Source organism: Neolamprologus brichardi, chromosome 10 (genome assembly GCF_056152115.1).
Source record: "Neolamprologus brichardi isolate AB-2024 chromosome 10, ASM5615211v1, whole genome shotgun sequence".
Classification (NCBI taxonomy): domain Eukaryota; kingdom Metazoa; phylum Chordata; class Actinopteri; order Cichliformes; family Cichlidae; genus Neolamprologus; species Neolamprologus brichardi.
The window spans coordinates 3,460,290-3,532,378 of record NC_142113.1 but is presented as its reverse complement, the minus strand read 5'-3'; the positions used below and the strand labels follow the sequence as shown (position 1 = coordinate 3,532,378).

General features: G+C 42.1%; 1 long non-coding RNA gene across 1 annotated transcript; it reads right to left on the bottom strand.

The window, feature by feature from the left end:
* Positions 1 to 23,017: 23,017 nt before the first annotated feature.
* Positions 23,018 to 68,756, bottom strand: LOC118455597 (uncharacterized). The gene is made up of 3 exons (XR_004844195.2): positions 68,234 to 68,756; positions 36,338 to 36,410; positions 23,018 to 24,079 (listed from the first exon to the last, which is right to left on the bottom strand). It is a non-coding gene; the product is annotated as an uncharacterized LOC118455597 (long non-coding RNA).
* Between the last annotated feature and the right edge of the window lie 3,333 nt (positions 68,757 to 72,089).

Below are 72,089 nucleotides of genomic sequence, written 5' to 3'. Positions count from 1 at the left end.
CTGTTGCACTCAGTCCTGTCACACAGACACGACCAGGCTTGTTACTTGACCAGCACAGACAGTGGGACGAGACAGTCCTGACAGCTCATGAGGGATCTCAAAGGACGTGCAATGTCACTGTCAGTAAGGCTTCGGTGTAGTCGCAAAGTACGGCGAGGAAAGAAGAGTTTCTGTGACAATAAAAAGAGTTAATGCATAAAACCCCAAATACTGAAGCCATAAAAGCCTTGTAGTCAACACGGGAAGCAGTGCCCTTTCTACTTCAACATGTGGCACAGCATTCAGCAGTAGTAACTATTATATCCTTAAATATATTATACTTTCAAATGACACTTTACACACAGTATTTCAACTCTATATTTTGTACAAGAAGCTGATCCTGATATCAGTTATAGCTCATATGTAGGTGTGCTGTGGTATCTGCACCAAGATGTTGCAACAGATCCTTTAAGTCCTTTAAGTTGCAAGGCGGGGTCTCCATGGACCAAACTTGTTTGTCCAGCACATCACACAGATGCTCACTTGGACTGAGATCTTTGGAATTTGGAGGCCGAGTCAACACCTCAAACTCACTGTTACCAAACCATTCCTGAGCCATTTTTGCTTTGTAGGGGAGGAAATTATCCTGCTGAAAGAGGCCACAGTTATCAGGGAGGTGACAGATGGTCTGATTAAAGTGGTCTTCCATTTGGATCAGTTTTCAGTTAAATTTGGAAACTACATCACATCATGCTTATTTAACAGGATGACACGTGTGTTTAGGATCTATGGCTACGTTCACACTGCAGGCGAAAGCGCATCAAATCCGACTTTTTTACCCTATGCGACCCATATCCGATCATGCTATGACAGTGTGAACGGCACAAATCCGATATTTTCAAATCCAATCTGGGTCACTTTCGTATGTGGTACTGAAGCCGATACATATCTGATGTTTTAGAAAGCGACTAAATCATTAAATCCGTCTTTTACGTCACTGACACGACAGACGCCAATTATCTGTCATGGGCTGGATCTGTGACCCAGCATTTTGAGTTCATGATATATTGTGTCATGTTTCTGGTTGATGCTGTCATGCCTGTCTTGTCATGTTTATTATTATGTTTATTTTGAAAGTCCAGTTTTCATGTCATTGTGTTTGAGTTTACATTTCCTGTGCATCGTTATGTTCATCCTTGTCAGCTGTTTGCTCATGTGTCTCGACTTCCTCTGATCACCTCATGTGTGTATTTAAGTCCTCTGTTTTCTATGTTTCGTTGTCAGGTCGTCTGTTTGCATCCTCATAGTGTTTCGTCATAGTTTACTCAGTGTTCATAGTTTGTCATAGCATTTTCACTGAGTTTCTTAGTCCTTTAGCTTTCCGAGTGTTCACAGTTTTCCTAGCTTCATGCTTTTTCATGTGCCAACATCCAAATAAAGGATCGTCTTCTGTTCAGCCAGCAACTCCGCCTTTCCGTATCTGCTTCTGGGTCCTGTAAACTAAACTTATCGGCGCACTCCGCCGTGACATTATCAGCGCCAGAGAAGACATCGCGAACACTTCTTGGCCATCCAGTGTAGATGTTAGTGAAACTGTTGGGAAGACAATGTTGGAGAAACGTGAACATTTTATTTGTTTTTTCAAAAATCAAATTGAAATTCAAATTTTATTTGTCACATACAGTCATACACAGTACGATATGCAGTGAAATGCTTAGACAACTGCTCGTGACCTAAAGAAAAAAAGAAAAGGCTATGAATAAGATAGGAAATAAATATGAAAATTAAAAAGGGTAAATTTAACTAGGAAGGAATAAAATAAAAAAATATATAAAAATTAAGTTAAAAATGAGATAACTGTACAACACAAATTAGAATGAAGGGTAAATTTAACTGGGAAAGAATAAGATAAAACATATAAATTAAAGTTGAAAATAAAATAACTGTACAACAAAATACACAATACACAGTATAGAAATATATATAAGAATGTATGAAGAAATATAAATATATATATATATATACACAATAACAGCAGCTGTACAAGTATTAACTGGAAATGAAGAATATAATGTCCAGTGTTGTGCAATCCACATTATTTAGTGTCTTGTGCAGTGCAAATATGCTTAAAGTGATTTAAGTGATGAAGTGAAAACAATGTCCAGAATGTCCAGTGTGTGTGTAAGAACTATATGTGTGGGTCAGTCCTGTGGTGTGAGAATACTGTATAATCTGCAGATTCTGACAGAAATCTGCAACTATCCTTTTAAGCACCGCTCCTCTAAAACAGCAATAAGGATCATTATTAGGCCATATGTAAATAACAAAATAACTTTATAACTTAAAGCAAAATTAGGAAACGTAAAGTCCGAAGTCTTTATATTAAAGGCCATCAGTCAAACAATAATGTTTGCTCTGGGTCTAAACAGAGCGCGTTGTGTGTGACGTCTTCTTTTGCACATGCGGCCGCTTTGAGCGTTCACACTAGAGCGCGTTTGCTGTCGCATTTTATTTGTAGCGTGAACGAGCAGACAAAAAAATCGGATTTGATCAAAAAATCAGAATTGAGCATCAAGACCTGCAGTGTGAACGTAGCCTAAGAGAGTGTGATAGCAGATGTTGCTGAGGTGTGTCTGCTGTGTTGAAAATACAACGTCAAACACATTGAACCATTTATTTTTACCTGGCTGCTTTAAACAGACATACTAAAGGAGATAATAAAGAACATACAAAGTGCTTAATGAATTTGTTTTTCTCTCTGCCACCCAGACACTTCATTCAGTTAGCTAGTTGACTGCGTCTCTGTGTGTTCAGTAATTAATAATTGTTATGAGTAATTAACAATGGATCACTCTGTCGTGTACATCTCTCACCTTGGAGGCACAAACACGTAGTGTATGAAGCTGCAGGTCTTCAAGAAGCTGGAAGCACAAATACATCTTCAGATCCATGAATGTTTTCTCAAAGAAGGATTAGGCTCACTGGTGTGTGTCATTAATAATGAAATGTGAAAAAAGCTGAGTGTGTGCGTGTGTCATGTTTTTGTCACATAAGACTGGATTTGAGGCTGCTTTTTATTTCACATGAGATCCATTCGGGTAGATTGTTGGAGGGTGTGACTGAAATCAAAGGCCTGCTCCTCATGCTGGAAGCGCGACAGCTGGCAAATCTGGATACACATATCAATCACTCCAGGAGGCAGACTGTCATAACCAGCACAGCACAGCACGTTTAGGTCCATAAAGCTCATTAAAAAATCTCCCTAATTTTTCCAAATAGTGTTTATTTTGCTGCTTCATTAAATCAACAGTATTACTGGATTACAGTTGTGATTTCCACTTTGTCATTTGTCTCGAAACCCTAAAGAAAAACTTAGATCAGCCAACTGATCTGGCAGCACAGGCCAAAAGGCTCCCTGACACCCATCAGCTCAGCTTCAGTTGTTCCACAGGACAGTTTGAAGTGTGTCTGCTTGTACTGATGTTCAAAACATAATATTGTCTGTAAGTCATCCTGCCCCCTAACGCCTAATTGGATGGACCCACACTGAATACACTCTTTTATTTTGCTGACAAAAAAAATTGACTTAATAAGAAACAGAGAATCAGTAAAAGCACGAGTGTGAACAGCTGCTCTGAGAAGTTTGTTTGGACTGTTATCAGTTGGAGATGAGAATTCCAGTTGCAGTTAATAAAGGAAAACTAAATTAGATAAATCTGAGGAACTGGTTTAATAATCAAAACAAATAATTAACAAGAAAATAAAACTAGATGTTAAATAGCAACTTATTGCTAGGCTAGCGTTGAATTGGATGATCGTAAAAGGGTTTCCCAACCAAAAAGTGACAGTGCTTGTTGACCTGGCAGTATATGCACTAAACACATATAACATTTCACTCGCTGGGCCCACGTCCTCATTTTAGGTTTGACAGTGTTTTAATAGGTAAAGGTGAACGCTTGGACATGAATTGAGCTGCGCTTTGGAGAAGGCCTTGAAGGGGACTGGCGACGGCTCCCGGGCCTGGCAGATCCCCGTGTACTAAATAGAAGTGAAGAAGTTAAAGAATTGAGGGAGAGAGGGGCACGTAAAGGAGAATGAACAGCTTGCAGAAATGGGGCAACCTATATAGATGACAACCGGAAGGAGCGTGTTCGGTGGTCCTGCTCCTGAAATTCTGATACATATTCTCCTATAAAAAACATTGTTGTTACAATGGCACCTGTCAAGTGAACACCCACTTCTTGAAGCTGATTTGCTGGAAGAGGAAAAAGACAGCGACAGAACGACCCTGGCTCAGAGCATCAAGACAACAGGTGTTCTGGACCGGCCCCTTTATATGGTGGTTTGCATCTAAACCATACTAAGGAATAGGGATGCAACGATACCAATTTTTACAAACCGATATGATACCGATACTTGGATCTGAGTACTTGCCGATACAGATACAGAGTATAAAAACCGATACTTCTACCACACACACACACACACACACACACACACACACACACACAAATGCAATGAATTGGAAGACAGGTTTTATTTTATTCTCTGCCGATAAAAAATAAAATCTTAATAAAAATGACCACAAAAAAATGTGAAAAATAAGCACTTCTGTTAAATTATTGCAGAGTCTCCACATTGTAATTTAACAAAATATCACTGAACTATTGGCACTGTCTCGAGCTTTCGGAATAATAAATAAACACTTCTGTTTGGAATAAAATAAATACAAATTAGGTTTGAGAATAAAATAAACTTTTAAATTATTGCAGAGTGTCCATATTGTAAACAAACAAAATAAAGAAAGTATTTGGCATTGACAAACTCCTCATCTGCCCGTGGATCATCAGTCCACTGTGCCGTTAAACCAAGGACTGACATCGCGCACACTCTGCTTGTCTTTACCTCTTTAGAAAGTTTTGGCACCATTATCTCCCTGATGTTTGGGCAGTTGGGAATTTCATATCGCAGCTCGAGTATGCTGAGAAGAATCCTATGTTTTCCACGGCCGGCAGTGGCTGGTCATCCAGAGCGATAAAATGCGTCAGAGTCTCTGTTATTTTAACTGCCCGTGGATTTTCTCTTGACATTTTTCATCGCTTTTCCAAAACCTGAGTTAAAGTTGACTGTTCCGGTCCACACTGCTGACATTTTGTTTAGCCTAGCTACAGCAGCCTCCAGTTTCTCTTTTTTTATCTGGAGCCGCCAGTCTCACTCGTCTAACCCTGTTCCTGTTTAGCGCGGCATGTCCCCCTAGTGACCAATCTAAAAAACTACAACAGAAATGACAAGCCACCCAAATAAGTTAGTAATCGTTCATGGTATCGATTAACTTTTACGAGTATGAGTACGCACACATTTTACAGTATCTGCCCCGATACCCGATACCAGTATCAGTATCGGTGCATCCCTACTAAGGAAGAACCACCGAGATGGTGACAGCATCATGTGCATCCACACGAGTGAGGTTTGTTGATCTGATGCATCATTAACCTTCACATGAGTATAAGATTTGAAAAAGGAAAATCTCATAGTGATGAACCCACAGAGAACCTGCAGCTGATGATCAGAGATTTCTGGAACTGGTAAGCAGATTGATCGGCTCCGGCCCATCTGGTCGACCCCAAAGATCGACCTGGCAACGAAGATTCGTCTGCTCAACTCCATCGTTATACCCATGCTGGTAAGACGTAGAAAACATCAGTGAAAATCGCCAAAAGACTCAATATGACTCAACAGCGACGGCTAAGCAGGATCCTGCGGGTTTCTTACCGGGACCATGTCACTGCCACACGTCCCCTCCATGACACTGTGCCTGAGTGGCGTACGTGCTTTGGAGGTCACATTCTACACCAACTCCCGCATCGACTGCCCAAGATTGCCATCATGTGGAACCCACCCCACGGAAAATGTAAACCTGAACAACATGATGAGGACTTTTATTGATGATGAATGCTCTTTTGGTCAGCTGCAGCTGCTTCAGCGCCGAACTGTGCAGGAGGACCTAAGTCTAAGTCTAAGTAAGCAGATTGATAACAACAGCTCAGTATTTTTTGCTGTGTTGGTTATTGCACTGCTTTCAGACAAACATGAGCTCTGCTGCTATTTCACTAGATTCCAGCTACGTTGGTGGCACCTATATTTAAAGTCACTGACTGATTTGTTGACCCTAATTACATAAACATTAAAAGAGGAAAAATGGATGCATCTGTATTATTGCATCACATCAACATGACTCATTACTAATTAAGTACTATACATGTTTGTTGTCCTGTTACACTTCAGTGTAACTCCTGATGTTTTCATGATTCATCTTTCCAGCATTTGGATTTGAGTGTTTGTAATTGGTGATGTGGACAGCTGCGTAATTGCATGTCATTCACCTGAGGAAGAGATGACAGCCCTATGTGCAGAAGACAAGTGAACTGGGGCAGTGTGATGCTGTGGACATGCGGCAGGGTTCTGGCACTGAAGTAAAAGTTACTTTCACACAGGCTACTTTCTCTGTTGCAGACCATGTACACCACTTCATGACAGCAGTATTCCCTGCAGGAAGCGGCCTCTTTTAGCAGAATATTGCACCGTGTTACACTGCAAAGTGTGCAGCTTACACAACCTGAACTTCCCAAAACTCTAGATGCCTTATCTCACAGACACCTTAAGAGATTTTGAGTTCATGTTTCGAAGAGTATCCAAAATAAATAAACTCTGTGCAATTTTGCATTATTACATTACTTCTAATTAGAAGATGAGGGTAATGACTCCAACTGTTGCACCTTTACCGCACTGTAAATAAATCAACTGTCTTCTCCAAAAGGAGTCCTGCATACGAGTCCTGTTTCTGCTGCTATCTTGGAAATTTGGAGCCAGAATAAGATGATCAGGTAACACCGACACACCTATTTAGCATCCATCAACTATAAGGATGCAATGACATTTTAGAGACTTTAATATAGTGTACAAAGACTACTGTGATGCACAAAGGCCATTGATTTTTGGTGTTGGGTTCTGTAAATGAGTCTGGTCATGCATAATCAGAGTCATGGAGAGTATTTGTGATTTATTATTGTTGACAGCATGTTGAGAATACCAATATCTTTGTGTATAAACCACATTTTTACAGACAAATCTAGAGGCCTGCTTTGAAAAACACTGATGCGCCTTGTTCAGTCTGATCGCTATCCTCCTTTCAGAAACGAGCTACACCAGCTCCGTGGAGGATTGCACTTTTCAGAGAATCAGTATTAATGGACTGCAATGCATTTTCTCTCTTGACTGCCTGATGCTCAGAAAAACCTGATGTAGAATATTTGAAGGCCAAGAGCAGTGCCAAGTTTTAGGACAAACATCCAGAGGCTGCTGAGAGATAATGGCCTGTTGTTTGTTGCCTTGTTTGCTGTCATATTCCCCAGCATCCGACCTCCCTCTTTATTGTTTTTTATTTTTATGCGGGGGATAAAGCAGCAGGAGCTACGGGATGCACAAACCACAAAAGTAAATAAATAATAAAATCGTCAGATTCTCTCGGTGTAACTTCAAGTATAATCTTCCGACTAGACTTGTAACACAACGCTTTATGATAATGTCTGAATCGTCACTCTGATGTCCCAGTTTACTCTGGGAAAACAAAGGAAAAAAAGCCAGAGAAGACACAAGCCCTTCTGCCTGAGTGCCCTTTTACTCTTAATTCCCGTCAGCACTCCACCAGCATGAGTAAAAGGTTAGGATGACCTGCATTAGAGAAGAGGTACGCCTGCATTACCAACGAAAAACCTTACATACAGACAAAAACAAGGTCAGTAGAAATTTAAGAGGTGCCACTTTAACTAGGTTTCAGGCATAAATCATGGTTAATGTGTTGATTGCAGCATACCATTATTCATCCTCACATTCCAACTTCCTGACTTCAAAGTGACCTCTCTGCTGCAGCACTTTCTGAAAGGTTCTAAACAACTTTCTGCTCCACGCAGACACCACAGATGGTGCTCGGAACATTTGGCTTCTTACCTCAGAAAGTAAATGATTAATTATTCATCTTAACAATGATGGCAGTGATGTAGTGTTCAAAGTTCAACAACCTGGCACTTACTCTAGTTGCTGCCCCAGTGCTGTAACTATCTGGGAGAAGTAATGAGTTCTTTGTTGAGTTTTGAATTTAAAAAGTAGTCATTCCCCGTTGTTGTAAATATGTAGTCCTACTTCACACGTAACGAAAACAAATACTGTATATGCAAAGTAGGGCAGGGTATCGTCACTGATTTCTAGAATCAATTCGATTCCGATTCACAAGGTCCCGAATTGATTCGATCCAGGATTCGATTCAATTCGATTTGAATCTGGGAAATTTTGCGTCAGACAGTCAGAAATATTATAATTCAGATCAGTACATTTACATATTTTTGTATCTATAAAAAGGAAGCTGACACTTTCAAGACTTTATCAAAGGTGTGAGCGTCACAGCAGATGCCTTTGTGTCAAAGTAGCTGAAGATAAAACACAGAAAAACATGAAGGTGATTTTCCTGGCCTGGGATTTTATAAAAATATTCTGCAGTACATCAAAAATGAAAGAAAACCATTAATGAACATATGAACGTTACCTCTGAAGTTACAGCGGTTTTATTAGAGACACGGCGTTTTGCATTTTGCATAATTTTAAAAAGTTTACATTTGTTCAGAAGCCTGTTGAACGGCAGAAATTAGGTTTTCTTTTCGGAAGTAAGTAAAAGGAAAAAAAACAGAGGCCGACAGCGCTGTAAACAACGGTAGACTTGTACGTAACAAGCAAGCGAATAATGCAGAAAACTGATTTTTAGATGGGAAACTGTTGTTGAAGTACAGAGAGAGAGAGAGCTGTGCATGAAGTGTGATTTTATCGTGTTGGAAGCAAAACAGCAAAAGTCAGAGGGAATTCATGACGATGTTTATGTGAAGCGTAGTTCGGATCTTCTTTTGCTGCTGGTTCGGTCAATATTGTTTGGAGAGAGATAAAACTAACAGTTTTAGAATCAGCGCAAAAACGGCGTAAAAACAAAGCGCGGACCCGCCGAAACATCAGAATCAGCGAGCTGTCGGCTTTCAGCCCCGACCGTGTCCGTGCCGTCAGGTGAGAAAGGCGACATCTCACTGATTCTGATCCGTCGGCGGGTCCGCGCTTTGTGTTTACGTCTTTGTGCAGAATCCGTGTTCCTGCTCTCATTTACTGTTTTAGCTGTTTGGTGGTTGTTGAAATTTGGTGAGGTTTAACCTGAGATTCTGGCGTAAATAAATTTATATTAAACAATTGATTCAGGATTTTAATGAATCGATATCACGTTATCCAAGCCAGAATCGATTTTAATCGATAAATCGATTATCAAAACCCACCCCTAATACAAAGGTATCCTCTTAAAAATTAGCTTGTTTTAGCTAAGCTAAGTTTTAGCTTACCTTAGCAATGCAGCAGCACTTTAGGGAAATGCCCCGAAAAAAGTATGCTAAGATGGTGCTCTTCACATATCATAACAATAGCTTAGTGTGTTAGCGTGCTAAATATTCCTAAATGAAGGTGTTAGCATGCTAACTATCTGAGTGGAAAACACAGGCCCACATATCTGTTTATTAATGTAGCTGTCTAACAAAATACTACACTAAAATGCTTACCAAAATTTTAAATGCAAACTTGTATGGTCTGTACTTCACAGAAAGTAACATTATTCATGACACAGTTCCATTAATATTCAATTCAGTTTTATTTACAAAGTGTTGAATCACAACAACAGTTGCCTCAATACGCTTTGTGTTGTAAGGCAGCGGTCCCCAACCCCCGGGCCTCGGACCGGTACCGGTCCGTGAGTCGTTTGGTACCGGGCCACGAGAGTTGAGGCACAGGTGTGAAATGTATAGTTTTCAGGGTTTTTATCGGTTTTCAGCGTTATTTTGTTATCGTTTTTATCGTTTACTCGGTTTTCCTGGGTCTTTTCACGTGTGTTATGAATAAATTTTCTTTTTTTCGGTTCCGGTACTAGTTTTATTTTGTTGTATTTATCCGCAACACCTTAAAGGCCGGTCCATGAAAATATTGTCGGGCATAAACCGGTCCGTGGCGCAAAAAAGGTTGGGGACCGCTGTTCTAAGGTAAAGATAGAAAAACAAAGTATACAAAGACAATAAATAATAAAATAATAATCCAAAAGGGACCAACAGAACAAACATGGTTAAGAGGTCCACTAATCCAATTTTCAGTACTTCAGGTTGATGGAAACCTCTAATTTTAAGTGTTATAGTTTAAAGTTGGTTGGTTGTACCCTATCCTACCAGATCAGTTTTATGCATGTGCAAACCAAGATTTGTTCTACTCCATTACAATAAATGTCTTTGACAGATATATACTAGGACTAAACAGGGTTTGTCTTTAATTTGAAGTTATGACAGCTTTTTCTTAACAACAGGATAAAAATAACTGGCAAAGAGTGTCAGTGTAACTGTTCTGTGATGGATGAACAAAAATGTTGGTTCAAAAAAACCTCACTGTAGTTGCATAAAGTAGCTATAAAAATTAACAAAAGTTGCTCATTTAAAAAATAAATCAGTGGATGGATAGATGGTAAAAATCATTCACCGTCATTTTAAAGAGCTAATGTTACACAAAATGCTTAACAGTTACCAGGTGACGTTGATAACATGCATGCACAGTGTGAAACATGGACGTAGCAAAACTAATGTCGAGGCACCTAAAAACCTGCAATCTGTGAAAAGCCCACTACAAAAAGACACGGAGTCCTGGGTTTAAAGCTGATACTTGACTGCTAACCACATGATGTTAAGTTGTCCACCGTTTTGTAAGTGTTAAAATGTAAGATCAGGTAAAGCGTTCAAAATTGTGCCTTTTGAAAGATGTTGGGTGCAGCACTGAGACACAACTTTTACTTCTCTCTTTGCATGGCACAGCTCAGCCAGCAGCGAGGGAGTGTTTGCAGACAAACACGAGTTGGTCTGCAGGCAACTGGTGCAAGCTGCTCGTAACCAAAGCAAACGCTGGGAGGTTTTTGTGCAGCAGCAGTCAGGGAACACATATATTTCCCTAGCAACCGATGGTTGTGTCTCATCCAATATGGTGTACAACTCTAAAGCAGTGTGTGGGTGATGTCACATGAACAGAAGTCAATAGAGAAACAGCTGTCTGACCTGATTGCTCTACACATGTTCCCGCTGAGTTCATGGACTCACTCACTCTAGAAAATAGACAAAATGAGTTCATAAATCTAAGTCATACCGTGTTTAAAAATGGAGGATTATCTGTGCTATGAAACTGTATCCTTATTGGCTAATGAGTTATCAATGACGAGTAGGTGATTTCACACTCACACCCAGCTTTTTTTTTTTTTTTTTACAACCAAACAAACAGTGATGTTGCAGTAGATCCATCCATCTTTTATACTATCTATGACATCGGCCCCAAACCTTTTTAGCGCCATGGACTGGTTTATGTCTGACAATATTTTCACAGACCTGCCTTTAAGGTGTCACTGATAAATACAACAAAATAGAACCAGTACCGGTACCAAGAAAAAGAAGATTTATTCATAACACACAGGAAAAGACCCGGGGAAACCGAGTTAACGATATTTTCCTCTATAAACTTTAGCTGACTTTTACAGTGGCATATTTTGTTAATGGCATGAGTTCTATCAAAAAGTTTCTCCCCTTTAGCATTTGGCATTTTCCCAACAATATATTGTACTGCCATAATCTACACCCAGTCAATAAAACAAAATTTTCTTAAAGCAAACATCAGCAACCCAAAATCAGCAGCCAAAAGATTAAGTGTGCAAAGCATCCCCTTTCTCTCCCCAACAGAGTCAATTGTTTGTCCCCCTTTATTCATGCTAACCCTCATTCACTCATTCACACGCATTCACTCAAAAGAAAAACAATTGTCTATCATTTTTGATCTGGATTGACACGCGGCAATCCTTCTAGACCGGAACTCCAGGTTCCCACAGGTGGCCTTCTCCTCAGCCCATTGTAATCTGGAAAAGGTCACCTTATATTTGCTCTCCCGAAAATGTTTTCAGCGCTGTTAATTCAATCTTGCAGGCCTGCCTACAAAAAATGAAAAAAAAGAGAGCTGATTATTAGCTCATCAAAACACAAAACATAGGCACGGTGGTTCACACTGTTGCCGCACAGCAAGAAGGTCCGGAGTTCAATTCCAACATCAGGCCGGGGTCTTTCTGTGTGGAGTTTGCATGTTCTCCCCGTGTTTGCATTGGTTCCCTCCGGGTACTCCGGCTTCCTCCCACCGTCCAAAGACATGCAGCTTGTGGGGATAGGTTAATTGGATAATCCAAATTGCCACTAGGTGTGAATGTGCAAGTGAATGTGAGTGTGAATGGTTGTCTGTCCCTGTGTGTTAGCCCTGCGACAGACTGGCGACCTGTCCAGGGTGTACCCCGCCTCTCGCCCTATGACAGCTGGGATAGGCTCCAGTGCCCCCCGCGACCCTGAAAAGGATAAGTGGAAGCGAATGGATGGATGGATGGAAAACACAAAACATAATCACCTGACAGTTTTTCTCTAAGTGCACTGTTACAATTTTAAAGGGCCCAATTCTAGACATGTCCATGTTTACTAAAACTCCCTCTTTTTAAAATAAGAAAACAACCTCACTGACGCAATCAACCCATCACTCAAACAACAACCCCAAAGATCTTAAACACAGAAAAATTTTGTTTATTAATCTATCAATATGTTATGGGGGTTATGATGGCTCTACCTTAGGAGGTAGAGCCATCAGAAGGTTGGTTATCAAAAGTATCCTCAAGTAAGAGTAAGTTGCTCAGAGTTGCTCCCAATGTGCTCATCTGTGTGTGAATGTTATATAGAGAGCACTCTGAGTGCTCGCAGAGTGGAAAGGCGGTCAAGTAAGAACCAGTCCATTTACCGTGCTAAAATGTGTTTATGTGAGAAACTCATAGATAGCTTCTTTTCTTTTTTGGCTAATCTACTACTATTACAGTCAAACAATGCATTTCTTTGACAAGGGACTCCAAGCACTGTCTGACTCACTTTACAGTTGAGTCCTTAGTGAGAAATGAGAGAGGTGACAGGAACACCAAAGAAGCATTGCCATTACCTGGGCGATCGTGGCTCAAGAGTTGGGAGTTCCTCGCCTTGTAATCGGAAGGTTGCCGGTTCGAGCCCCAGCTTGGACAGTCTCGGTCGTTGTGTCCTTGGGCAAGACACTTCACCCGTTGCCTACTGGTGGTGGTCAGAGGGCCCGGTGGCGCCAGTGTCCGGCAGCCTTGCCTCTGTCAGTGCGCCCCAGGGTGGCTGTGGCTACAATGTAGCGCACAATCTGATATCCTCGTGTTGGTGTTGTTCCCAGATCATCAAACTAAAGGTTGTTCCAGGATCAACGTTGCAAGTGACCAATCAGAATGTTGTGATGTCATACTTTTGCGACTTCGGGAAAAACCGGCGTAAAACAAAAAACTGTACTTAAGCTGCAAGAAACCGCCTTTGTCCGCCGATCAACGGACCCTAACTCTAACCCTTTAATAAACGCTAAGCAGAATTGATATTGTCCTTGCAACATTGGAATTTCATAAATGCACGAATGGGTTGGTGCGCAAAAGAATAACGTCACAATAATGTGATTGGTCACTTGCAATGTTGAACCTGGAACAACATTTTCATGATGATCTGGGAACAACACCAACACGAGGATATCAGATCATCCACAATGTAGCTGCCATCACCAGTGTGTGAATGGGTGGATGACTGGTTGTGTAAAGCGCTTTGGGGTCCTTAGAGACCCTTCAACTTTAAAAGCGCTATACAAATACAGACCATTTACCATTTTAAACTCTTAAATGACGGGTTTACTGCATCATGTTGGGGACAGAGGGAAAATCAGCAGGACTCAGTCAAACACCATGACAGGAAATGTTGGGCTTATCGTTGAATTCACTGAGATTCATCTTCTGAAATATTTCACTTTACATTATCTGTCAACACATTATTCTCATTCGGGCTTGCTGCAGATATCAGATGCACAGTATAACTTTCAGTGTGACTTCTGTGGAGTGATTCGGGGTGAGATCCAACTTTGAACAACTGTTCACTTCACTTCTTTGAGTAAATACTCAGTAATCTGCAAAGTGACGGCTCACTTCATTTTCTCCTGCTGTGCTGATTGAGCGCTGATTCCCAGACAGTCCCAGCACTCCCTGCTCTCACAAACACATCAGTGATGAGACGCAAAGTTAATGATATACATCTTTACAAGAGTACACACACAACATCAGACTGAAGAAGAGGGCGAGCTCGTTGGGAGGGTGTTTGCATAAAGAGGCGTGCTGAACCCAGCTGCAGTGACAAACAAACCCATTGCAGTCGGTCACGATTTAAAAAGGTGCATTACCGTCACCTGCTGGTAGATCACTGTGAGGAAGAGCAATGACGGGCTAACAGCGTGGCAGCAAGAAGAGCTTGTTCTTCTTCTGAACTTGTAAACACAGCGGTTCTGCACATTAACTTAATTTACATCTTTAAGCTTTTTGTGGTCGCTCAATTCTTCCCACAGCTGGCAACAATCCCAGCATGCTTGTTTACTCTCTGACACATTTAAAGCTAAAATGTGTTGCATGTCTTTTGTATGAACATCATAAAAGGAGCTGCAACAGCACCACAAGTTGAATCAAGGAGGAGCACAGCGGGTTGACAAAACGTCTTTTGTCAACTTCTAAGTTAGAAGAGACCGGTCTAAAGGAGCCGAGTCTGCCTGGGCTGACAAGCTACAATGACAAGCTGAAGCCCAGTGATGACTTTCCCCCATACCTTACCTTCTTCAAAGAACCAAAGAGAACCAAAAATTCCTTCCGAACATCACAACACAAATAAAAGAAAAGTCCAACCAAAACACAGCGGGGGCCTGTGCTATTCAAGATATCCTCATATTTATCTGGGTTAGCTTACCTTTATGTTTCATCCATCTATCCTCATTTGCTTATCCTCATCAGGATTTCATGGAGGCTGGAGCCTATCCCAGCTATCATAGGGCGAGAGCTGGGGTACACTGGAGCTCCCCCATGTTCAGTCTCTTTCTTAATGTTGAATCGTGAACTTTGACCTTAACTGAGAGAAGTGGGGCCTGCAGTTTTTCAGATGTTGTTCTTCTGTGACCTCCTGTAAGAGCGGTTGTTGTGCATCAACATCATTGTTATATTTGAATCCCGGTCACTGCTGGGAAGTGAGTGTCACTGTCACGGTCACTCCTCTGAGACAGTGGTGAACCAGGGAAGGTTCGCCACTGCTCTAAGTTTCCTTGTGACTCCCAGTGTGGTTTACTGGAGTCTCAACGTCTTAGAAATGGTTTGTAACCCTTGATCAATGCAAGAGTACATGCATAGTCATAGCTTGCTGTCTTCCCCATGGATGAGGTTAGTTCAGGAAACAATAGCACCTGGACTGATGTATGATATGGTCTGTCTTATTTTGGAAAAACCTCCAAATTGAATGAAAGCATGACTGAGGACCTGTCGTTTTAGGAGCTTGGAAGAGCATTCTGTGCTCCCATTTGTCAGTTGTCATATGAGGCCAGTCTCCAATGTCTGGCATGTCGGCCGTTTTTTCAGAACATACTCTGGCTGCTGGTGTGGGATGTAGACAGGTTTAACTCATGGCAGACCTCTCATTTGCATAGCACGAACAAAATGCAGAAATAAACTGGACTGAGGACATAAACAGAGAGAAAAAGGAAAAAATAAATAAAACAATAACTAAGACAGAAAACTGAGATATTAGAGGGATTATATCATAAATTCTTGTCCTGTCTTTGTGAGTGAATGTGGCGTTGTTAAGGTTACAGTAGTGTTGCTGGGTTTGATAAGATAAGATAAGATAAGATGAGATAAGATGAGATAAGATAAGATAAGTTAAGATGAGATAAGATAAGATAAGATAAGATAAGATGAGATAAGATAAGATAAGTTAAGATGAGATAAGATAAGATGAGATAAGATGAGATGAGATAAGATAAGATAAGTTAAGATAAGATGAGATAAGATAAGATGAGATAAGATAAGATAAGTTAAGATGAGATAAGATAAGATAAGATGAGATAAGATAAGATAAGATAAGTTAAGATAAGTTAAGATGAGATGAGATAAGATAAGATGAGATAAGATGAGATAAGATAAGTTAAGATAAGATAAGTTAAGATAAGATGAGATAAGATAAGATGAGATAAGATAAGATAAGATAAGTTAAGATGAGATAAGATAAGTTAAGATGAGATAAGATAAGATAAGTTAAGATGAGATAAGATAAGATAAGTTAAGATGAGATAAGATAAGATGAGATAAGATAGATAAGACTTTATTGATCCCACAATGGGGAAATTTTTGCGTCACCTCAGCTCAGGTACAGATATCAGAAGGAAATACAAAAATACAAATAAGTACAATCAGTGAAAAAAAGTAAGATAATACACTATATACAATGGTAGCATACACAGTATGTGATTATGGATATGGTTGGAAATATGGAAGACATAAACTATATAGCTTGACATAACTATTGTACCACTACTATTCCTATTTATAGACATGTACACACACACATGTACACACTAAATATACATATGTATACATATACAGACATATATACCTGCACATGTCCGTACACATGGAAGGTCCATTATGCATGAAGTGGTGACCGTGGATGTTCACAGTGTCCAGTGACTTATGACATCGTGATTGAGGAGTTATAGAGTCGAACTGCTGTTGGGATGAATGATCTGCAAAAGCGAGGGTCTTTCAGTCTCTGACTAAAGGAGCTGCTCAGCCCACTCACAGACTCATGCAGTGGGTGATGTGGGTTGTTCATGATGGATGTCAGCTTTACTAACATCCTCCTCTCACCAACCACCTCCACAGACTCCAGGGGACGTCCCAGCACGGAGCTAGACCTCCGCACCAGTGTGTCATCATATTGAGCCTGTCATTATAACTCCTTATTACATAAATGAATCTTCTTCCTTTAAACTAGAGCATCTCTAGTTTGGTCATGTTAAATACTACTACAACTGTAATACTGTTATTATTATAAGTGTGCCACAAGATGGTGCCAGAGCTCTCTGCAGACAGCGATGCAGGTCTATCACTCAATCAGCTGGCAGTGCAATGTTCACAACACTCAGGCCTGAGAGATAACACCGCTGACTCTGTGTTATGATACCGATGACCGCTATTTGAAGCTGAGGAACATCCGATATGGAAATTTAGCATGCCTGACAACTGAAATGCCTTCTGCGAGGTTTACAGACTATACATGTGTTCAGTGAGTGCAGAGGTCTGCAGTGTGAGGAGCTGTCAGTCACGTTCTCTGCCAGAGAAGACGTGATCATCTTCACACTGAATCTCGATGATAAAGCGCCTCCTTAACACACCGAGAACACAGCAGCTCTGTTCCAGCAGCTAATTCTGACACAAGTCTGTCCTCTCATTCAGTCGTTCACATCAGCCGCAGTGCCGTACCCTCCGTCTCTGCGCTGATGGATGAGCGTCTGACAGGCTGTAGTCTGAGAAGCAGCAGCAGCAGCGCTGCGTGCAGGCACCAGTGAGCCTGTGAGGGACAGAAACATCTGTATATTGGAGCTTTCTACTCCTGCGGCGTGCTGCTCGGTGTGCGTGGCAGGACAGGAGGAGGTACACGCTCGCCTGGCTGCGTGGCGAGCCGTGGCCACCATCATTGTTGTGTGAGACTGTGAAATAAAGATGAATCAATACACTGCAGAGATACACTGTCTATAGAACATGCACACATAGGGATGTGACGCATGTGGACATATACATGTGTATGTGTGTCTTTAGTGCAGGAGTTTGTTGGCCTAAAACAAATGTTGTGATTTTATTTTCTTCTTGGTTGTTGCGGTCGTGGTTTTCACATCATTTTCAATCACAGGTCATTTTCCATCTTAGTAAATCTGCCTTTTAGAGAGCGAAGCAGGAAAGAAAAGAATGGAAAAAATGAACGGATCAAATGGATTAAAATCAATTTTGTCAATTTATTTTTAAAAAATCAAAAATGGCCTCTATGAGGTGTCCCGTTCCTCCCTGGAGGTGCCTCAGTACCAGACTGTATACATACATGAATAAAAGATTGCTTCCTGCAGCACAGGAGAGGCAGGCCACTGTTACGAACATCAAAGTGGAACAGTTGTTGCGCTTCGTGACATTTTGTAGAGTTTACTGTTTGACGGATGCTATTTATTCTGAATGTTATATGCTCTGATTTCAATATGCAGAAGTGAAAATCTCACTTTGCCGGACTTTTTCAGGTCTGACCTGGTGATGGGACGCAGAAAGCCTTCATTTCCACACGTGTCTGCTCCACAGAGCCCAGGGTGGCTCATTTCGGTTTTTCAGGAGTGCCACTCAAGCAGAAACTGCCTAAGGCTTTAGGAAGGAAATGAAATACAAAATGAGATGCTGTAATGTTGTTTTATAGTGTTCTTTATATCACAGTGTGAAAAAAAGCTTGTTCAGTAGAACCAAATTAAAAAATAAATAATAATAATAATAAAAGTCATTTATTTTTATTTATGTATTTGTATTATACCTGCTAGCAGCTTTGTGAGGCTGTGTGCTGACAGTGTTCAGCAGCTATAATAATGTTGGCATCTGATGTCATTAGACTTCTTTTCTCCATTTTTGCTTTATTCTTCTAATGCACTGTATTTTAGGCGAGACAATATTTCTTACTCTTTAATGTCTATTTGATACGGAAAGATAAATCTACTGTATATATAGTATTTATGTTCAGTGTTGTTTAGCCTGTGGAATAAACGACACTAGATAACAAAAGCAGTGCTGTTTAAGAGCTGTTAGCTGCTCCGCCAGAGATACAATATCACTCAGTGCCTTCATTTTAAATAAAACTGTTTGAGGCCCAGAGAGGTCAGCGTAGCTGATATTTCATATGAAAGCAGGAAGCTCCATGTCTGAAAAGATAAATAGAAATCTGAGAAGTAGAACTTTGTTTTTTTCCCTGCCTCATTAATCATCCTAACCACCACACAGCCCCTCTGATTTACCCCCGTGATCCGGAAATGGCACTAAACTACCTGTAAACATGGCTGCAGCGGCGATGTGCCCCTCACACGCTGACACATCAGTACTAACAGTCTGCTATGTGTCTCATGTGAAAGTCTCAGGTTTTCATGATGCTGGTGCTCTGTTGAAAGTTCATGAACATGGATAAAATCTTACGCAGCTGTGTGTTTGTTAAGCTAATTCACTGAGTATAATAAATGTCAACCATTTGCTTGCACCACAGGAAAACTCAGGGATCACTACAGTTAGTATGAGTTACACTGTGGGGAGGCACGCTGAAAGCACTGCTTCGAAAGTGGTGCAAAGAAAGATTTGAAACTGTGTTTTCCAGTGATTGTGGCAATAATTATATTATTTATATAGTTTTGTAATTCTGGTCTTTAAGGGGGAAATAACTGTGTAAATGAAAATAATAATAAAAATAAATAAAAAAGAGTCTGGAAACTTTGGAAACAATACACAAAAACTGAAAACCATCAGAAAACTCCAAAACAAACTTTTTCAGAATAAAATGTTGTTGTTTACTCTGCTGCATTTAAAAAAAATCATAATTTTTGCTTGTTAGAAACTGTGCCTCATTTTAATTTATCCGTCAGTGTGTTTTACACGAGTAAAGCTAAAAGATTTAGGTTCGTTTTCATGCAAAGGAAATTCCACCTTTTCAATTGTGATCATTGGATGTCCTTTCAATCATAATATTAGATTTTTTTTTTTAAAAATATCGTAAATTATTGTTTGTTTGTTTGTTTGTGCGCTGTGTATCTTCTGTGGAAATGAGCCGCCTGAATTGCTGCATCATCGCTTACTATTACTCAGTCCTCCTACCACCATAAAGTGGGTGGATTCGTCATCTGAGCAGAGACACTCATGAATATAGTTTTGCAAACGAAGAGTTTGTGTTTCCGACCTCATCAGCAACATCTGAGAATTTTTTAACCCCTCAGTCTGACTGTGAGAATCCCCGAGGCCACTTCCACACACACAGTCAGCAGATAGTGATCGCATGTACAAGCATGTTTGTGTGACTCATCATCACAAATCAAAGTTGCGTTTGCGCAGAGCGGGCCTCGGAGTCCCAGGCTCAGCTTTACCGACCTGTGACCCGATCAGCATCGCGCACGAAGCGACACCGACTTCACCCGCGACTGAGGAGATGGCCGGTCGGAATAAAAGCTGCTGTGAGGCTGCAGTGACGCGGCGATTGCAGCTGTGTGTAAAGTAAGCTCCTTCACATGTGCGCTTGATTAGGGAGTTCATGTTTTACAGCGAGCCAAACATAGAAATGTAAACCACAAATGACAAAACCAGAAAGCTCAATGCGCTCGTGTTTTTGTCTCTTTTCATGTCAGGAAAAAAAGCAGAGAGAGAGAGAGGTCACGCAGTTCTTTGGGTTTATTTTAGGTGGATGTATCACTTCGCTCCCCCCTACTTACCATATTTCATAGTTGCTGACACTCGGGAGGCGCAATCGACATGTATGACTGAAACTCATTTCCCATGAAGCATTTATGACCCAAAAGCACGAAGCTCTGATTTACTACTTAACCCTTAAGACCTGAATGCAGCATCTCTGCCGAGAAGGAAATCTTTTTACCTGTGCTGTTTATTAATAAAGAACCAGAGATTTATTTTACCCTAAAATTTACTTAATAAGTGAATCATTAACAAAATAATAATGTGTTTCCAAGATGATGTTATGGCTTTTTTGTTAAGTGCATTTATGTGTGTGCTGTTTCACACACTCAAAAGATTTTAAAATGATAAAAAAAAAATCATCAGCAAATAAATCCAAAATGATGAATAAATGTGTTTCAGACCTTGCAGGGCCACTTACCGTGCCAGATTTCCTCCTGAGCTTCCAGCTGCAGCTGCTGGCTTTCATCAGCCAGTAGAGTTTGTCCAGAGTATAAATGAGCACTTCATTACTACACGAAGTACAAACTGGTAAATGTCACCGAACACATATATTAGTGTTTTTCTTTAACATCACTCACTATCTGTATGAGTTACATCTGCCTGCAAACGCACTGAGCAAGTTGTGACACATAAGAATGCAGGAGAGGGCGACTCCTCTGTGTGCCCTGCAGTACCTGGCTAACACGCTCTGCCTCCCACCCAACACGTGCAGTCTTTGTTCGGTACCGAACACGTTTGATCCCGGCGCTGCGTTCCGCTGATTTGTTAGCAGCGATCAAAGATCTAAAGCAGGCCTCGTCCTCGCGTCTTTGATCATCAATTCATCAATTCGAGCTCTTTACAGCACGTTCCCCTATCAGCCCTGATGTGGGACAAGATTAAACTCTGTTGCACTGCTTACTACCATCTTCTGTCTTCATGGAAAATATTACATTTATTTGGCACCATCGACTCTTCACTCAGCTTTATTTCTTTTAATGAAAAATTAAAAAATACTTTTTAGTTCCTACTGAAATTCTGAATTCCTACTGCAAAATCCTGCAGTGCAATTTCAGAGAGAAAAAATCACTTCATTTTTTGGTGTATTGCTTACAAAGAAAACAATTTCATTGGAAATTCTAGGAGCTGGAATCAAATGTGATTATGTCTGCAGAAAAATAACTAAATAAGCTCTGTGTGTAATTTTAGCATTAAGTTCTAGTGAAACTCGTGAAATTAATACATGAACCTTAACTCTTAAAAAAATCGAATTAGACATTTGACACACTGGATACTAAACGATGCACTTATGTAACAGAAAAAGGCTTTACTAACTAACATTCTTTCCCTTTCCTATTGTGTGTTTAACTCAAAGCACGTTTGATCAGTCATCACATGTTCACAGACCTGGAATCTATTAAACATTTGCGCGTCTTAACTCGGCTCTGAATGCTTGGTTTTCCTTAAAGTGCTGAAACTTTAAAACCAAAGTCGGCATGAGTGGAAAAAAGCCTAACGTTCACGCACTTCCTTCATGTTAATGAGTCCTGATTTAATCTTGGTGCCAGTGTTTGACTCCCAGGACCAGGGAGGAGCTGCAGAAACACTTAGAGAGCGCTGGCGTGTGTAACAAAAGCCATAGAATATCTGACAACAGCTTTATAACAAAATTAGTCATGGCTAAGCAGAAAGCATGTAATCCAGTTAGAACAGCTTCTGCCACGAGCTCTTTTATTTTGAAAATGCACTTCGCAAATTAAATCACTGCACTGTCATCAAGTATCTGTCAGTAACGCGAGCTCCTCATCGGATCCACCTTTAGAGCTGGTCCGCGCTCCCGCCGCGCTCAGCTGTACCTGTGCAGGCCCGGAGCGCTTCGGAAAGACGAGTTCAAGCGGAACGTTTCAGCTCGGAGTTACGGCTGCAGGATGATGGGAGCCGATGTGACTCGCGGCCGACGGTGGCCCGGGCCGAGCTCCGTGCTTTGTTCCCAGATCGAGGGGTTAATGGCTTTCCGTACTGGGCGGTGAGGGAGGAGAGGCGCAGCTTTTTTCAGGCATTCTCTGTCGGAAAATTAGGATGCAGCCTCTGTTGTCATAGCCAGGGAGCTGTCTGCCACTTTCCCAGCAGCCCTTGGGCCTGTGACAGGGAGATGGATGATATCTGCAGCCTGGCCGCACTGCTCCCCAAACACACACACACACACAGTTTGTCTCAGTTTCACACACACACAAACACCTATGCATGCACACACACACACACGCTCTCTTTCTTGCACTTTTTTCCTTCCTTATTCTCATATTGTTGGCTTCTCTGACACACACGTACAGAGTGCGACTGTTTGTGTAGTACGCCCCTCTATTTGCTGCCTTTGGCAACAAAACCAATATCCTACATATCACGGGGAATCAAAATCGCACAAGTGAAAACAATGAAACTGTTTTGAGGGAAACTGCAGGATTCCTCCGCTGTTTGCTTACATGGAGCAAAAATATTATATTTCGAAATAACCAAACACACGCAGCATAATCAACAGAGGTGTTTATTAAAATCAGCAGAGAGAGCAGACGCTCCAACATCTACATTTAATGCTCGTGAATTCATGAATTGTTCAAACTGTGTACAGAGAAGTGCGGGATATCTCATTAACGAGGAGAATTGCGTGGATGTGCTTTACAAACGATGACTCGACTCGCACGGCTCGGCTCGCAGCGGTAGACGCTTTAATTAAAGAAGCTGGGTTTGGATTACAGCAGCGTATACAAGTCCATGCACCATCCCGCCACCTTCGTCGTCTCCTTTCCTCCACGCCGTTCCGTTCTCATTGTCCTTACCTGCTATCCCACTCTCCACCGTGCTGCTGATGTTCCTGCAGTTGGGATGGAATCCAGTGGCCATGTCACCTGAGCGACAGCCGGTGCATACTAATGAGGAGCCGAGGGGGCTCGAGTCTGCTCTTCTCAAACTGGCAGGATTAAAAATTAAAAAAAGACAGGGGAAAAAAAAGTCTCCTTCACCACTTCACTTTAAACCCCCCCTTCCCCCTTTTCTCCACACCTTTCTTCCTCCTCTTCCCTCTCATCGCTTTGGAATAACAGAGAGAATGGGAGCTGTAAGAGGCAGACGAGGGTAGAAAAACAAGGAGAGGAGAAGGAACAAACAAGGTGCTGCAAGCAGAGGACAGAAGTGAGGGAAATGGTGACACGGGAGAGGAAAAGGAGAGCCGGTAGGGAGCAGGGAGTAAAGGGAAACATCCATCACTGTTTTAAGTGACTGCAGTGGGACGGAGCTGAGTAAAAGGTCGTCTGGTCTCTTTCTGAGCAGAGTGGGCACCTGGGCAGAGCTGAGCGCCTTCCAAATGACTCCGGGCTAATTATCTCGCGCAGGCCGTCTGTTACGGCGGTCTGACACTTTTACTGACTCACTCCTCTACTGCAAGCAAAACAAGGCAGTCACACAACTAAACTCATCTGCTGCTGTCTTCTGGCATAACGGATCAGACTGAATAAGACTAGAAAAGTAAGGATTTTGTTGATGGTGTTGCAGATGCAAGTGGTATCTGTCTTACCTTAAAGCATGGAGAATGGCAGACAATTGCCGGGGCTCCTAGACGAGGAGAGATAATGATAGCAATTTAGCATAAATGTGGGAACACAGAAACTCCACCAACCTTTTACACAAGAGTCTGTGAAACGTTAAGCCTTTTGTAGTGAAAGATACAAATCCATCCATGCAAACGCTGAAGAAACTGTTTTATTATCTAAGGATCCACCTGCTCAGAGGATCAGTGGATACACTTGAGGACACATGAGGAATTCCGAGTCGTGGCCTGTTTCAGCACGAACAGAAAGCACGCTGAACGTGTCTGCTGGAGTTAGTCGCAGGCTTAACTGAATCTTTAGCTGCAAAAGCAACGACGTGGCTACAGAAGCAGGAGTTCCAGTAAGTGTAAACTCAAACTGGACATCGGTGCCAGAGTTACCACAGCCCAAACGTCTGGCAGCCGAGGGGTTAAAAACATTTAGCCTGCGGTGACAACGCCGGCTAGCTATAGGTCACAGTCAAGTCCCAGCCACTGGACAGCCAGCCGGCAAGACAGAGCGTAATTATCCCAGCCAGTTACAGTTCAATAACTCCATCAAGCCGCTAGCCAGATACCAGGTTTCCCTGGCAACGCCTCCGAAGTGAATCGCAGATCAGAGAGAGAGAGAGAGAATGGCGAGAAAACACGGGACCCGAGCAGGGAGCAGGGCCAGGAGACACCCTCGAATGGACCTGCGCACAGCACAAACGCTCGCAACAAACCAGCTCTGCGAGCATTCCAATTGGCTAAGCCGAGACCTCTGCTCCGCCAGGCCGTCAGTCTGCTCCCTCGGAGCTTTGTTGTTTGCTTTTTAATCATCGGCCCCACTTTTCCACAATCCTGCTCCGTGCCCACAGGCCCGCCGCGAAAATCCTCGAGTCTCAGCACAGATCGCTTGTCCTTCCAACAGACAGCCGCGCCTCCCGCAGCACTTACTGTAATCTGTAACAGTTAATGGAGTTTATCTGCCGTCGCCCTGAGAATAATAAAGAAACTTTTGTGCTTTCTGTGCGTGAGGATAATTACATTACAAGTGGCACGATGATTTATACCCCTTGATTGAATTAAAACAAAATTGAATAGGCTGTGTGCAAAAATGTGCGTATTTCTCCATTATTTGTGTGCGTCGCTTTGTCGCTAACGCACTTCTACGTGTGTGCGTTTAGGTGACTGTCTGGCCTCCTGCCGCAGTGTCTGGAAACTCAGACACTCCCCCCCCCCCCCTCCATTCTGTACTGCCCCACTATCAGGCATACCTGATACCCCCAAACACACACGCCGACCACCACCTGCGCCTCCTCCCCACCCCGCTGCGATAAGAGATCCTCCAACAGGAAATCCTGACAATCGAAAACAACCAAAAATCAAAAACAAGCATCTAATTCACAAAAATCCACCTGATTTCCACGTCGGCTCCAGCCCAAATCCTAACGTGCCGAATAAATGTTAATCTGGCCTTATTGCTTTTAAAGCTGCGGCGGCGGCGTGTGTTACATGACCACCTCTGAACAATGGAGCGTAATCTCTCACACACACTCGGGCCATCAGCTGGAGTCTTTAGTTTATCTCCACCTATTCAAGGTCTGGATCAATGTTTCCTGCAGGACCTTGAAGAAGAACAAACCTCACACCGACAGCTGTTTGTTTAACACGAGCGCAGATAAAAGCGCATCGCAACATATTAATATACGAGATCTGCCGATCCGTGCAGCCATTTCAATTATTTCGCTTTAATCAGTCCAAACGTAATATTTAACATCCTGTGTCTAAACCGGCAAAAAGTCTTTTGATTGGCTCGGCATAAACAGTGCATAAATGTTTGGTTTTTTAAAACAGAAAAGCTAATATTGCCCCTCGCTGTTAGATAGTGCAACCTTGACAGGCAATTTCAGATCTACTATAACTGCAACCTAATTAAGAGTTCATTAAAAAAAAGTTTTAACAATTTGAATCAGGAGCTCTTAATTTAAATTAACCCATTTTTTAAAGTCGCATTTTATACACTTCAATAATAAGTAATAACAAAACTGACACTGACAAAATAAAAGACTTTTAATGACGAACATATTAACGTTTTCCCTCAGCACTGCTCAAAATGCCTACAGCTTGGATCTGTTCACTTTCAATAAAATCAAGACTTTTACAGCGTTAAAGCTTTAGCAGCATTTTCCTGAACGACACTTCCTGTCTTTGCCGCTGTGTCCGATGCAGTGTGATGTGCGATGGCAGAATCGAGATCAATTCAGCGGTAGCTCATTGAGAACTAGTTTGACTTTGAACAAAGTTTGTATTCCCCATTGAGCGCAGTTACAAACCAGCTGGGAGCTGATTTTTACAGGGTGATATTTATTGGATCCTTGGCGGATTGCTCTGAGCGTGCTGCTTTGTTACTGTTGGAGGGGGGGGGGGGGGGGGGGGTTGTTTCATCAGTGGGCTCGGGTGCTGCCAGACTTTGCTGCGTGTCAGACAGACCCTAATAAAACTGTCTGGCTGTTTTGTGGGCACCAGCTCCGCTCTGCCTGTGCTGCGTCTGACTGCTCAGCACTTGTCGCACTGTGCCTGGCTGTTTGGTATTCATGGGGCATGGCGCTCCTTCAGCTGTTGCTGGGGGCTCTGTGGCATAGGCACAGACTATTAGTTGGCATCGGCATTGTTCGCAATGAAACCAAATAGGGAGACGAGAAAAAAAAAACATAATTAAGGAGAGAGAAAGACTGGAGACTGGGAGAGAGATGGAGAGGAGGGCATTAGAGAGAAAATCAATTGTTTTGAACTGTATTCCTAATACGAGTAATTTAGCAGAAATTAGGTTTTCAGAAAAGCATGCCGTCTTGGGAAAAACCGAAAGTTTAAAAACCAGGTCAAGCTGTAATTGTAAATGAATTCACACCTTTCTCTGGCACAAAAGGAAAAGAACCGATTTTTATTTATTTATTTTTTATGCAGACCTAATTTATTGTAATTGCACTTCTACAGTCGTGTTTATAAGAGACGGGTCCAGTGTTTTCATTTTCTATTCAGCATTCAATCTTGTCCTTTTCTCTTTAAGAGCCTGTCTTAATGAATTACGACGTCTGTCTGCGCTGAGCTACGCCTCCCGTTTAAATATTGATTGAGATCATTAACCAATTTGGTCGTTTCATCTCACCACAATCGCAGATTTCAACAGAAATATTCAGATGAAGAGAGCAACTCGATTTCTGTTGACCCGATTCCACATTTTCAAAGCGTGGCCATCGGTTTTTATTTCACATACTGCATTGTATCTTTATTTCCCCTGATTTGAACAATCTGGGGCTTTTAAAATCATTTAAATATAGAAAGATATAAAGTAATTAGAGTATTTTTTGTTTATGTATCTGGCTTATGTGCATACTTCTAACTAAAAAAATTTAAAGGTAGAAGTGAATTATAATTAGAAGAATTATTTTGAGGCTAATGTAGAAAATTTATATTCTAACCGTAAAATATTTGAAGATTTTCTGACATTTGGCTGAGAAATGTATCAATTTATGAAGCAGATACGTGAAATTATCAACTATGAAAAATGTAAAGAAAAAAATGTTTTTGAACTTGTGTGTTTTAGCTCTCCAGTGCTCCAAACAGCAGCAGCAGATGTGGCATTAGTCCTTTTGCTCCTACAGCGTCTAGACTTATCAATTTCAGAGTGACTGCTCTGGTAATGGAGGATCAGATATATTGGCTGTGTGGAGGTGGTGACAGGGGTTAATCAACATGAGCCCGGGGTGTGGTGGTTTGGACTGGTTGGTGTCCTGTCATCTCTAATCAGATCATGTGTTACTAGAATTGTATTCAAACACAGATGTTGACACAAAGAGAGATTACGGTGCCGGTTGACAGCCCAGTGCAGAATCGATGGGTACTTTTCGCTTTAATGGCGGCGGTACCGGCGCCATTACGAAAGGCGTCCTTCATGATTTTGGGGGAAAAACAAAAAAAATTCCAAACAAGCGCAGCCCTGCAGATGCAGTCGCATCAGTGCTGCAGTTTTCCTTAACGGGTTCGTACACGATGTCACGGAGGAGCCAACAAAACAAACCCTTCACATGTGTGCTGTTTTTTTACTGCGCTCAGCTATTTCCTTTCCATGTGTTAGCCATTCTCTGCACCGTCCCATCCATACATGCATTTTTAAAAGAAAATCAGCCGCTGATTCTTTCCGATTCCACGTGGAACATTCGGCAGAAAGTCGATTGTGCCGTCCGCCCGCGTCCCAAGAGCCTAACCCGTGATTTTTCATCAAGAGAGCTCACAAGTTAGGGTCTCAGGGAGCAGGTGAAGTACGACAGAGTCTACAGAGGAGCCGCAGTCAGCTGCAGGGCACTGACACCTTTCTTTCTCTCTTACTCACTCACACACAAATGCACACACACACTGTCTCTTCGTCAACCAGTGCCACTTAAACGTACCAAATTTCTATCAAAAGGCACCGAAAGCTACAAAGTGTCTATAGTTTAAATATAGTTGAAACTATAGATACAGGCTGCAATTAAAAAACAAAGTAGCTCTGCACAGATATGCTCCAGCGTTCCTCCGTTCTTCCACTGCGGACAACTTTTTTTTTTCCTCGACGGCTTGGTTTGATTCCTGTGCACACAAAGACCTGCAAAGGTAGACAGATTTTCAGGCATATGTTTAAATACACTAAAAAAACAACAAAGCACCAGACAGCAGCAGCAGGCAGCAGAGATGACAAAGAAAGACAAAGCAGGGATTTCGCCGGAGACGGCCAGACCTAAATGATCTTCGTGGCAGTGCCCAGACAGAAGCAGAAGCAGAGGCTCAGACAAACAGACGAGCCTGCACTGCCTGCTCTGTGCTAACTAGCCTTTGTGCTGAGGAAGGAAAAGCCCCCTAGCCAAGCAGCTGGGCTCGCCTTTGTCCTAAAGAGCATCAGCTGATCATCAGTCTAAATTTCTCGCTTCCAGGGTGGCGGGACCAGGACCTGGCTGGCAGACTCTGCTCGACTGATGGATGCAGAGAGCCACCAGCGGCAGCCTCACCCTCTGGCTTTCCATCACAGCAGCCCCTACGGATAGGTACGGTTAGACACTGAAGCCAAAAAAATAAAAAAAAACACACGGCACTTTGAGCTGCTCAGCATTACACAGAATGCAGGGAAATTTCCAGAAAAAACATCTTTTCACAAAAGCAGTACGAACGAGAGAAGGGCGGGTTCGTCTTCAGCACAGGTACCAAAACTTGCCTCCCTTCCCATATTTCACTTCCCACTGCTGACTGCAATACCCTCGACACCAGACTCTACCACCTACCAGCCCAACTCTGCCGCCACAGCGATAAGTTATCAGTGTCAAAAGGCACGCCGCTTCGGCGAGACAATTAACTGGAAAGCAGCTCCGGAGCCAAACAGTCACAATCCAGACCTTAGCTGCACTTAAAAAAGCCAAACTGCAGTAAATGCTAAAGCAATACTGAAAACATTCCCATATCGTTTTCACCGGTCGTGTACCCAAACACACCAGTGAATGCCCCCCCCCTCCCCCCCACACTCCCCCCGCCCCCCCTTCCTCCCAATCATCCCACAACTCCTCCTCCTCAGACCAGGAGAAGAAAAAAAAAAAGCAGCCGGATAGATGTCTCTGACTGTCTCCTTCTCTCTGGGGAACGCCAGGCAAAGTGGAGGCTTCCGGAAATGAATGCGCCGCGCCACCCGACGCGTTGCCTCGCATGCTCACTCTTCTGTCTGCCACCGACTACGCCTTTTGTTATCCGCCTCTGAGCTGAGGATGATGAAGAACAGAAAGAGGGGGGAAAAAAAAAAAAGAAAAAAAAAAGGGCAGTGGCAGAAGAAAGGAGGGGGGAATGGTGGGGGGCGGCGCGGGTGCCGGTAAAGGCTGAGGTGTCCGCGGGAAGCTGCAGCCAGACGCAGGTCAGTGAGGTGGGACGTCTCCGCCACCCCTCACCCCCACCCACTACTCCCCAGCGCAGAGCATCCCTCCTTTCCAATTGCATTGTCAGCTCCATCTCAGCATCTCAACCCCCACCCCTCCACAGCACCAACACCACCACCACAACTACTCATTCTCCTCCTACCTGCTCATGACGATGGGACATCAGCCATGTCGTGACACTGTTATCTACACCCTCTACTTTTATTTTTCTTCTTCTCTTGCACCCGTCGCAGGTCCGACGCGACGCGCTGCCGTTGCCAAACAAACAACGGGATATAAAAAAAATTAAAACGAGAACCCCCAAAACATTTGCTCCCTCTAGCTGCCGCTGCCGCCGGAACCCGCTACTTTGCTTTCGCTCACCCCCCTCCCCCATCTGACCCTTGCACCCCAAGCCCTACCTTCTATTACTATCTCCACCCCACCCCCTCCCACCACCCATCCCCTCCCATCACTCCAGGTCTGTACCTGTCTGCTTGTCTGTTTCTCCCTGTCTGCAGCTGCTTGCCCAAAGTGAGATACTGCAGCAGGAGTCTGCAGCGACAGCCCTCGCTCTTTCTCTCCCCCCTCTCTCTCTCTCTCACACACACACACACACACACACACACCCTCCATCCAGGCTTTGCTGGTGAACACGTTCCTCCCTGTGCTGATCAATTTCTTCTCTTTTTCAGCAGCACACACACACACACACACACACACACACACACTGCAGTGGACTGGTTGGCCGTGGTGGAGGATGCACTGTAGCTACCCCACTGTCTCGTAGCATCGGTGCAGCTGGTACAGTCACATCCAAACACATGCACAGCAGAGGTAGCCACTGACACAAAATTACCATCTCAGACACAGAGCACACAAATGGCATTGCACACACACAACGTAGGCAGCAACAAACTAACAAGACCCCCACACCCCAAAAACCAGACACAGAACAGTGAGACAGAGTGACACTCCAGCTGCTTTGCTTAGCTCTCTCTCTCTCACACACACACACACAGACACACAGACACACACACAGCAATGTGGTCAGCACAAGCACGAACACAAACTGTCACTGTCACAATATTGTGACCGAGGCTCGACAGCAGCGAGCGGCAGCATAAGGCACACGGCTGTTTGAGTCAGACACAAAAGCAAATATCTGGTCCAAGAATTTCCTCGTCGTTCTTGTCAAGTGTTACGTTTTCAGATCATGTTCTTTGGATGCTGCACGATCACACGCAAAATACAGAAACGTGTCACTGTGCCGCCCGGTACTACATCTGTGTCTATGTGGAAATATACATAATGGAGCTCAGCAAGCATAATTTTTAACTCGAAGGGTCACAAAAACATCAAACCGTTTCACCGTTTGCCAGAATTCTTCACTATTTGCAGCCAAAGCATCATTTGGTCATTTTAATGTTTAAAAACCTCAACAATAGAAAGAAATGTGACACATTTGTCTTTGTTTGAGATACCGAGGGACAAACCCGTAGAGAGTACATTTTTAAAATATGACATTTTACTCATTCTCATTCAGCCCGAACCAGATCTGCCCTTGACAGCTTGCGCTAATCTCAAACCTTAATCACCTTCAACGCCGTGGATAGATTAGGGTTACGACCCTGTGTCACAAAGAGGGGCCAGAGAAAGAGAGAGAGGTCTGCAAATGTTATCATTGATTGATTATGCCCTTTAATTCAAATGGAAAGCATCAGCTTCCCAACTCTGCTGCAGTGCAGGAAAAAGGCTCTCACGGCAAATGTCACTTCATCAAAGATGTCGAATTCGTCTGTACCTCTCCGTCCTGCAGAAACACAGAAACATGGCGAGCAAAGCGCCGAAGAGGTGCACAAGTAAATCCTGCTGCCAATGTCAAAATCGTGGCCAGGATGAAGTCTATGGGGGATGGTTGGTCCTTGTGGATCGGCTCGGCGATGGTGGCGGTGACACAGAGACGGGGGGTGGGGGTGATTTTGTTGTATGCTACAGCCAGTGGGGCCAGCAGGCGGCCATATAGGTGATCAATCAGCTCCATTACAGCAGTGTCACTGCCGAGTCTGGAGTTATCCTGCCCATCACCCCTCCACAATACACGCAAACATCGCCTGTTCTAGTCTAGACTGGAAAATAGAATCCCGCAGCGCGATGAAACTGGTCCGTGAGAGTAAACACGGTGAAAAAAACAGATGCGTTTGAGTTTCTGTTGTGTATCAGTGACATATTCTCCGATTCAGAATCAGGGCGTGCGTGTATAATACTAGGATGGGATTCACCTCCAATCAGAGGATGCATAAAGTTGTTTTGACAGAGATGAAGCAGATTCTGATGCACTTGCTTTGAATTGCATCAAGACGCAGCTTTTCAAAGCTGAAGAAAATAGGATCGGCTCCATTGTGATTGGGAAGTAGCTCGCACAATGAGCCCAAACATTATGCAGCAGACACTCGCAATGACACCGTTCATGTTTCTACACTCGGCTCAGAATATCTCCACGCAGCCTGGAGATGCATATCTGTGCTGGCAGATGCCAGGCGAGCATTAGACAGGTATCCCACTGATGGAGTTATCTCAGTCAGCTGAAGCAGCACAGACTGGGACCGTGGAGCAGCACGAGTAGGAGGAGGGAAAGAGGAGAGTGAAGGAGAAAGATGGAGGCTGGAAGGGGAGGAGAGCGGGCGGCGGGGAATATGTGATGCACAGCACCTCGCCAGCCAGCCAGCCAGCCAGCGGGACATTAATGACGATCATGTCTTGTCACACTGCTGTCGGCCCGTCAGCAGATCTTGCCCTTGTCCCTGCCCTTCTCCAATCAATTGCATCGATCTGTCCCAGGGGTCAAGGGGCAAGAGCGTATCAATAGGGGGAGAGTGGCTGATGCAGCAGGCGGAGAGGGGCGCACTCCAGACAGATCGATGACACCCCACCCCCATGTGTCTGTGTGTGTGTCTGTGTGTGTTTGGGGGGCGGGTGAAAGTAGTTATGATTATTCATTTGCCATTAACCCGAATGCATTAAGGGAATATGTTTCCTTGGGAAGAAATGGTGCTCGAGGCTGCTCATTTTTATAGGGAAGTGAGATTTTATGAGTCGGGGAGCTAGGGTAGCGTTCTGGCCAGAACCGACAGCGTTCTGGTCTCAGACGATTTGTTACCAAGGTTTCCACCCATTGGTGACGTCAAAAGCAAGAAGCCAATCTCTGCTCTCGGAGAGATTACAGATGTGAGCAGCAGTTGGCTGATTTTCCAGTGTTTTGCGCCTGAGTGTCACCGTCTGCAACGCAACTAAACGCCTCGCAGAACTTTGAGTATCACAAAGTGTATTAGCCTCGTGCGATGGGTCACTCGTTTCTCTGACGTCGAAACAAAAATGCAGGACAATCTGCAATCTGATCGCAATGTAAACACCGCATCCACTCCACAGGCGGTAACATAAATTCACTTTAGGGACTGTTTATTTTTGTTTCGAGCTCAGTGAGATTTATCTTCACATGGAGCTTTAAAGAGCAGCAGCGTTTAGCTGAACACATGCAACAGGAAACAGCTGTAAACTGGCCAAAGAAGAAGAAAAATCATCCAAAATTAATTATTATTCTAGGTTTCAGCAACTTTCCTTAGTGCTGGTCTAATACACGAACTCTTTAGCTTTCTGGCTGCCTTCACTGATGAAATGTAGAGCAAATGTGATGCTCCGTGATTGGCTGTCTGCGCAGTGCTGCCAGCTCTTCCTGCTGTACATCATTTGGACTGCAGCACACCAAATTCAATCAAGGCGATCTTTATTTTATTAATTCTTAAAGTCATCTGAAGAACCTTGAAGTTGCTCGCCAGCGTACTTCTCAAAGGGGCTGTTACAGCAGTGGGGACAGAAAAAATAAATCAGCGACCTAAACCGGCCCTATCTAATCCCATAATTTATTTGTTTAACCATCCCATAAACGAAGGCCCAGCTGGAACCAATGACCAGCTGGACAGAAGAGTGCTGAGGCAGCACGATTCTCAGCAGCAACGCTTTCCTCGACACATCTGGAGGAACGACTGAGGTTCAGAGGTGAGGAAAGCTCTTGAAATAAACACTAGTGGGGCACATCTTGATCCTGCATACTCTGTTAAAGTTGTAAGAGCTAAAGACGAAGGAAACAAAGTTTGCATTTGTGATTAAATAAAGAAGCTACATTCGGTGCTGCCTGAACGAACTCTTCATTCCAAGCTGACTGGCATGAGATCCCCTCAGCACACTGTCCACTTTTCAACACTTCTTCTGACTCTTCTTCCTGTGAGTGGGTCAGAACAGCAGCAATGTGAAACCTGGTGGTGTGTAGCTGAATAAGGAGGCGTGATCTTCCTGACAGTGGGATTACAAAATGGAAGATAAAAGGCCTTCTTTGGTTTCCAGGGATTTACCAGGATCATATTCCCACACAGAAACCTGTTTGATGACAGTGACTCTACCGGCCATGCGATGCTGACAAGGATCGCTGGATTTCAACGGCGTTAGTTTCACTTCAGATTTAATTACTGATGATCTAAAAATAGCCAATTAATTCCATTCAATAGCTGCACTGATAGGAAACAGGTAAGGGGTTTTCCACAACTGTCCACACTGGAAAAGCAGGCTAACTTTGCAGACAATCCTTCAGAGTGGAACAGCATATCTGGCTAAGCATGAGCGCAATCCAATGGAAACTCTGAGCATCAAACAATAAAAGATACAAGCTCGTTGGATAAATGACAAAGGTTGCAGAAGGGCAGCCTGCTCAGCTTCAGCCTCAAACATTGTAAAATCTGTGTCATCAATAAAAAAAACCCCAGTATGACAACGATGAAGAACTACAGCAGAATTTACAACAAAGCTGCAGCTCGAGCAGGCAGCTTGCTTACATCAAACCGCCCTGAAGAGTAACAATCTCAAGCTGATTCGCCAGGCCGTTTTTCTCCTGTGTGGTGCTTTGGAGTCATTTTACAAGCTGTGGCTGAAAGCCAGACACAGATGTAGTCTGACGCAGTCAGTCGGTGGACAAGTCCACAGTAAACAGAGACTCTAGTGTCGCTGAGGCAAGCTTCAACCTGAAACTGGACCTCATATCACAAATGCACATAGTATGGAACTGTGGACAATGTATCACAAGACTTGGCAACAACCTATAAACATCCAACTGCAATAATAGAGTCGGGCTGCGTCGGGTAGACAGTTTTAGGAAGTGTTAGGTGTGTCAATTAGACCCAACCTGAGTCAGCTGTGCACAACGTGTGCAAACGGCAATCGCAGAGGATCTGCTAAATATAACAAGTGATTATTATATTTTATACTTTGTTTACAGCGAACCTTCTGTGTATCATAATATTTGGCACGCAGCACACATTAGAAAGACGCCGCAGCCGCCTTGAAGAAAAAGGCCGACGTGTAACACTAGGCCGCAAAGATGAAGCGAAGATGAAACACGAGGCGATCACCGTGTGAAATAGGTTCCACCACACAATTACACCTCAGCGAGTAGAAAGCACTTCAAAATAAGACAATATGGCACATTTTTTATATTTTTTAGCACCCTGTTTAACTCATACTGAATTTCACAACTGTTTATAACTGGAGCAACTCGTAACATCTTTTATCAGGATTGAATATGTTAGGAGTTAAAAGGCAGATGAAGAAAAGCAGTAAGCCTGCGTACAATGTGTTCTAACTAGAGCTGTAGCAGGGCCGTAGTGAGCTGGTAGGCCCACCATGAAACAAAAACCACATGTGAGCCTGAGTTACATTATTCTAAAGATAAGCATCACTTCAGAGGTGCTGCATGTTCAGCAAACTGATGTCATACGTGTACTCCAAGGAAAGCTAGAAGGTTGTACAGTTAACTCCCAGGGTGTAATTCTAAACCATACAACCTACTACCTCAACCCGGATGCACACATTTTCAACTAGGGTGAATAAAGTCATCCTCAAGCCAAACTGTCTCATCACTATCGCCACATTTCAGGTTTACGCTTGGAGAAAGATTGATATTAATATATGGAGCAGTTTAAAACCTAAATTATTAAAGAAAAAAAAAGGTTCGAGCACGACGATCACACCACGATGACAAAGACCCACAGAGGCGAGCTTGTGCTGTCAGATTTGCCACAAGATCGGATCTACGGGTTTGTGCCAAATGGTTATGGCCAAAGTAGCAAAAGAATTCAATAAAGGACTAAAACTGTCTCGCTATAGCAACGCAGGTGTAAAAAAGCAGGACGCGTGTGCTGAACACCGGCGTTCACGCAGATCACGGAAGTGCCAGTGAATGCACCGCAGCTAGCAGCAAGACATTCGCCCCACACGATCAAAGTTCATCAAACAGACGGTGACAGCATTGTGGTAACTTACCCATCGTGGCTGCGTCTTGCTCTGAGGATGGGTCGCTGGGCCAGTGGGTTCGCTAGGGTGGCCATTTATTTTTCTAAAAACAGGAAAAGAGAATTGCTTTTAAATACCACACAATGCTTTGCATCTGCCGGGACCTGCAGCTTCACTTTTAACAATGACTCTTATCATTGTGAGAAAAGAAAAAGGTTCACAGCTAGATGTCGGTAACTGTTCTGACAACATCACATCCACACAGGAAAGAAGAAAAACACAAACACAAATGTGTGTATATCGGTAAGTTTCTGTGCCTCAGTTTGGGAGTGTCATATGTCTCTGCAGTTCCCAGCTACAAAATTAAATCCATAATAATAACAATCTGTTGTGGACTTGTATCCCAAACTAGCCCACAGAATTGCCAGAGCGGTCCTCCTCCTGGCCAACAGCAATGTGGCTGCGGTGAGAGCTCAGCTCAACTTAGTCAAGACCGCAGAGAGCAGAGAGCAGAGCCTGAGAGGGATGCCAGTGTAATCAAGCATGCCACGGTCAGCTACCATTAACTGTGCCAGTGCCACAGAGCCCCAAACAACAGAATATTCCTACGGCCGCAGTGCGACAAAGGAAAACCTGGAATAAGAGAACAGAAAACGCCACTTACCTACGTCTCTACTATTCTGTCAGACTTTATGTTTCTATCTTTCTGTCTCCACACTTTCTACTTAGGTGTGAGCGATGCGCAGTGGGTGCTAGGACCATTGCTTTATTACTTTGCTAAATGGAGGAATGATGAAAAGACCGAGGCACACTTCTGAACAGAGCTCACTGAAAACACGGCTTCAGTTCAGCGATGTGCCGTCCGCCATTTTCTCCGAAACAAAGTAGAAGAGAGAAAAAAATTGTATAAAAATGATTTGCTGGCATGATTATTCAAAGTTTTCCCCTTTTCTCCCTCCGTGTGTGAGTCTCTCTCCCTCTGCCTCGCCTGGCACCATCACAAAACCTTGGCTGGAAAGATCACATGATTTCCTACCAGAAAGCCACAGCATTCCCAGTTAGTATTCTGCTGACACTGTAAAGACATCTTTTGTCTAAATCAAAGCGTGGCCTGCCCCCTCCCAAAATCTGGCACCTTCTGGGAGGGTTGGGGGGGGGTTAGGCAGTGTAAAGGGCGGTGTTAGAAGCCATAGCAACCTCTACCTGGCAGGCTGCCCAACACACGAGAACTGCGGGCTAATATGGAGTGGAGCAGGAATGCTTATCGCCTTCCAAAGTCAACTCCACGGGCGTGCTGGTTGCTTAAGATTTCAGTGCCGATGCCAGATTTGTCTTTTTTCTCGACAAAGTAAATAAAATCGTCTAGATACATGACAAACTGACGACACGCTCGCACTGCACCTCCTGATTGAAATAAACTTCACATGCTTCTGTTTTAAAACGCTATTCATCAAAATCATGTGAGCTCTTTCAGTAAACACAAACACTGGATCAAATTCGTCACACATCAAATAAAACACTTCATGTGGCTTTGCTGGAAGGTATTAAAAACATAAAACAGGACACTCTGTAGTATAAGGAATAGGGATGGGTACCGGTCTTCTGTCATGAACGGTAGTAACCAGACCGAAAAGCAGCGCACATTTCGGTGCTTTATTTTCCTGAGCTGTGATACACTTTGAATTCTAGCCAATCATTTTACGTTTCCGAGGATAGTAGGCGGGTCCAGGTACGTACGTTCTTTTAGAGCAGAGCTACAGATTAAAAATGCCCAAGGCGAAGCGGTCAAAGTCTGGCTGTACTTCACAGCAAAAGATGCAAACTCAGCAGCTGCAACAAGTGCTTTAAGCTGATACTGTGATACTGTCAAAGGAGGTAACACCTCGAATCCGATGAAACACCTGGCGACACATAGCATTTTTTTAAAAGCCGAGAAATGCGCCGTATTTGACCTCACACCGAGCACATCTACTGCGGGTGTGGTGCCTGTTATCGACCCGGAGTTAGCAACATCCCCCAAAAACCCGAAGAGGAGAGTCCTGGCCCCTAGCCCTGCCAGTGTAGCAGAAATGATGAGAATGATGATGGCAGCAGCAGCCGTTCTTCTCTGCGTGAGTAGCTTAATGTTGTTCGTGTGTAATTTACGTTGAGTAGGCTAACCACGTTATTACATTAATGCATGTAAGGTGAACTAGCAAACACCATCATAGCTACATGCGGCTGTCTTCTTGTTTGATGGCAGATACTCCCTTCACCCTGGACAAAAAGGCTAAAATGACCAAAGAAAAAGTGGAAAACAGTTAAACATGAGAGGTTTTTGGACAAAGTTTGTTTTTTCCATTGTTTAAGCACTGCTTCCAGCCAAGAGTGATACCATATATGCCCCATAGCTGCAGAAAAGGCTAACATTGTTATCTTTTTACAAAAAACCAGCTGAACATGAGAGGTTTTTGGACCAATTTTGTGTTCTCCATTCTTTAAGCACCGGCACCGTTTCAAAAGTACCGGTTTGGCACCGGTATCGGATAAAACCTAAACGATACACATCCCTAATAAGGAATCTTCTGCAAACTTCTGCAACGTTTTTTTCAAGCAGACGAGACAAGCTCTGTCTTACACGCTGGGACATAGTGCATCAATCGCTCATGCATCGTCAGCAGCGTGTTTTCCTGCGCCGCATGCTTCCGCAGTTTAGCCAGAAAAGTAGCCAAGCACGGTCAGGTGGTTTGTTACCGTAACACAAGCGTATGTCATAGACCTGTGACTCACTAAAGAGAAAGGTATCCACCAGAGACCACACTGCAGATCTGTGCTGAGAGCATCTCACACGCCGGCCTCCTCACTCAGTTTAACGCCAGACTGTTGAGCATCTGCCTTACTTGCTCAGCTCTGACTTCAAGGAGACGATCAGTGTAGCAATGACTCCCGACCTCTGTGTTTTCAATCACCGTGTTACTTTAATTTAACACAAAATGTGGAGAAATACTTCACATTTTGCACATAATCTAAAACCTTCGTTTCCACAGCGTAGCAGTCATTCAAAGAAAAGTTCACCAGTATGGATGCAGCGGCAACATATAAAATATTACTGTGCATATCTTAGCCTTTATTTAAATGATATGATGCTCATGTTCATAGTGGATTAGGACATCGTTTGAAGTTATAACTGTAGACCTGCTGCAAGAAAGGACCATTTTAAACTGGCGTTAAAATAAAGAAGAAAAACAGAATCAAATTTAGAGAAGACAGCGTGATAAGAACACAAAAGGCACAAAACATTTGCAGATGCATGCAAATAAAAACACAAAACAAGAAATGATCTGTTTTTTAACGTGTGATGGCTGCATGCAACCACACAATTGAGATACTTAGGTAATATTCATTTGGTCTTTTGTCTTATGTTTACGTTACGCTCAAAAGCTTCTGTGATCATAACTTAACTAATTTGATCTTTTGAGTTTACCTGTAATGCATGACAGCACTAAGCTGTAGCCCAAATGGTGGCATAGACTTTGCTTTGCATTGTTTGTTATTTTATATAAGTATGTTATATTGATTATATTTCTGAGTTACCTGACCTCCGCTCCAGTCCTTCCTGGTTTGGCTGAAAGAGGAGGCTGAGGGTGGAGCTGGTTTAAATGCAGAAGCCAATAAAGTGGACCGGACCATCTATTGTGATCATGCAGGGGGGGATGGGGTTCTTCTTGAATGATGGTTAGCTGTTATCTCTTTAGTTTTCACCTCTGGTGTATATAATGGTTTGTTCATTTGCTATATAACTGGAGCTGTTTCTCATTTGGGCAGGTCAGTTTGTTGAGTTATGTTTTTGTTAAGTGACTTTTGAGTAGCGTTCTGTTAAGTTAACCTCTTTTATGGGCCCACTTGGTTCCTAAAAACTTTATTTTTGTTATTTTGAATTTTTGTAATCATCTTGTCCTTTTTGGGGGTATAATAAACCCCATTTTTTTGAAGATTACATTTGTGCCTGTGTGTTCCTGGCAGCTTGGATCATGACATAATGTTGCCCATTTTATATTCTCGTGACAAATGAGACCAAGTCAGAAACGCCACGCTGACACGACGGTACAGAATAAACGTTGAGCAAACACTTCGATCAGGCTCCAACCGATAGATCAACATCAAAGATGCCGGCGTAATGGGATTGTAATGCCAGTAAGCAGTCTGTTCTGAGCTGAAGATTAATGTGTGTTTCCCCCCATTATTTGTCATCAAGAGCAGCCTGTAGCACACAACTCACCTTCACTTGATTAAATCCCTGGAAACAGAAAGAAGGACAGCAGCGTGCCACACCTGTTGTCTAACTTGTGCAACGCTATCATCAGAATCTAATGTGGTTACATTTATTAAATCGCGTGCAGTCAACACCTCGCTGGTGCAAAACAAGCACGCAAACGTCGACACTTCTCTGTCGACAATTCAGACCGTTCACTTAGATCTGACGCTGCGATTTACTGATAGGAAAAGGCGGCATCCTGATGTTCTTCTTGGAGAAACTGCTGTGTGCCGTTTTCATCTTTCTCCATAATTAGGTCATCTTTATTAACCACCACACAATATCCATTTCAAAATGTCACAACTCTCTCACACGTACTATGTCGTGGAAAGGGAAAAATAAGTGCAAATACACACTTTGCACTGGTCTGCATAGCTACGAGACAGCTAGCTCTGTGATGTAGAAGAAAATGGCCACGCGGCCACCTGAGCGCCTCGTCTGATACGTCAGCCACGCTCAGCCAAAACATTCCCCCAACGAGGGGGTCAGTTCATGTCCTGAAAGGCAGAAGGCCAGGGTCAAAGTTCAAATGAGAACCAGAGGGGTGGGGGTTTGAAAGACTTCCCTTGGGTATGGAACGTACCATTATGAACCAGACAGGGGTGGAAAAAATCAACACTGTCATCAACAAAATGCAATAAAGTCAGCGGGGGAGGAAACGGCGTGATTTACATGTGCGAGGATATAAGAAAGGCTGAGAAAAGCTAGTGTTTGTTTTTATCGAATGTCCTGTTATACACTGATGGGAACCCTGTTATACTGTGAAGGCAACATACATCTGTGCAGGTACACAAACACTATCAGTGGTTATGACGACCAATGAACATCCTTTTGTAAAGGAAAAAATAAGCATTACATCTTTACAAGCTTGAAAATGTAAAAGCTGTGTTAAGCAGCTACTCATTTAGAAACCTGGCATTTTCAAAGTGTATAAAACACTATACATTTTGTTATCTTTACCAAAACTTTGCATACTGGCAGCCAAAACTAAGCAGGAAGATAATTTGTGCTATTTTATTCTGTGCAGGCACACCAGAGACAGGGGGTTATTTTTGGCTCAAAGCTCTTATCTCCATTAATTTAATGTTGCCTCAAGCCGTGACAGAAAAACAGCCAACAGGTTAATCCAGACAGAGTTTGTACAGTTCGCGTTAATGAAACGAACCCATCCAGCCACTTCATTGTGTCTGAGTATGAGACTTGATCTTGCCAAGGACAAGAACCCAATAAAAAGCCCAAATATTGAAATCTAACATTGTGCATCGAATATTTTTGGATAGCTCTGTTTGCTGAGTGTTTTAGTATACTGGGAAAAAACCCTGCACACTGTTACTGGCAAAGAAAGCGAGTCGAGTCGAGGCAGTACACAGGATTTAGTTTTTCTCTGTTTCCCCTGTAGAGAGGCCTCATCTTACTGCTCCGGCGCCTCTTTCTCAGCGTTCAGCTGCAAAGACTGACAAAGGAAAAAGATTTTTAAAAAAGCCAATTAGCTGATATGAACAAGTGAATTAAAAGCAACACGGTCAGGCGTGTGAAACCTGCTACTGCTGCTACGACACAGGCAAACATGTGTAAGGAGCAATAAGAAATTCAGCTTAATTAGGCAGAAAAGCCAAAAGAAAGAGTCGAGCACATGCTTCATGCGTTGTGGCTTAACATAGCAGTTGCTCACAAACATGGGCTAACCTGTTTGGGATTACAGAAATGCTGCCGTGTTACTATTAACTTAGGGTAATGTTGCTTTAAAAGCGAACGCAGCTTTTCTGTGCAGCCAGCCACGGCAATGACTTTGCCCGACCCACCTGTCTGTTGATCCTACTGCCTAGCACCAGACTAAACACTGAGATTTTCAAAATGGCTTATTGGCTGCAACTGACTAACAGGCAGCCAATCGGCGCGCAAGGAGGCATGGATGGAGGACAAGAATCAGTCAGTGAGAGCAGAGGAGAGAGGAAGAGGCTGTGCAGAGACAACCGAACCTCGTACGAACTCAAGAGGGGAAAAGAACGCAAAGGCAGAAGAAAAGCTCGACAAATCAACAGCAAATTCAAAGTGACAGAGATATGAGTGGGTGTTTTTTTGTTTTGCTGCAGTATCAAATGTTGATGCAGAACAACAATAAAGTAAAAGGGCATTTGTTTTCTGAATGGCACTGAATTGATTACCTGGCTTCAGACGAGGCTGCTATCAGACCCTGCTTTTACCATCGCTAACAGGGATCAATAGCTAATGAATTCCGAACGGCCAAGTTTCAGAAGCATAAACGTATCCTACACGACTGCATAAAGTAACCTCTACGGATCAATGAATATGACATCACGCGCAGCCGGAGGAATGCATCTTTTTAATCGACCTGAGCGTTCTCCAATTAATTCAAACGACAATTAAAATGGATCGGACTGCGCGGCACCTTCGTCCTGGAATCTCACGGAAGGTTTTTATTGTGCGTTTGGCTCCCCTCGCGGCCCGCCCCTGTGCTTTAATTACCGCTGTCTCCTATCAGGCTGCTCAGATGGTAAAAACAATAGAGACACAAAAGGCTCAGGTTACCATTTACATACTGATGGAAAGAGCACTAAACAAACGTGTTGTCGTTCAAAGAAATACACTAATGTTTGAACCCTAATGGTCTAATCACCGATGAGCTACTGAACATTTGTGTGATTTGTCACAGATGTTGACGTCTGTTAAAAATCCGGTTCAGAAAAATCCAATCGGTTTTTAAAATACAGCCACCTTTTAAAATATGATTCAAACAGTGTGAGCAGCTTTAAAATGATTAACTTGTACTTCAATACATCCTCTGATCGTTACAGGCTTTGCAGAACATTTTAACATCGCGTCATTCGTGTTGTCGTTCACTAGAAAGACGCTGTGCGCTGTGATCTATGTGCTCAACATTAAAAAGCAAAGGAACATTTATATGTAGGTGCATTACTGCTACTGAGGGAAAACATCAGTGCAGGTGAGCTATAACTGAAGGGACTCTTCACCCTGAAGGAGACACAAAGGGCGACGCTGCTATTGTTTATTCATTTAAGTTTGAGGTTGGTACGACTCTTACAGAGACCATTCAGTCCTGTGTTGTAGTCATAGATGCTTCTTTGTGCCACATAATATCATAGAGACAGGTGTGTAAATTTCACAGAACATTATATGGCACAAATAATTTTGCGCAGGCTTTCTCTAGAGGTGCAGACCGTAATCGACTACTTTAAGGATGACTTCTCATTTAGGAGGCAGAGAAAGCAGTTATCATAATGATACCTTTTCTCTGTGTGTCCTCACCAAATGCTTTCTCCAAGATAATCCTCCCGCACAGCCGCTCATTATCAAAGCAATCGTCTGACAATGGGAAGGAGAACACTGGAAATTACGGGAATTAGTATAGGACTATGGAAAAATGATTGCTGATTCAAGACCTTAATTAGGCCCTTGCAAAACAATCAGACACAATTAGGAGGTACCAGTCAATAAGCCGAGAACTCAAAAGCAAGAGGAGATGAATTAATATCTGATGATTTTTAAATGGCTATTGGAGCTCAGATGACTTTCGCTCACAGTCGGGTACCAGACGGTGGGAAGCCTTCACGGCTCTTATTGTGGCAAATAAAGCCGGGGACTAGCAGGTGAATCAGCGGGTGAATCAGCCCTGCCTTCCAAAGAAAATGACCATTAAGGGGTAATCGAGCAACATCTGAGTGGGTCCGCAAACATGTCGCGAATCTAAAGATGCCCACGGTGCGCCTTAAGAGCAGCAAGGTCAAACAGTAGCTTGAAACCGTTACGCTCCAGAAATCCTACGAGAAACAGCCGCGTCCGTTTCTCTGGGTGAATAATTTCAAACGAGCAAACATTACAAGTTTCGGATTGTCATTTCCCCGCTCATAATTAACAACGCTCAAGCAGTTAATTACTTCTTGCCAAATAGAAAATAATGCCCAAAATATTATTATATCACCATATTTCTCATGACAAGCCACCACAACAGCAAACGTTTGAGCCTTTGGTTTAAACCAAAGCGTAGCGATGCTTGGTCCTACAAACAGTGCAGAACGTGAAGTTCGTTAAAGCTAAAGTTAGTTAAAATACCTTGAGCCGACAAACAGAACCTCTCCAGATAGTTTGCTAACAATGAAATGTGAGTTGCTGACTTAAACTGCTTCATAATCTCACAAAGAAAGTGAAAATCGATGTTTTAACCCTTTAAGACCTACCATAGAACCAAGTGCGCCAGAGCTTATATTATATTTTTACATGCTGTGGAGCCATTTTTGGGAGCATTTCAAGTTGATATACATCAATACAACCATTACAGCCTAAATTTTAATAATATGTATGCATTAAGTGCAAAGTAATTACATAAATTGCAAAAAAGTGCAATAAACTACAAAAAAATTGAAAATCGTTTTTGCTTTTTTAACATATATTTCTAGTTAGAGAAATTTAAGAGGCTTATCCCTCAAAACTGTAAATACAAAAAAGTTGCACAAAATAGTTTCCCACCACAGGAAATTTATTTTGAGTGTCTTCATAGTTTTATTTTTGAAATACACCAATTTTTATAAACTGCAGGAAAAACGAAAATAAATATTATAATGCAAATTTGCAAAAAAGCAGCATATGCATCAAAATAAACTATTTCCAGCAGTGCAATATGAGTCCTAAGCATCCCAGAAACCACACAGAAAGTCATAAAGTCAAACATAACTTTTAAAAACACCAGTATAGGCTCATCAGGCCCTGATGGTAAAAAACTACATTTCCGCAAAAATGACGTCACTTCCGGTTTCAGGCAGGTCATGGCGGACATGCGATAGTTCGCGCTGATGGACGTAGGAAGTGTTATGAACAGCTGATCGGGTCGGCAAAGCGTGTTTCTGGAATATTATATTTTTGCTGCAAGAGCTTTTTATGCAGTTTTTGCAAAGCTATATGTGGAAGGAAACTGTGACCGAGGACAAGCTGACGGCATAAGATGTAAGTACAACTCCTCTGGTTTCATATGCAAAAAAAATGATTGTGGTTGCAGAGCTACCGGGATTTAAAAATAGTTACGCAAAATGGAGCGTGCCCGCTCCGACCGGCTGTAAAGGGTTAAACGAGCGAAACATGGCCGTGCATTTGAAAGACGAGAATTAAATGCACATTTTAGCCTGAAAACAAAAAGATCTTTTACCAGTGAAAAAACACGTCGCTGCAGGCTCTAATCAAAGAAAATGAAGCTGCCACAATTTATCTTTTTTAACAGAATGCAGTTGCTCATTCAGACAGAAAAGGCTATGACATTAGAGAAAAGTCCGACTGTAACTGGCCAAGTATAACACGCAAAATATGTACTGCAAACATCAGTGGAACTGACATCTGTAACGCTGTATTATGAGCTGGATTTATTCTGCTTGGCCTCTGTGATCTCCAGCACACAACCAGATCCTTACAGCACACGTTGCCCTACAACAGACTGCATGAGGCTTCCATATATGTGTGCTAGATCAGGGCTTACAGCATGAAATCACATGCAGCTGGTCGAGACAATAAAGACAGGCATCTGTCCAAAGTTCATGTCCATCCACTGGGAATCGAAGCATTTGTCTTTAATTATCATTTTTCATTGACAACTTGGACAAAAGCGTGAGGTGTGCTGACACAGCCTGGAGGTGTGTGTGTGTGTGTGTGTGTGTGTTGGTGGAGGAAATTCTGCCGAGACCAGCTGAAAACACGTGGCTCCTCTCACCCCAGAGCCATGTCGACTTACAGGGTGCACGTCAGTCATCTGTGATTGCAGAGCAGAGCAAACGGGATGGGACAGCATGAGGATTATAAGGCAGCCTGGTGTTTCCACTGGGGTCTCCCCTGCTGGGTTACATGGTCCCAGCTCCCTTTGTCTGCCGTTAACCCGTTAAATCCCACGGAAGAGCCCATTCACAAATGTGTCACACACCCCGGGGGTGCATTTTGTGCGGAATAATGATCTTAAAGGGGTTATACGGCATTGTCACTGATTCCAACTTACCCGTTAACCCCCCCCCCCCACAGCACACATGCATACTTCCATTTGTTTCCTGGCGTGTTTGTGGTTTTAATTATTGTCAACTCTTAAGCTCTTAACACCACCTTCAAACAACATTCCTTAAGAGGATGTTCCACTGTAGTCAATCACGAGCAACAGTTACTGGTGAAACACACAAACGCACTTAAAGGGGATTTGGACCGCTGCGTTTTATGAGCACACCTTTAAACTCGTTCTTTTCTATTCGAAACTAGAGTGCAATATTTGAACAATACAGACACAGCAGCCCTCTCCTGCCGTTGTGGCGAGCATACTTTGCAGCTAACTGTGTTTGCGTTATATGTTGCGGGTTCACTGAGAGAAAGTGTAATTACACTGCAGTAATGCCCTCCATGATTAATGATGTGGGCCTCTGAAACCAAACCATCGGGCCAATGGCAAATTACCACTATAAAAATAAACCATGATGTGAACAGGTCAGCCAGGCCGGAGCACAAAATGTCTCTTAGTGTGTGTTTATATATAGGGTATGAGCGAATAGGGAACGAGCTCTAGTAACCCAATTAGCGTTGGTCCAGTGTCGGAGCCCGGCTCTATCACGGCAGTCACACAGAAAAATGTATTTTCTTGAACTTTTTGAATTTAGATGAGACATTATTGAGAGGCAGAGATGAGCTCGCACGTATGCAATTAGAGGGAGAAAAAAACAGCTGGAACATCACTTCTTGTTGAGTGAAGTGCTTAGCTGGACCGATCGGGTCGAGAGCTCGAAAAAGAAAAAAAGGAAAGAAACAACCGTTTCTTTTTAATTGCTGTCGACGCTGTCACATCATCGCTGCTCCGCTAGGGCATGTGTTACAAATGAATATGGAAAATACAACCGGATGACCTAATCCTTATGGCGCAAACGCCTTTCCAGAAATAACCCAACTTTGGCTAAATCTCAAGAGCACATGCACCTATACTCCCAAAAGCTCTCTGGAGTCGAGTTCACATTTCTTGTCTAACACCGACTACGCTGCTCAGCACATAAACACATCTGATTAGTCCTCCACAGCCTCCTCCACCACCCAACAGCTCCTCCCTTCCCACTTCTCAGATGGAGAGCACTTGACTCTTGCCTAAATTGAATTCTTATGCACTCTACTTTTCTGTAGTTTAACTGAAATGGAGTATTTCATTGAGAGCAAAGCACTTGGACTAACACCAACCAGGGATTCTTGTGGTTATCAGTTGACATTTGGAAATGACTGAACTGGTGTCATAAATACAACAATATGGTGAATATTTACCCACGTGCAAACTTGTCAAATTTAATTTCTATATCTATTGAAGTCCCTGCCACAAGTAAAACCACTACCAATAAAAGCTGTGGGAGAAAGAAAAAAATCATCCTGCTGGTAATCAGGACCCTTTTGGCGTTTTGCTCATCGGATCACGGAAGTGAATCCTTGAGCGGTGAATAAAGAGCTACCTGTCCGGACATCACGCTACACCCATCATTATCTCCGCTGTGGCAGTGATTTTTGTTTTCGATGATTCATTCGTGAGGTCTGAAATGGACTTTCACACCTGTCAGCACATCCTTAAGTGGCTCCTGTATAAATTCCAGCATCCACACATTAAATGAAATGAACAAAACACAACCTTTCAGTGCAGATAATCCATCTAAGTTTATTGCACATTCAAACACATAATTAATGAGCCATTAAGTGCACAGACGTGGGCCTTTTTTCTTCTTTTTAAGAGTATTAAATTGAAGTGTGCATGCATCTCAGCATCAATCAGATGGAAGGCTGACAAACAGCCCCGTTCTTTTTTAATAACAATAAATCAAAGCCTGCACATGGCTGCCTCTCTGAGACAGAGATGATCAAAAGCAGAGGGTGAGATGGCCAAACATCATGTCTAATGTCTCCACAAACTGAGGATCAACTGTTTCCAATTAGGATTACAAAGACATATGAAAAAAATAGACTGAACCCATCCACCCTGCTCTCCTTTGCACACATACGAAGAAAAATAACAATATACAAAACATGTTTGTTGTGTTTAAAAGCTCTAAATTTAAACACTGAATCAGTTTCTGCGGGTCTCGCTTTGTCCCTTTTTTCCAGTCCTAAACAAGATGTGAGGCAAATGCTCACAATCGTACAAAGCTCCGTGCTCTGTGTTCGTTTTAATTTCTCATTTCTTTCACTGCCGTTTAATCCAGTCACATCAGCTCCCCGAGCAGGTGAAGTCAGCCAAAGACTTTCCCACGGTCTGAGAGCAAATCCAACGCCCCGAGCCCTTCCTGAGGGCCGGCCATCTGTTCATTCTGTTTGGAGTGTTTTAAGGGGTAAAGCGTCAGCTGCATGACCAAATTCAACGTTCCAACACACCCCGCCTTCGTGAAGAAAAGCCCAAAGCATCCATTCAACTCGGCGAGCACGCACGCGTGCACGCGAGCACGCGGACACGCACACACAGCTTGTGCCCAAACACAAACAAATCAACAAATAAACAGACAGATGTGACTCCTCACATTTGACTGGTTTGCAATCCAAAACCGTCACACACACGTCGTGCTAAAGTAACAAATATGCACATTTCACTAGAGCTGATTTGAATTTGAAATCACTGGCAAAAAAAAAGAAAGAAATGAAAACGGCTTTCCTGCGGAAGAAATTAAAAAACGGTTATTTTGTTTCCATTTTTCTGCTGCTTTGGGAGAATCCTCATTAAGAAATCTGACCATATAAACCTTGACCTTTGCTCCCTCTGAGGATAAATTTGTGCCACGAACTTGTACAAAACATCATTTCACCACCAAAGCCGCTAAAAACACACACCGGGCGCATTTGTGAAAATCACTGCAGCTCGCGGGAAAAAAACAAACACCTTACTTTGAATGAGGATTTGCCACAATCATGTGACGCATTTCTTTCTTTTCCAAGCACATGCTGCCACCCCCATCCCAAAGCCCCCCCCCTCCACACACTCTTTTTGCACCCCTCAAACAGACGTGCTATCATTTTATTTCCACACTGAAAGAGCGACTCTGCCGCTGGTGGATGTGGTCCTCGCCCCGGCCTGACGCATTTTTAAAATGCGTGACATTGCCTCTGTGGGAGCATGAGAACGGAGCTTCCTCAATTGTAGGGTCCCCATACCCGGCCTGTAACCATGGAAGCAGATGCCTGCCCTCCCGGCCCTCCTTACCTCCTGTCGATCGCGAGCTGTGAGCTGCTTCGGCAGTGAAAAGAGGCTGTGCCTGCCTTTCTCCTCGCTCTGACCGAACTTGCCCCACTCCTCAAAAGGAGCCATTGAACAGGTCACTGGTCTAGACTTGTTTGCACGGTCCAGAGAGCAGCCTTGATGTAACCCTTGCTCTCCCCTCTCTCTCTTTCTCTCTCTGTTTGCCACACCAGCCGCCCAGCGACTGCAGACTGTGGAGGGGCGGCAGGGAGAGGTGGGTGGGTGGGGGGGGGACACTGGAGACGTGGATTTGAAAAGGAGCCTGTCCGATTTTGCCATTGTGCCTTTTCATTCATCGATCGAATGAATATCGAACCTTCTGTCCCTGCGTGTGTGAAACGGATAGCTTAGCCAGCATTTTTTCCCCTCTCTTCTCAGGTTTGTGTTGTGGGCCCAGAGCTGTGATTCATTTTCTTAATACTTGTAAGAATATCTATCTATCCTTATAATTATATATATTTTTATTATTTTTTTGCAAAGAAAATGTCATCTTTAACAATTGTTGCCAAGTTTATTCCTGATGTCGTCTGGTATTTTGCTAAAGTGATGAATGCAGAAAAGAGCTGAGTTGCTTTCTTCACCCCTCACTGATCACTGGATGATCCAACATGCTTGATTTCTATAGTATTATATTTATATTAGCGTCTTATGATTACAAATGAATTTTTAGTTATTAATTAATTAAACTTCTGCAAAAAAACTTTATTGTCTAAAAAAAAAAAAAAAAAAAAAAAGGAAAATTGGTTGAATTGAAAAAATCTGGAACTAAAATTTATAAATAGACATAAAGCATTTAAATATTAATTGTTTAATGCAATTGCAACATTTGTAAAACAAATGTAAACTATTTGCATGAATGACTCCAGTCATATGTAAAGGAACAAAACAACTATACAAAATAGAAAATAGAAAAAATGCTCAGTTATATTCTGAGGAATTAGCTGTACGTACAAAATGAATAAATTAAGTAACACATACATTACTGCATTACTTGGCTCATTATTAGACCCAATGACAATATGATTTCAAGTCAAAACCACTCGACCTGTCAAGTCCTGGTAATTAATTAAATACAATCATTATGTGAAGGCAGCTAAAACGATGTGCTTTTATTAACGTCAAGTGTGTGTGTGTGTGTGTGTGTGTGTGTGTGTTTACATATTGAACTGCTGCAGTAAATGGTTATGGATGAGCATATGTGCACTTGACTGGGCCAAAGAGAGAAGGCAGTGAGAGGCTTGATGACAGTAAAAGGTGGCACGATCAATGTCAACATATCAGCATTGTACAGTCATATAAGGTGATTGTTGTGATTCATAAAGAAAAACTCGTTTTGTTATTTCACACATGGGTTTATGGTTTTATTTGATTATTTTTTATTTTGAAAGTAGAAAAGTAATTGTTAGATTTTTTTTAATCTCATGTACTTATTTTACAATCATTTATTTTTGATTTAACATTATTAATAAGTGGTTTGAATTGTATTTAATTATGTTAACATCTTTTTTTTTAATATTTTAAAGGTTTAAAAACGATACTTAAAAACAGTTAATGCTAAAATAATTTTTCTAACTGCATTTAATTGGATAAAACATGTTACAAAAATGAAGTGCACAAATGTACCACTTGGCATTGGATTTAAAAAGCAAAAGGTTCAGAGAGGAGCAGACTACACGCTCCATGTGACAAGTTGCTATGTAGGGGCCAATCAAAGGGGGCGATGGGGGGAACAAAACAGGGCAGAAAATGAGCAAATTCAAAGGCAGGGGAAGGAAAGCAAAAGAAGCAGTGAAGTAAGGACGCAAAGGCATTGTGTTCGCACAACAATTGAGGCTGATCCCACAGCGACTACCGGGCCTTCCTCCGAAAATACCGCTGCTGCCAGAGCCGACATGCTAACAGCACAGAACCAGAGCAGCTGGAGGTCTCGCCCCGCTCGAAGAAAAATCTGCTTTCATGTGAAATTAAATGTTATAATTAAACAGACAAAAAAAAAGCAGTTTGCCAGCTGATTGCAAACAGTGCATCTCCTCTGTAGTCTGGGTTTCTATTAAAACTCAGTTCCAGTTTATGTTGTGACAAAAAATTAAACTAAGAAGAATAACTCAAAAATGACAAAAATGTTGATGGAAACAAATAATAGCTGCTAACTGCGTGATAAACATCTCACTACAGATACAATGTAATAAATTCCAAAATTATTAAATTGCTTTAAAAATTTATTTTAAATCTTATTTAGAAAACATTTTAAAAAATTACAAAAGAGTAAAATATGCAACATAAATTCATTTTCATTTAATTGTTTTTTACATTAAACATCATCTAAAAGGGAAGATAAACGAGATAAATAACATGAGACGAGGCCTGAAAATAAAAAGGACATAATTCATCCTGGATATGAAACAAAAAAAAAGGCTGCATGTAGAAAACAGAGCTGACTGATGTTAGCAGGAACAATGGCAGAGATGGGACCACGGGGTGGAGGGGAGGGGGTTCTTCACTGAACCTTTATACGACACGGTGACGGGGACAAGTCGGCCAAATCTGCCACAAAGACGAGCTCAACATTCCTGTCTCGTGTTACGCACTAACACGATGCAATCTTTAAAAAGACAACAATTATGAAACAATGTGAAAATAAATACATTAGGGAAGCCTTTTATATATTTTTCCTTAAAGCTAAAATATTTTTGGAATTCTTTAAATCCATTATTTCTGGAATGTGTGTCAAAACACCACATGATGAAATAAAAACAGAAAAAGATGTTTTATTCCTTTTGATCAAGTGTGTGTGTGTGTGTGTGTGTGTGTGTGTGTGTGTGTGTGTGTGTGTGTGTGTCTTCTCTATCATCTGAAATTATCCTCTCCTCTCTAATGGATCCAAAAGCAAATCATTTTTCCCCTGTTCATACTACAACAACTGGCAGTAAATGAGACAATAAATAAATGCGTTTGATTTCTCTGCACCACACATTTACCAGCACACACTCCACCAAACAGCAGCTTTGGCAGATGTTTCCTGGAACACACAGGTAAACCAGCAACCCACCATCACCTGGAATCGGTGGCAGCTGAATGCCAGAGCGCTGCTCCACCACGTCTGCTCTCACAGCTCGTGATGAGGCAGCAAACCAAACAACCAAAAACCCCTCGATCGGTGCGTGACCCTGTCAGATATTCCTGTAAGAGATTGTGACTGCAGCTTACATATCTAAAAAAAAACTACCATTCACTTTAATGTCAGCTGTGCACAGGAGAACAGAAGCAATGAGGATCACCGCTGTCATAAATTAAAGGTGGACTGAGGGAAATATCATATTATCTTGTGTGCTAGCTAATGCTATTCTTTTATGGTTGTCAAGGGGAGAAACGTGACCAATTCCTGGGCACTAAAATATCAGGTGATGGCAAAAACAAAAAACAATAACAAAAAGATTACACTGGATACTATATAAACTGTAATAATATAACTTTAGAGAACAGTTACCACCTCGAATCTAGATTCTATCCAAGTGCAAACTCTGTCTGACTGAACCGACTTCAGATGTGTTGTCCCTTCTCAGGGCCACAAAGTCTCCCTCCCTCAGGTCAAGCCCATAGGCTGCTACACAAAGCAGAGGGCATCATAATCACCCCCCTGCAGTGAGTCCTGCTCATACGAAGCAGATCCACAACATTTTCACTCATCATCTATCTCACATTGTTTCACTACATTTTCACTGTGGGAGGGAAAACAAACAAACTCACATTTCTTATGAATCGATCACTTTATTAATTGGGCGATTAAGTTAAAAATGTGCAGCAATTCGCCGGGCACGTCTGCAGGTCCCAAACAGTCTTAAGCTATGATCATGGTATATGAAAGGCAGCTGCTGTTGTCACAGAGAGGCTGGGTCTCGGGCTAACCTCCACTGTCACCAAAGTCAAACACTAAGCTTTCCAAGGTGCTTTAGAAGGTGGACTGGAACAAAGGGCCCCTCGCCACAACCACTACCCAAAGCACTATTTAATTAGGTGTGCAGCAACAAATCCTCCCTATTCAGTGGCTGGACACTTGTGGTATTGGAGTGTAGTGTATCGGTGGTGAAAGCCCCATAACACTAGAGGAGTGTCCCCTCCCTCACAAAGACACACACTAATTCACTAATGCCTGTGTGTTAACAAGCCCATCGTCTGCTCCTCTGACTCTTTGTCTCTGAATGGGTGCTAATGGAGAGACAAAACAGCACGCACACACACCGAGGCCCTCCTTCAACACATTGCTCTTTTAATAGACAGAGGCCGGACCTCGGTGTTAAAGCGGACATGCCGTGCTTCAGCAGGCAAAATATTTAACTCTGCCTAAATTTAACCATAAACTCGGAAAACAGAACCAAACAGCCACCAGGGAGAAAGCAAAGATGATCTAGCAGATGAAATGCACAGCAGCAGAACAAATACTTTCATGAAGGAAATTTAATAGCAAAAAAAGTTTAATTTCAGGTTAAATATTAAGCACAAAAAATGTAAATAAATGTTATTAATTTATCTTAAAGTCGGTGTTGAATATTTGTGAAAAAATCTTTTATTATCCTAATAAAACCGAGTAAGAACAATGAATTCTTTCTACTTTATTTACTTGATTTTATTTTTTAAAATGTCTATGTTGTTAAAATAAGCCTAATTGCTGTTATCATATTTTAAAAACATTAATTTTAAAAAAGAGAGGGACGATGCATTACTAAATGAATTAAAACTCTACAGCCACGCTTTCAGGGACTGTCTAGTTTGATAAAAGACAAAGTAACTCAGACCAGGGTTGAATTTGGGTGGTGGGCTCTAATTCTTGAGCACAAAACCAGCATATCCACCGAGACAAATCTTGTTTGATGGATTCCTGCTGCTAGATCCAACTGCAATAGTTCGGTCTGGGAGGCCCATTGTACCAGACGTGCCCGTAAAGGAAACACACTCAAAATTTATTAGAAACGGGACTCCTCAAATACAATATTAATTCACAGACAGCGTAGAAAAAGCATATTACCTTAATCCAACCGATGCCTGTGCATTTTCTCAGGGTTACAGGATTACATAACACAAAACCACAAAAACCTTAAAGCTAAAATTTTCTTTTCTTTTTTATAAAATTATAAAAAAAATTATATTTGTGTTTTAACTCTGCATTTATGTAAACAGACATCTATTTGTCCTGTTTAATTCTAAGATGTAGGGAAATATTGTAATAAAATATTTTAAGCATCTTTCATTGGCCCAAAACTAAATGTCAAACTTCCTTAATAATGCTAAAGGAGGCCCATCGTCATGACATCCGTTTTGCTGGGGAAAGAGGGTGAGTGAGGATTTTAAAAAAAAGAAAAAAAAAGGATTTGCGAGAAAGGAAGAAAAAAAAGACGAGCGTATTGCGACACAACGTCTCCCTGGGATCTGCGTGGCTGTCTGTATATGTGCAAAACAGAGACAGTGACAGAGAATGAGACAGCGTTCTGTCTTCCTAAGTGCTCGAGTGTAACTAATTGCACGAGTACAATTATGAGCATCTGCTTTTTCATCTTCGGTGGAAGCGCGCGTGTGGACGAACACGTGTGCGTCGCAGCTGAAAATGTGCTCGGCTCTGCGGTCTTAGAGCAGAGGCTGGGCAGTGCCTCTAAGGCAGCGCCGGGTCAGTCCAAACACACTGGCAGCTATTCATGGCCCAATCAAATTGATGTGAGATTCTGTCCCTCATCTGCCCCCCATTTCCATATGAATGCAGAATATGCTAAAGCGAAAAAAAAAAGAAAAGAAAAGAGAAATCTACAAGATCCTTGTCCCATGGAGCCACTGCAGGGAGAACAGATTTGCAGGGAGAAGTCTACATGCTCCTTCACTGCAGATAACAGGAATCGTGGCATCATAAGCACTTTTAGACAGAACAATAAGAAAGAAAAAACTCTTTCACACATGCATAAATGCTCCCCTCACACACATTTCAACGAAGCCAAGGTCAATGCTGCAGTCTGTCCTAGCAGCTTATGAATCAAAAGCACACATATTCAGAGACGGTCTATCGTAAATGGACACAAACACGCACACAGGCATAAGAACAGATCCACGGAGGCTCCAGCCCCTCTGTGTTAAAGGCTTCAGCCAGACAAAGGGTTTGTCGTCAAAGACAAACAGCGGGAAGCATGGAAACGGCAATGAACGTGATGTAGAGACGGACGCCTCGGCGCGAAGCCACGTTTGACAAACAGCAGTGGCTTAAAAAGAAAAAGAGGAAAAATGTGCAGATGTGCATACCCTGGATGTCCCGTGTTCCCTCTCTGCTACCTGGCAGGCACAGGTAAAGGCAGCTGTGTGAAGAGAACGCCATCACGTGTTTGCACGTATGTTTCAGACAGACGTCGGTCTCCTAACACACACCAGACAATGTCACACACTCCTATTGTTCCACTCCACCGCTCGGCCCGAGACAAACCCCAGTCCTGTCTCGCTGTTTAAAGGTGGGCTCAAGCTCAAAGCGAGGAGGCCATCTATTACCAGGAGGGATGAGGGGAGGGGAGTCAGAGACCCCCAAATAGAAGGTGGGGTGGGGTGTGTGTGGGAGTGGGGGTGTCTCAGTTGGCAAGGTTCTTAACTGCAGATGAGCACAGGAGCTCAAAACCTGCCACCTCATTCTGACGAGCAGACGATGGAGCGCAGCGTGAAGCAGTCGGTCTGAAAAAGCTGAAATAATCCAAAAATATAGAAAATCTGAACTTTCTCTGAGTCGGCTGCTGAGTCAGGGAATGAAGATGAAGTGAACAGACTAAACCAGAAATCTAACATCATCAGAATAAATGTCACAAAGCCTTTCAGACACATTTCTTGAGGTAAAATGCCTAATAGTGCAGAAAATTAAAGTAATCCTCACAACATTTAGGGCAATTTAGAAGATATTACAGGGTTTGTCCAGGCTCAGAAATGGGCCTTTGGGGCGCGAGTACAAATATACTAACAAACATATATAACTGGGGCAATGAGCTGTGTCGGCTCACTTATTTATAAGGCAATGCATTTCCTGTTATTTCTGGATATATAAAACAAAAATATATTTGTTAAGTAAATAAAAATACGCACACACACAAAAAAAAAATACTAGTACTTTAACTAGTTAGGTTTTAGGCCGTGATTTTTCTTTTTTGTTTTTCTAAAACAAAAATACAACCATTTATATGACAGAATAATAAACACCTAACATGTGCAGTATATTTGGGTTTATTTTTTAATTTAACTACAATTGAAAAGATTTGATTTTATCTTTATATTGTCATTTTTTTATTTCAAGCATTAATGCAGCAAAAGTGCTATTTTTAAAGATGTTTCTGTGCAATCATAACTTTGTAAGTTTAGGGAAAATATTGTTTGCCCATGCTGCTGTTTTGGAGTTGGCTCACGCTCAGCCGTATGATGTTTCAAGCGAACATGGCAAGGTTTAGAAAATAGGCTTTGTTTATGCGTGACATTACAGCAGTGATTTCTTTTCCATGCACACATCAGTCCGGTCTGGTTACCATCAGCCACCTGTGCTCAGGCTCTCCCGTATTTACGTTGTGATAATCACAAAGCGGGATCTCGACCAGATTGTGTGTTTTATCTACAAAGAGTGCCTCCTCCGCTCTGGGCTGCAAAGCGTCACAGGACACTCGAACAGATTAAAAACACAAAATGTTGGTACAAGATTTGGAATCATCGTGTCAAAGCAGAATCGGAGGAAAAAGCAGAAAGCAGAGTTTTTGGAGCAGGCAGGAACTTTCTGGCAGCGTCCCACAGGGCTGTTCTGCTCTAAGTCATAGTGTGCGACTCTCTCCAGCAGCACGCCGGGCTCTGCCAGCTACACAAACAGTGAGAGAGAGCATGACATCACCCCTCTATCATCCACAAGATACACTCAAGGCTCGCAGTTCAGCAGGTTCAAATGCTCCATGCAGATGGAAGCAAAGAGATCCTTCATATTATAGCCTGCCTTTTTAAAAGCCACCCTCTGCCTCCCCACTGTAAGGTCTGGCCTGCTTGATGGGTCCATTATACTTGCCAGTAACAGTAACATTGCTGCTACAGCGCCGTGCCATTTATACCCGCTCTGAGGGCACGAGTGCTCACTGCAGTGTTCACCTGAACGATAAGCGTTTCCACTCAGACAAAGCTCGAAATTATAGGAAGAGAAGAAGGCAAAGCCTCATCGTTTCAAACTGTTGCATCATCATCTGCCTCTGTATGGTCTGCGTCATTAAACCAGCAGCAAACACTGACACAACCGTACACTCGTGTGTTCTGGTGGTGTTGGCAGGTTAAGAGAAACGACACCAAAGTTTGGCTTGTGCCGGCAAAGGTGATGTCACTTTTGGCAAGCTGCACCATTCCCACGGGTGAGAACGGCAGGTACAGCGGATCCTAACACACAATGGAAGTCAGAAAGGGGCTACGTTACACTTTAGTTTGAAGCGATTCCTGTGCCCGTCTCTGCTTTCCCCTGCTAAAAGTCACAAAACTGTTGCCGCACACCAGTCTGATCGCTTCAAATCAACGCTGGCAGTGCATCTAAAGGGAATCTCTCTGGGCCATAAGATTCAGCGAGTACTTGGGAGGTGTTACCTACTCTGTGGGCCCACTGCAGCAAGCACGAGCAACCTCAGCACCAATAAACACAGACACAAATCTTCCTTCCCCCCCCCTGGGCAGCTCAGGCTAGAGCCATCAATTCCCACACGTGGTCACCACGTCTCCATTCAAACACATTTCATTAGACTTGCGCCGCATCGCGCTCTGCAGCAGGTAACATGTGGCAATGATTCCAGACTTCGTCTGCTTTTAATAAACTGACCCCGAACGATGACTCGAACCAGTGTAGCGTTTGTTTTTGTAATGGTTGACTCTTAAAACGAGCTGCCATTATCACAGTGTAAAACTGTCACGACCCTGCAGTACATTTTTAAATTTACCTGTAACGTGTAAAACATCAGCTTCTCGAGCTCGTCTAAGAAGATGGAAGAAGATTAAAAAAAAGAAAAAGAAAGTAGTCCACCGTGTGGCCCACAATCTATTCATTGCTCCTGTTTAATGTCTTTTGGATGCATAATCCTTTCAGTTTCAATTGCAAATTTAACAGTCCCCAAGGCCCAAGCACCAGACTGGTCAATACAAAACCAGACAACTAATTACCGAGCACACCGTGCTCTCCTCTATCCCCTCCTCCTTTCTTCCTCCATTTTTCTCTCCCCAGTTTCTCTCCCTCTCTGTCCAGCAGCTGTGGGGTTCATGTACACAAGAGCAGCAGTCAGGCAGTATTAGGTTTCCACTTCCCAGATCTCCCTTAAAAGCCTGTCCCATAATGGTCCTTCAGCCACACAAACACGCGTAAGGTTTCAAAAAACAAAAAAGGAGAAGAAGTGAATATGAAGACATTTAGTTGAGCTTTTTGGCAAAAAGATTTCTGCTTTTCTTTTCTAGCTTTTCCCTCCATCAATTTTCTTCAGCGATTTTTCACTTTTAAAATGTGTTAACGACAGGTTAATTGTTTTGATCGCACTGTTTCCTTATGGTTGAACACCCCAATAGTAAATTAAATGTTTAGTGAGAAACAAAGACATAAATGTTCATAATGTCCAGTAGTTAAGCAGCAGCTTTAACAGCGTGTAATTACCACGTAATTGACACTCTGTTTTCAAGCAATAAATTAGAGTGGAACGTGACAAGCTGCTTAGCTCATAAAAAATACTAAAAGCTGACCTACGTCTCGGCTCTAACGTGGTTAGCAAATATGGGAGTGTCTAAGTAAATTAGTGATGTTAAAAAAATCATTTGGTGGTTATTTTAATGATAAATTATTTAATAAAGTTAATTCAAGCTAAATAGCAAATCTCTGAACTTGGAAAAATAAACAGCAGATTAGACAACAACTATAAAAAGTGATACTACAAAGGTAAAGCCTAATGTTGTACTATATCCAAAGAAAACACAATTACAAAAACCTAGATGATAATTTGACACAATGAAACTGAAACACAATTTTGTTATTCTATATAAAAAAGGTAACTGATGCCAATTTTTATCAGAGGTGCAGCATGATTATAGATTGGCATGTGTATGGTGCAGAAACACTCAGCTGACCTTATGACATATGGTGCTTGTGCTGTTTTTAGTGCAGATGAGAAAGAAGTTATCCTCTGCTTCCCGACTGTGACAATGATAACACAGTCATGATAGCACTCTCAGCGCTAACCCAGCCTCATGTTGTGCTGTGTTGTGACTGCTGTCCTTTGCTTTACGGCCTTCCTCTCTAAACAGACGCACTCTCGAGGCTTTGATCATGACCCGAACGCACACCAGCAGCTCAGCGCTGCCCCTAATTTGCTGATGGGTTTAAAAAGTCCCTCAGTTAAGATCACTTCCCTTAGATAATGGGAAGAGCTGCCCCCCCTGTGACCTAAGCGGAGTGTCCTTTGTCTCACTCCTAATGTTTGCCTTCGCCCATTGTGTCTGCATTATCCAACACCTCCACCCCTCCTTGTACCACAGCTTTGACGCGACAACCCTGCTGCACCACAAAGAGGAAACGCTAAATGTATGGAAACCATTTCCCAGGGAGCCCCCTGAGCTCTATATGGACTCCCCTCCCCCAACAACCCCCCCACAGCACTTATATGCGTGCCCGCCATAGAGAGCGCGGTGGTTAAAGAAGCCAAGCTGTTTAAAACAGTGCAGAGTCGAGGGGCTGGAAACACTAGACCTGACATATGCGCACACGCACATAAACACACGCAGACACACGTTCGATGCCACAAAGAAGTCCCGCGACCCTTTGTCTGCGAAGAAGAACGAACTCCTGTTGGCTCAAAGACAAGCAGACAAATTGCCAATGATCCTTTGACCCAGGAAATGGGCAACTGTCCAGAATAAAATTGCCGAAACACCAAACAAGATAATAAATATGTAAATTGGATTAGTGAAAGTATAAAGATGAGCACTTTTCCAAATAAGGTGTTCAAATAGCAAAACTGCAGAAGCAGTCTGGTGTGAGCACCTCGCAGTAATCACTGGGATGCTGTTTAATCAACGGTCACTCCAACAACCGCCTTGTGGTATACAGTAGAAACACAATGTTTGACTTGTGCTCTTTTATTTCCCTCCTTACATTTGTGCAGCAAAGGACAGAAAATATGAAGAAAAAAACATCGTATCAATAACTAAAACCTTTTAATGGCAGGTATAAAGTGAGCTGCAGGTGAAAGGATTGTAAAATAATCTTGCATCTTTATATCCGTCTTTCTTTTGTTCTTCCTTTCTGCTAAGTAGCACAAAGGACAGCTGGGTAAGAAATGGATCACCGGTAAAGAGACACAGCCTCCATCACAGACATGACATCACCCCCTTTATAAACAACCCATTGGGGGCCATTTGTGCCAGAATCCAATGCTGCGTGTGTGCTCGTGTGTGTGTGTATCTACTCTTGCTTTGCTTTTTAGATAATATTTTTTTCACATCACTTTAAATTCAAAGTCCGACATGTTGTTCTACTTTTCTTCTTCATGTGGTAATAATGGGTTGAACTGAAAACTGTAGCCATGGGTATTAATTTATCACAGCGAACAATCCCAAACACTAAACATCTGTGTTATTTTCCATTGGCAATGCTCAAGACTTGGCTCAGGTCATTAATAATTCAATAATGAGGGACTTATGACGCATATCATCTGTCATCATTATTGTAGTGTTGAATGACACTTAGCATCCTCCTGCACTTCGTGCTATTTGTCAAAGTAAGTCATGCTAATCGCCCATAAAGTCATGACTTTCTTTTACCATATAAGTAAAGAGTAAACAACCCCTATGACTTTCCTCAAATATTAAAAATATTGAAATCTCTGTCCTAAGAATACGTCCTAACATGTGAACTAACAGTTTAATGGTGCATCATCCTCGTGTGCATTGTGTACTAAAGGAGAGGGAGTGTCAACTCTGTAAAACAAACAGGCATGCTTAAATAAGTAAACCTGCATCTCAGAGTTTGGGCACATGCTAAAGGACGGGAGAGTTTTACTACATCCAGCAGGTGATCTGTTTAAGAAACATAATGTGATGTTTGTAACATTAGCCAATCAGAGAAGCAGATTCCCACCTTGGACAGAAACGATGGCGCTAATAGAATAGAACAGAATGCAATAGAATCCCTTCATTTATCATTGTACGGGTGTACTAACAGTTCAAAAGGCTCAAAAGCTTCTGCTGGTGCATGAAAGACAGAGTTTGCCAGTCATTTTAAAAGTTTGGCTTTAACGCTGGTCCCACCCCAGTTTGCAATTGTGCTCATATGGATGATCGTGTTTTTTGGACAGTGTTATTGGGATGAGGCACGAGCCACCAGATGTCTTTCTGTGGAAGCCACGATTGCACCAATCATATCTGTAAACACTGAGACGATTTGCTGGTAGTGTTTCGCCATCTTTACAGTCTGGCCAGTAGACCACATGGTCCTCTCTGCTGGGATTCACAGATGGAATATTTGGATCCCCGACCCAAAAAACTGGATCATGTATCAATAAAGGCATCCTAACCTGTTCTTTGCTTGTTACGTGAGTAACAGTTAGATGGAAAGCTAAAGTAGAATGGTAAAATCTAGAGCAGGCGATATGACCAAAAATATTTATCACGATATACATTTGAAAATTTGCGATAACGATATAACTGACGATATAATTGACACTAGACAAAATACTTTACAACTCCACAACTTTATTAGTGCAAAAAAAACACAAACCATCAATGTATTTTCACTTAAACAAGCAGCTGTTTTATGTGCATTAAAGTTATGTAAAATGTAACAGTGCAAATACAAATTCCTCACTGACAGTTTAACCAAAAGGCATTTCCAGTGGAAACTGGCCGACATATCCTCAGCATAACCATGTATAATATCCACAAAACTTAAAAAGAGGTTATACACACACAATACGGTAACATTATGTTGAAGCGCAGTACGTATCACTCCGCGAGGCTCCGCCTACGATAGCCGTAATGCTCCGACAATCCATCAAGCGGTGCGGCTTCGTAGCTTAGCAAAGTCGTACTGAAACATTTTTGATTTTTGAGCGCCGTGCACATAAAATCGTTTCGAGGTCAGTAAACACAACCAGAGTTCATACATAAGGCACACGGGATTATAAGGGGCTCTGACGACTTTCAGAAAAATCAAAGGATTGATTTTAAGTGTGCCGTATTTTCCAAACAACACGGTAATAACGACGGCCCGCTAGCATGCTCTACCAAAAATAGTGCTTTGTTGTGTATCTGACGGACAAAAGCTAAACCAGTTCCACCACTGAAGCTGCAGCATTTTTACAAACCAGTTCAGGTTCATCCGTTTCATTCAACGATCTGCTTTCGCCCTCCTCTTTCTCCGTCGCCGCCATGCTTTTTCCGCCATGTGCGTATGAAAACAAAGGCAGTGCACATGCACGTTTTACCCAAATTCTATCGCCATATTTCATTTTCTTATCGTTGCCCAACATTATACCGGTATTACCGTGAACGGTATGATATGGCCCAGCTCTAGTAAAATCTCTTTGAAGCGCTGCAGTAGTTTGGAGCCATTTCATGCTCCTTTTTTTCTATGTTTGAAAACGTTTTTTATTTAACTGCAAACTTTGGTCAAGACAGTTGACACAACTGAGCAGGCTTCTCTCTCTCTCATTAACTTTCAGGGAGAGACAGCCATTACGAACAGAAGCTAGAAGGTCTTTGGTTCATTTTAACACTTGCAGGGAAGATTTTATTCCACTTAAAATAACAGAAAGTGTTGTCGTCAACTCAGTTAATATTAGTTCGCTTCACCATGGCATGGATGGCAACCTGTCAAGGGTGTACCCCGCCACTCAGCCAATGACAGCTGGAATAGGCCCCAACCCTCCTGTGCCCCTGAACTGGATAAGTGGTTAAGAAAATAAATGAATGGATGGATGTCAGCTCCACGCCCAGTGTGTGTGTGTGTGTGTGTGAGAGAGAGAGAGACATAAAAAAGGAAAATAGTATAACTACAAGAGACTCTCACTTTGAGCTGAAATGTGATAAATTCAATGATTTTTATGTTGTAATTACTTTTAATTATTCCTGTTTTTATTTACTAGCAAATACAAATTCAGTAAGTTTTTATTCTTGGATATAAATTGTGACATATCAGATAATAAAGTTATAAAAGCAATCATTTAGAATAATTCAGAGTCTCAAAATGAAGAAAACTACTATTAAATGCTTGCATCAGGAAATTCCCTAAGCCCAGATATCAGCATCATAACAGAAACGCTGGATTGGGCCTATTTTTGCAGTCGAATCAAGGCCAGTGTCACTAAGGTCTGCATTCAATTTGTAGGATGCTTTTATTTTGAAGGTTCTGATCAGAAGTGCTGTTTTTGGGACTCCTTTGTTGCGCGCTGCTATTCTTCATCCGCCATACTGTCTCTGATTTAAAATAAACTCTAATTAATGATCCAAGGAGTCATAACCAATCATCTACATCACACAGAGAAGGGAATGTCATTTAAACTTTATGACTTTAAAGTCGATATGCCAAGTTAAGATTGTTCACAATACATGATCGTCACATTGCTCAGGCCTAGGAAGCAACTGTAAAGCTCCTCTCTTTTCGGCCTTCGGGGATACAAACTCCTGCTCTATGAACAGCTGCATTGTTGGAGTTATTTTGATCATATTTCTTCCTGGAACAGCATGAATTAACTGTACGCCACACTGTGTGCCTACATTAGTCAGCAAAATTCAACTAGAAACTGTCTCCTAGTTAGCCATTCTCAAAAACAAACAAACAAAGCAACGACGACTCAAAACTTCTTACTGTCCACACTTGCAGCAGCACGAGCCTCCCTGAATTCAGCCTGGCGATATCCAGGCTTCGTTACAACAATGCATGTGTCAGAGGTAAAACCTGGAGCAGCCTGCTTGGTAAACAGAACGGAGACAAACAGGGCTTCCACTCACTGGTTTTACATGCACTCTAGTAATTTGATCATAACCCGAGTAAGACAATACTCACATTATTGGGACTGTCATACAAACATCTTAACAAAATTATCTTGCTTGCATTAAGGCCGTAATCGGAGTAAGCAAAACTCGATTTACAGAAAAGGATAAGTAATCGATTTTTAGATGAGCCTGACCACGTATAGAGCGTATAGCACAGTATGCATGCAGCTGCCACACGAGTCAGAGTGAAGCACATGCAAAGTGGTGTGTTTGGAAAGAGAAGGAGCCAGGTGAGCAGCAGTGAGCAACAAAACACCAGCACACAGGTTCGCACAGGTTGCATTATGATGAGGTACAAACATATTTATCTGAAACATAAGGGAGACGTGGCTTAGCTGAAATGAAGTCAGTGGGAAAATGCACAACAGTAAACAGGGTGGAAGACGTGGGTGGAAGGGCTTTTTTAAAGCTTTTAAACCCTAATAAGTAAGTGTTTGATCTAAGGATTCAACGAATGCAGTTCTTAATGAAAGTTCATTTAGATAAATGCCCTCTGACAATTCAAGGCGGAAAGACTTAAGTTTTAGAAAGATTTTAGTATTTCATTTTTATTTCCTGTTTGTCTCTCATCAACAAACAACTTGGGAACGTCGCAGACAATTACCTTAAAACCCTTGAAAATCATAGTAAATAGTACAGTGTGGCACTAACAGGCTCCGAGAATGACTCAAACACTGCTTGGCAGGAATACTCAAATGTAAATCATGCGACTTCTCTCCTGGTTGAGTGGCAGAAAAGGAAACCACCTCCTATTTCCTGAACCAGTCGGATCCCGCCTGCGTTCTGGGTTTCTGTTTCCATCCTGAATGACACCTCTGTCAGTCACATGACAGTGGAAGCCTAACAGCTAATAAATCACTGCTCCAAACTGAGCTTTTCCTTTTCACTGCCTGCGCAAAAGAGACCAGGCTAATTTATAACTAGAACAGGCTTGCAGGAGAGGCTAAAATTGGCCTGGGGAGGTCAGGGAGGTTATCTGACGACATGTCGTTACTTGGCTTAAAAAACAGCAGCGGAGATTGCCAGCAGACATACACAAATGCATCCCAGAGAGGAGTAATCCAAGGTTTCCGATTAGACGATGAACTGCACCGTACCAACTGATTAACAGTCATAGAAGACAACTGCAGTCTTCTTCACTAGCATTGAATTCTGGGAGCTGAGAAACTCAAGTAAAGTTTTTTGTCATTTCTCACAAATCAGATTTTTACTTTATTATTTAATAAGTGCATTTTATAATTTGTAAAAAAGAAAAAAAGTCATTTTAATCCAAAAATTCTGTCATTACCTCCTAAAAAGTGTCAAAAAATATTTCTTTGCTCGGCTGGAATTTTTACATTATTTTAATATTTGTTCAAGCTAACACTGGGAGAGAAAAGCAAAAGCTGCAAGTGTGTAAAGAGCCATTCACCAAGAAGAAACCGATCCACAGAATCATCCTCAGGGCTGAGCAGTCACTTCAAGTTTCTATTTACTCTCATTTTACGCTGCTGAAGCTGGAAATCCAACTTTCTGACAGACGTTTTTTCCAAGAAGGTGTGCAGTTCTGTGCTCCTTCACAACACTGTGACCCACATAATCAAAATAAAGAACCAGACCCTGCAGCACAGCTCGTGTGCATGCATAAAGGAGCTACGGTAGCAGCTAGGCTTCATCCTGCATACTATAAATTCAACTGTGTTCAGAGAACGCCATAAATAAATTAAAAAGAGGCACATCTGAGCCTTTTAAAACGTGGCTCTAAAAACTACCTTTCACAGGAGAAATAAGCCCATTACAGCCAGTCGAGACACTTAATTCCCACGTTACTGAGATGTCTAATGAACAAAGGGAACGAGGGAGGCACAGAGTGAGGCGGTCAGAGAAACGGGTTCTGATTTCCTCAAAGAGTGAGGTCAAAAACCCCAAACTGCCAGTGAACCATCAAGGTGAGACACATAAATCACGGCTCTAAAGGTCAGGAGCTTCCTAAAAATGAGTTTCTTGCTTAAATCAGCTAATTTCACAAGACTCTCACAAACCACAGCTTTCTCTGTGCAAATGAGTGAAAAGGCTTACTTTATTAAACTGACACTTTACACAGTTTGTCAGACCCTTAAAGAATATTTGCACATCAAAAAAAAATTTAAGTAAAATAAAATGTGAATTTTAAATGATGCCAGTGATATATTTCATGTAACTGCACCAACATATGTGAGTTTAAATGAGCTACAACATTACTTTTAAAATAAATAGGTAACAATAATCTTTCTAAATTACAATTCAGAGGATTTTTTTTAATTCAAACTAAATCTTAATTCCTATAATATATTATTATCAACTAATTATTGAGCAATAATATATCTCAAATATATAAATAATGTTAATTATTATAAATGTTGGTCCAGTGCTTCTCACATATGTGAAACGTGAGGTCCCCCTAACATTTCAAACAATGGAGTTATTCAGTAAAGTATTACTTTCACTGTAATCTGCATTATTTATTCCTTCAACAGCACTACAACAAAAAATCTGAATTCCTCAAGCACTTCATCAAAGGCCGATGAAATGTGGATCGAAGCTTAGCCCACCGTATCCACTGCAAACTTGGAAACTTCTCTTTCTCTCTCTCTGTGATTTTGTATCGAAACATTTGCTCATTGTCTCATTTCTTTTCTCTTGTTCATCACTTCGTTCCCGGTTTAAAACACACGAGACATGAACAGTTTTGTCGGTGTGTGAGGCTGACGTTGTCTCAAATACTCATAACTGCACTCCACCTCATTTAAAAAACAAATTAAAAAATTCCAAACTCATAAAAAAGTGAAGCTACTGAGCAGCTGATAAATCGAATTAGCTAAAATAAACGGCCTCCACAGCGAGCCTCCTCGGAGTCGAGCACAGGTCGCTGGCTACAAACGGACACATGTTTCACAGAGGCGTAACTAAATGACTAGTAAAGTTTTCACAACCATTGTTCTGTCCGAGCCGTTCTCTTTGACCTCTTCAAAATCCCTTCCCCCAGTCAACTGCCCCCACCCCATCACTCCACCTCGCCCCCCCCCCCCCCCTCCCACCAAATAAAATAAAAAAATGTTTTAAAAATCATTAAAAATCATTTGGACACAAATTCAAACTCCTGTCACCAAATTAATTTAAGACTGACAAGAAGTATAAGGAAAATCGGGCTTATTTTGTTAATACTTGGGAACGGAGTTTAAAGTCCGACTAAAGAAGTTAAAGCAGGCAACAATGAATCAATAGAGCCGTCACGAGAGCTCCTGAGATTTCAGGCAGATGGATTCTTCTCAGGAACAGAACTTGTAAAAAGTGCAAAGAGGAAAGCACTTACCACACAGATCCTGACGTCCGAGCCCGAGAACGAAAGCTTCCTATCTTGTCTATCTCCAATCCACTTCCATTTTTCTGAGTTACTATATTGCAACCCCCACCCCACGGAGAGCCGGATAGCAGAGAGTGCGACAGAGAGAGGGAGAGAGTCAAACACACACACACACACACACACTGGGGTGGGTCGGTGGGGGGGCTTAGTCCTGGTGTGGAGATGGAGGGGACCATTGCAGCTGTGCACTTCGTCAGTATCTCCTCAAATCCAGTCTTCTGCTCCATGTGTGTCTGCAGCACCGCGGAAAAAGGCAACGGAAACAAAGTGATCCTCTTACACAGCCCAGAGAGAGAGAGAGAGAGAGAGGGACGAACAGAGAGAAGGCGAGGAGCAAGAAAGAGTGCGAAAAACATACGCTGGGAAGGGTAGGCAAAGAAAACAAGTGAGCTCGTCTGAAGGCCGAGGAAGCTCGAGTATAAGCAGGTTCAAGTTTTCAGCGTTTTCTTTTACTTTGCCACAGAATGCCGGCCGAGTGGGAGGGAACAAGCGAGAGCTTCTAGGAAGGCAAGGAAATAGTGCATAATACCTTCCAGCTTCCTTCAACCCCCCCTTCTCCCTCCCTCCCTCTCTCCCTCCCTCCCTCCCTCCGTCGCTTTTCTCTCCCTCTCTATCAGTCTTTCTTTCAGTCTCTCAGTCCAGTAATAACCCTGTCTGTGGCAACCCCCCTCCACTGGTGCAGGAATGCAAAGCGAGTTTCAAGAGGCCCAGTTAGACAACCTCAGAGTCACTGCACCTTGACCCGCAGGTCAGACGCAGGGCGTATATATATATATATATATATATATATAGGGGTGTGGAGCTTTTAGTTGTGTCTGTGTACCTAAATCTGTGGGGCAGCTTTACCTCACCAGATCATATAACCATACCTGGACAGCCACTTGACAGAGATAATACTGGTGGACACTTACACCACTGCCGCAATCAGGGTAACACTTACTGCTGCTACACGGCAACAATGGCTGCCTTCACTCAACAAGATTATATAATATTTATATAATTGTATTAAATTGTTCTGGACCGTTCCAAATGACCAAATAACTCAAATGAAAACATCCACTCGTGGTGCTCTGCTGAATTAATCTGAAGAAGCTGCTGTTGCTGGACAGCCCACAGTGTTGGAGTGAAGCACATTCAATCACACAGGTTTACAAAGGAGTGTCAATTTGGGAATTTATTTACACACGTATGTCATAATTTCATCATTTGCTGTTTAACACGCATGTAAAATGGAAAAAAAAACATTAATGGGATCCCTTTTTCTTTTTTTAGCAATTCAAAGATGACATGAGACACGGCCGGAGCTGAAGTTAGTTTTAGTTTTTTTACTTTCAGATTACTGGCAGTTAAACAGACACACACACACTCTGGAGTGGACGTGGTTTTGCTTGGACAGTGTGCTGAAACAAGCGTTTAAATCCCGCCAATCAGGCAGGTTTGCATCATTTGAATGAGACAAGCTGGTACAGTCCTCCAGTCGGTGCCCAGTATTGTGGCTGTCCTGCATGTTTAAAACCTATTCTTCTAATTCATTCAAGTGTTCCTATTAATACGGGTCCATCCTGCCCCCTCCCAGTCTATTTGCCAATCCCTCAAACGAACACAGTTCCCATAGCTTATGAACAAAAAACACTGCATCGGGGCATACAGACAGTTTACCATTGTTTGTTTAAATCATTAATGCAAATATTATAGATTTACTTTTGTTTTGAAGACTTCCATCTCCATATGGACACCTTTTATCAATAAAAAGTACTAAAAGTCTCCATGAGCTGTTTGCAATACAGCTGTTATAATGGATAGTTAACAAGGAAAAGTTGTGAAAAGCCTCTCACATACACTCAAACACATCAGTGACGGAACAGCAAAACACTAAAAAAAAAAAAAAAGGATCGTATCACTTACCAGTCGACATTTCATATTTGTGCATCAGTCTCCATCAGCAGAATAGCACTGACTGGGTGATGAAAGGCATACTTTACTTTATGCATCCACTTATAAGACCCATCTGTGCTCATATCACAAAGTAAGGTTTAATGAGGTTACAGGACCCCACATAAAAGGAGACGGCTTGCTCAATTGGACACTTGAATGCTTACATAAAACCCAGGAACCATATATTTGCATTTCTGAAGAAGCTTGTATAACCATGATTGTGTTTTCAGATGCAAAATGATTTGGTGCAATATATATATATATATATATATATATATATATATATATACAGATAGATAGAGAGATATAGAGATAGATAGATAGATAGATAGATAGATAGATAGATAGATATAGAGGTAGATAGATAGATAGATAGATAGATAGATAGATAGATAGATAGATAGATATAGAGATAGATAGATAGATAGATATAGAGATAGATAGATAGATAGATAGATAGGTAGGTAGATAGATATAGAGATAGATAGATAGATAGATAGATAGATAGATAGATAGATAGATAGATAGATAGATATAGAGATAGATAGATAGATAGATAGATAGATAGGTAGGTAGATAGATATAGAGATAGATAGATAGATAGATAGATATAGAGATAGATAGATAGATATAGAGATATAGAGATAGATACATAGATAGATAGATAGATAGATAGATAGATAGATAGATAGATAGATAGATAGATAGATAGATAGATAGATATAGAGATAGATAGATAGATATAGAGATAGATAGATAGATAGATAGATATAGAGATATAGAGATAGATAGATAGATAGATAGATAGATAGATAGATAGATAGATAGATAGATAGATAGATAGATAGATAGATAGATAGATATAGAGATATAGAGATAGATACATAGATAGGTAGATAGATATAGAGATAGATAGATAGATAGATAGATAGATAGATAGATAGATATAGAGATAGATATAGAGATATAGAGATAGATACATAGATAGGTAGATAGATATAGAGATAGATAGGTAGATAGATAGATAGATAGATAGATAGATAGATAGATAGATAGATAGATAGATAGATAGACATATATAACCCTAAAAAGAGTTTAGCTTTACTGCTAACAGAAAAATCACCAGGATTATAATTACAACAGCGTCCATCAATTTACACAGAATATATTTTTGTCTATTAAATCCGCAGGTAGAACAGGAAGACACATGTCACCCTGTCACCCTGTAAAACACTCACTGCCTTCACTAAGTGCAGGCCAGTTGTGCTAATGTGCAGTCGCTTCACAAAGAGGCAGAAAAAATCCTGTTAGCCTGTGTGATGATAAATATTTAGAGATTGTGAAAATAAACAGTATATTTGAGTCCATTTTCTCGGGGCAACAACGAAAGCAGAAGAAGGATTTTAAAAGATTTCTGTTAAAGCAAAGAAAGCTGCTTATTAGTAAATGGTTCACAACTGAGACTTTGTGAGAGGGAGACGCAGCCCCTAAAAAAAAACATTTTTAAATTCTAAATTTTTCTTATTTGGAGAAAAAAACGTTTTCATAAACTGTCTCTATGTGCATGCAGTTTGAATGTCTTGGTTACCACTGAAATCAAAGTACATTTAGGCAATATCCCAAATACACACTGGCTGGAAGCCTTCCAATATGGCTGACAAGTGAGCTAACTATTAAGGACCTAATACAGGTTTAGTAAACCAAGAATATTTTCTTGTGAAACTTTGTAAATTTTAAATTTATTTTTAATCATCATAATAAATATTGACCACTTTATTCATGATAATTATTTCTGGATCTTTACCCTACAATATGAAGCACCTTGAGGGTGATGTTGTTGTGATTTGGCACTATATGATGACCAAGCTAA